The sequence below is a fragment of the Giraffa tippelskirchi genome, chromosome 13 (genome assembly GCF_054371585.1).
Source record: "Giraffa tippelskirchi isolate mGirTip1 chromosome 13, T2T-mGirTip1v1.2.pri, whole genome shotgun sequence".
Classification (NCBI taxonomy): domain Eukaryota; kingdom Metazoa; phylum Chordata; class Mammalia; order Artiodactyla; family Giraffidae; genus Giraffa; species Giraffa tippelskirchi.
Window position 1 is genome coordinate 96428793 of NC_137287.1, and position 58633 is coordinate 96487425.

Here is a 58633-nt window from a genome sequence, read left to right on the forward strand (position 1 = left end):
TGTTCCACATTGCTCCTGCCCTCGGGCCCTGCCCGAGATCACTTCACAGGACACCATCCCTGCCGCAAGCCTCCAGGACTCGGGGAGGTTCCCCCAAACTGGTCTTACCGTTTGTGACTGGGGGTTTTCCTTTCCCTTGAAATGGCACTTTCAGGAGCAGCAGGAGGGAGGGGCTAGCGGCCTGGAGTAAGAGTCTAATTCAGCGGTAGGATGATGACTAGGTTCCTGCAATAAGTGCTTTCCAGCCGGGTGCAGGTGGGGAGGGAGGGCCCTGCAAATTAATGAGTTAGGCCCGATTAATCTCGCTGCATTAGCAAATCCACGGGGAAAGCCAAACAAGGTTGGACAGATGTGTGTGAGCTTGGGCACACAGTGGGTGCTCCACTGGGCCTGCTGGGGCCCCGACAACGGGCACCATCCCAGCCTGGCCTCCAGCATGGGAATAGATGGGCCTGCTGGCCACAGCTGAGTTCCCTGGCTGTGCTCACCCGTGGGAATGGCCATGGAGAGCCTCCTTGTCCACTGTGTGAGCTGGCCAAGGTACAGGGAAAGGATGCGGAGCTGACCCGGCTGAGAGAAGCTGTAGACTCCTGAGAGGGCCCAGGCCTCGCTCCCTATTCAGATGTGCCCCATCCCCGGCAAGGCTAGCACCTGGGCCAGGCCAGGATGCCAGGCTGGGTGGGGGCCTGGCCTGACCCTCTGCCTGGTCCTTGGGCCCAATCATCTCTGATTCTGAGGCCTCCTGCATCAGGGTGGTCTGGAAATGGTTGTCAGCAGATGGAGATTGGGGCCTTGGCCAAGGCTGAGTCCTCTCTAAGGGTGGCTTGCCAGGGTCTGGAACTTAAGCCAGCTCCCCAGGTGATTCTTTGTGTACAGCTATGCGTGGACATACACGGTCCCAGGGGCTGCATTCCTGGGTGCCCCTTCCTCCAGGAAGCCTTCACAGATTGGCCCAGTTCACCCTCTCTCCTGACTCCAACCTAACATTCCCAGGAGCACCCAGATCTCATCAGACAGACAAACCCCTTCCCTACCTCACCTTTCTAGGTTGCTAGATAAGGGAAGGCTGACCTCCGCTTCCCAGCAATGCTGAGGTGGTTGGAGGAGACTTCAGAGGGACCTGGAGCACAGCTGGCCTCTGCCACCAAGAAAAGGTCATGGAGCAAGAAACCTTCTGCCCTGGGACAGCGCCAAGCAGGGATGGACAGAGAGCCACCAGGGAGACACCAGGGCTGGTCCCCTCTCGGTGAGGGGGGTTCCCAGGGTCTGAACCTCAGGTGACCAAGTGCTTATTGTGAGTTGGGGGGAGTGGTCCAAGAGAGGCAAGGAGGAAGGTTTGCCCTCCTCACCCCCTGCACCCAGTGACCCATCCCAAGGCCTGCTCCCCAGCTCCTAGTTCAGGGGAAATCTTTACCTTAGAGAACTTTCTGGATCCTGATGCAGAGCTGGCTGGGGGAAAGGAAAGAGGCCACAAACTGGAGCAGGCTCTGGGTCTGCAGGGGGTCCAAGGGTAGGCCATGCCCTGGTGGGGCACGGTCCAGGAGGCTTCCCAGAGGGCAGGCACCTCGAAGGGCAGACTGTGGGGAGCTCCAATCTGCAAGGGCACAGGCCACCCTTGGGACACACTATACCTGAGGCCGGGGGAGGCCAGGGTGAAGACCCAGACCTCCCAGTAGGAACCCTGGTGCTGACTGCATCACCTTGGGGTGTGGCACAACCCCTCTGTCCATCCATTTCCTCACTGGGACACAGAGATAACAAAAGAGCCCACCTCATAGGGATGCTGTGGGAGCTGCATCCACCTGTCTCAGTGGCTTGGGCCAGCATCTAGGGAGCCCGTGGACAGGGTGAGGGAGCAACCCTCGCTGTTGAGTTTGGCTGTTGCCCGGGACCAGGCATTTCGAAAACTCTGTAAGCACCAGCCAGAGTAGACAGACTGCTCAGGGTGGGGAACCTTGGAGGCCTCAGAGCATTTGGCCAGAGTGAGGGGAAGGGGGCTTGAGGAGGGGGAAGGAAGGTGGGAGAGGGAAATGGGGAGGGGTAGGAGAGATGGAGGAGAGAGAGGGAAGATGGGGGAGGGGAGGGGAGGGGAGATGAGGGAAGGGGAGGGGAGATGGGGGAGGGGAGATGGGAAGGAGGGAGAAGAGGGAATACAGGGAAACCAGCTGGAAGGGGGCAGGAGCTGGGGGATGCGGAGGGGCAGGAGCCTCCCCTGATTGAAGCTGCTACCTTGGGACCAAGCCTGTTACTTGCAGAGCATCGTCTGTGAGGGGCGGGGACCAGGGGCCTCAGGGACCATCATTCAGTTCCCCCAAGGGCTGGGCGCCAACGCGGGAGGAGCGCGGGGGCAGCTCCAGCCCCTCCTTCTCTGCCCTCATCCTCGACCGAAACCGAAGTCTCGGTTTGGGGGCTGGATTCCCCCCTACCCCGAGCCGGCCGCAGATCCCCAGGAGCAGCGCACGGATGGCTGCGGGGTTCGCGTTTCTGCCGAGCAGCGCGGTGTGCGCGCCGCAGACTGTGGCTCCGCCGCACAAAGCGGCCCCTCCCGGCCCTCCTTTGAGAACCTGCTGCTCAGCCGACGGCCACCTCGACCCACCTAAGGGCAGAGCCCCTGCGGGGTCATCGAGCGTAGCACCCGGTCATCTCCGTTGCGGCCGATATAGTTCAAGACTAGTCCAGGGGCGCCGCGGACTGCTCTGCGGGGGTCTCAACCGAGACCCTACACAGTCGCCCCTTAGCAGCTGCCCACTGCGCGTGGGATGGGGGCTGCCCCCTCGCCGGCGCAGTCCACCCGGCCGCAGGCCGTTCAGAGGCGGGGGCGGCAGATCCCCGCCCAGGCCCGACCTGGAGGCGGCAAGAAGCGGCTTCGCCTAGGGAGGGGGAGTTAGGGTTCTCCTCGCCCGCGAAAGGCCGGCTGCCGCGTCGAAGCTCTTCTGAACGCTTCCCGGTCCGCGGGGAACAGGCCGATGGAGGGGATTCTGTCCTGAGCGCCTGGTTGGAGAAGACGACCAGGGACCTGTGATTTCCAAACTGCACAGTGGAGCGGGGGTGGTGAAGTTAACCACATCAGCCCGGGCGCCCCTCCTGGCGCCCGGAGAACCTGGGGCGCGTCCTCCCTCCAGGCAGGCGGTGGAGGCGCGGGGCTGGGGACAGGTCGAAGGTTGATGTCTCGTGGTCGGCAAACCAGCCCGCGCCAGGATCCCCGAGACGCACGCAGCGATTGCCGGGCCCCCACTCGTAGCTCGGGCACGTGCCCGGCCCTGGGAGATCAAAGGAAACTCTGCCCACCGCGCGGGCCGACCTCAGCCCCCGCGCCTCCTCTCGACTCGCGGTGCATCCCCCTCCCCCTCTCCTCCCGGTCCTCGCCCTCCCTCCTGCTCCCTCCTCCTGTCCCTCCTCCCCCTCCTCCTCGCCGGCTGGAGGCGGGCAGGTCCGGGCGGGGCCGCGCCGCTGAGCCCACAGCCCGCGATCCCGGCCCGGTAGCCGCCGCCGCGCCCTCCGGGAGGAGCGACCGAGCGAGGCTTGCGGACGGAGCGGCCCGCGCGGCGCGGGGGGCATGAAGTTGGGTGCGCGAGGAGCTCAGAGCAGGGGCGCGGCGGAGCCGGGAGCTGCCCGCATCTAGAGCCCGCTCTGTGCGCCATGGAGCTCGGGGGCCCGGGGACGTCGCCGCTGCCGCCGCTGTTGCTGCTGCTGCTGGGGGCCGGCCTCCTGCCTGGTAAGTTTCGGGGCGCTGGAAGGACCCGCTTTCGCCCGGTTCAGGGCGGCCTCGGACCTCCGGAGCCAGAGGAAGGGAGGTTCCTGGCTGCGGTCCCATACCGCGGGTGAGCGCAACGGGGCAGCCGCGGAGGCTCCCCCCCGCATCCCCTAGACGCAAAAGACTGTCCTGAGGGCGCGGGCTGAGCCAGGCAAAGAAAGAGTTAACCTGTTCGGCAATTGGAAGAAAAGGGTTGAGGTGGGTGTGGGGAAGATGCTGTTTCAAGAGCTGGACCCAGAAGCACCAACTTGAATGGAGAGAGGTGCGGCCCTCCCCCGTTTATCCATTCTGCCCAGTTTCCTTGCAGGCTGCACCATGCCTGCCCACCCCCAACCCCTGGGGGCTGGGGAATCAGAAGGCTGGTCTCTGCCCTTGGCAGGGCCCCACCCAAACCCCTTCTGCCCCCACAGGCTCACTAGGACCTTCGAGGTTCCAGCCCCCTGCTCCTCCCCATTCCCTGGGAAGCCACCTTGCTATTTCAGGGGTACATGGAGGGAATTTAATTCTCTGACCTCCCCAGTGAGGAAGGAGTGACACTGTACTGTCAGAGGGACCAGGCTGGGGCTCTGGGCTGGGAGTGAAGGTCCTGGGGGTCTAGGACTGACCCCAGGCGTACTTGTGAATGCCCTCATGGGTCCAGCCATAACTCCCAGGTGAGCAGGACTGAGCTGAGAGAAGTAGGTAAGCAAGGGTCTCCTGTCCTGCCCTCAGATGCCCTCCACGATGCAGTGGTCGCGGCACAGGTGCCCAAGAGTGGCAGGGAAGCCCTCAGACCACAGATTGGCCACTGGGCTGAGCTGAATGAGGAAGCCCCTCCCCAGGTTCACTCCAGACCTGGTCATTGAGGAGAGACCATCCAGGAATGCAGGGTGCCAGAGTCACTGGGGATGCCAGGTCACTCATGCATCCAGGATGATCTTCCAGGATGATCGCCTGCAGTTGCTGCAGCCACAGGAAACCCTCAGGGGTTGAACCCTCACTCCCCGTCCTTCTCTCCCTGCCTGGGCCTGCCCCCTCTTGTCCTGCGGTTACCCCTACCTTGTACTTTGAGACAAGGTGCTCAGGACTGTGCTAGTAGCTCGAGATAGAGCCCCTTTCTCCCGCAGTCACGGTCTGATGCAGAGCCGTCCAGTCAGCACTCATCACATCAGTGATACCCTCTCATGGTGATGGATCCAGTGCTCAGAAGACTTCCCTTCCCTGGGGTAGAGAAGAAACTGCAGACAGAAGTAGGGCAGCAGGTGCAAAGGTCCTGAGGTAGGAGGGAGAAATGTGCTTTGAGGAGCTGGAAGGGAGCCCAGGTGCTGAGTGCGGCCTGGTAGGAGGCCCGAGGGCACAGCCTGGACGGCCACCGTCCCCGCCCCTGAGCCGCGCACCCGCGTGTCCCCCCAGTGAACAGCTGTGCAGAGACTCGGGCTCATGCGGAGGAGCGGCTGCTGAAGAAGCTCTTCTCTGGCTATAATAAGTGGTCCCGGCCTGTGGCCAACATCTCGGATGTGGTTCTTGTCCACTTCGGCCTGTCCATCGCACAGCTCATTGATGTGGTAGGTGCTGGGGATGGGGTGGGGGTTGGCAACCCGGGGCCAACCTGTGTCAGGGAGGGACAGGGCCTCGAGATGGCCCCGGGGCTGGGGGGCAGGGGGCTGGATGACCTGAGAAGGCTGCATTTGAGCCCCAACCCTGCCCAAACCCAGCACATACACCTAAGCAACTCGGGGGCCAAGGACTGTTCCATGTGATGCCTCCCCAGGCCCTGCCCTTTCCTCCCTCTCCACGTGGAAAAGCTCAAAGGGCCAGATTTGCAGCAGGGGATTAGGGCTATGACCGCCAGAGACAGAGAGCAGGAGACTCGTCTGTGGGGCCAGTGCAGGGTCTAGGGTAAGTTCTGGTACTGAGTGGGTCAGGGTGGGGCCGTGTGATACCCTGGCAGTACCTCTTGACCTTCATCTTGCTCAGGAGGCCCCACCACCACCAACCTGTCTGGAATGGGGCGACCTGGTGAGTCAGACAGGCTGTTTGTCAGGTGTGTTTACTTTCCTGGATGGGGACCTAGGAGGTTGCTGGGAGGAGGCCGAGGTCCAGCCTCTGAGTGGCTATGGCTCTGGAGGGGCAGGGGCATCCATTCAGGGTGGGGGCCCATCCTATGGGTCTAACTGCGTGTTGGCTGCACATCCTGGGGCAGCAGCCAAAGGGCCTTGGAGTGTGGGCTCCGGCCTGGCCTGGAGGAGTCCTCCAGGAGCTGGTTTGCTGGCTGCAAGGGGGTCTGAGGCTGGCTGGGTTTGGACTGGGGTTTCCAGTCAGCTCGGGTTCCAGGAAGAGCTGCCAGGGGCTGTAGATCTCTCCAAATGTCCACCTCACACCCCTGCCAGGACCCCAACCCCAAGTGGGCTCTGTGAGGGGGGAGCCACCAGTTTCGGAGCCTGGAGGCCCTGGTTTCTGGCTCATGCCAGGTGTGTTGAGTGGCCCCTGGGGCCCTGGTATTCTCACCTGTGGAATGGGATGAGTGAGCCGGCAACATCCAAGGGGCTTTGGGAGGTGGGGGGTGGGGGCTGTGGCCACGTTCACACTGACAGAAGGAGCCATGCTTCCGCCCCATTAGCATAGAGACCCGGTCAGTCCCCCATCCTGGCCTGTGCTCTCAGGCCTCCTGGAACCAAGCCTCAAATGCTTCCTGTAAAATACTCCTGGCTGGGGTGCAGCCAGAAGGCAGCTCAGGATGGTGGGGGTTCCAACCCACTGCGTTTGCAAACACTGTTTCCAGTATGGCTGTGGCTTCGTGTTCCAGGTCAGCTGCACTGTGGCCTGGCCTCCTACTTGAGCTCCTGGGGTTTTCTCGTCCCCCGGTCACCATGTTGCAGCATCTCCCCCATTCCCATGTCGCAGCATCCTCCTCCCCTCCATCTCCCTAGTTTGCCCAGGAGAGACAGCCGGAGCACACCAGTCCTGAGACCCCATTGAGGGGCCTGCCAGAGGCCACATGGCAACACCGGGCTGGACAGGAGCTGCTCCCAGCCCTGCTGTCTGCAGCTGAGTCGGCCAAGGACACTCCTGCACACGTGTGTGCTGATGAGATGTCCTTGCCTGTCCTGGGTGCTGGCCTTTTGTGGAAGGGGCCGCCTCCCTCCCCACTCTTTGAAGGGATGCAGTGTTTGCTTACAGGTTTGTGCCCCAGTGTGTGTGTGTGTGTGTGTGTGTGTGTGTTCATGCCTACAGACGTTTCAGGTGCCCGAATGTATGAAGGGCACTTCCAATGGGTGGGGTGGGTGGGTGGACAGCTCCAAGGGGGGTGTGTGAGGGGTGGGCACAAGGGGAAGGAGGCCAGGCCTGGCACCTGGAAGCTTGATCTGGGGGCGGGGAATGGGGCAGAGCCAGGCCAGCTGCCCCTGAGGGAATGCAAGGACGTCGTGATGGGGGCGACACCGCTGCAGGACTGCATTGCCAAGGTCGAGGTCGTTGGAGTGGTGTCGACGCCCCACTCAGGTCACGCTTATCCTCAGTGTCCTCTGGCGGCCTGTCCCAGGTGGCCCCGAGGGAGATCAGGACCAAGGGCAGTGCCTGGGGTGGCAGGAGATGTGGTCCCCTCCCGTGACCCAGCCAAACCAGGGCTTGTCCCCTGGGGGAGCAGGAGGGGAGGCTCCTGGGCCTTGCCTTTGAATAACCATCTGCCCCCAGCCCTGGTCTGGGCACTGGGTGCTTCACTTCTTGACCATCCTCGGGTTTCTTTGGCCTGAGCAGTCGTCCTGACGACCCGCGTGTCCCTGGTCTAGAGCCGACAAGGGAAAATGTTGGGCCATCAGAAAGTGGGGAGAGGCTAGTTCAAGCACTGCCTTTCCCCCACGCCGCAGAGACTGTGTCCAGTCCCTCTACCCTCCCCAGGGGAACAGCCCCTGCCCCTCAGGCCCTGTGGGCACCCTGCTCTCTGAGAAATACCCTCCATCAGCAGCAGGTGTCCCGCCCCAAACCTTTTGCAAGGAGCCAGCCCCCTCCAGCCCCAGCCCAGCTGCCCTCTGCCTGGGCTGGGTACGGCATGGTCCCTGGAGGTTCAGGGTCTGGTAAGAGGACCACTACATCCATGCACAGAGCCTGGAGTTCTTCTCCAGCCTGTGCTGGGGCCTGACTGCCTGTGTCCAGTGAACAAGGAGGGCTGGGAAGAGGGGTGGAGGGAGCAGGGAGTGTGTGTATGAGTATGTGTGTGTGTGAGAGTGTGTGTGTCAGTGTGTATGTGTGTGTCAGTGTGTATGCGTGCACGTATTGTATGGGAGTGTGTGAGTGTGTGTGTGTGTTGTGTGTGTGTGAGTGGTGTGTGTGTTCCAGCCCTTCTCACCTGGCAGGTGGCCGCTCAGTGACCTGGGGAGGAGCCTGCTGGGTCTCCTGCTCCCACCTCACCTGTTCTTGCCCCTCATCTGTCTACCTCCAGATCCTGAGGCTCCGGGCCTGGAGGGGCAGTTTGGCCACTGAATGGGAGGCTCAGGGGTAGTGGAGGGGGCAGGCTGGCCAGCTGGGAGGGAGTGATGCAGGTGGACAGGACCAGCATGGGCTGCTGATGAAGGGGGCAGCTCCTCCAGCAGCCAGGAGCCCTGGGCACCGCGTACACCCTTATTTACATAGCTGGAGGGGGTCAGGCCCGGCCACCTGTAAAGTCAGCTGGACACTGTCCTCACTTTCCTTCTCGGAAGGGTCAAGGGGAATTACCCTGTGGCCCTCAGTCCCCTCTGGGCCTGCCACCCTGGGCTTGGATGCCTCCAGGGGTGAGACACTCCCTCCCTCCTGAGGTCACCCAGTCCCCATGTTCGGCCCTGGCCCGTCCTTGTGGGTAAGGAAGCTTGGGCAGAGAGACGTGTCCTGAACCAGAGGGGATCACAACCTGCCTTCTTCTTGTTCATGCCCTAGGACGAGAAGAACCAGATGATGACGACGAATGTGTGGGTGAAGCAGGTGAGTGGGAGAGAGCCCTCACTGCCCCCTCCCCACCCTCTCCCTACCCCACTCTTCTGACCCCCTCTTTCCTTTCCTCCTGCAGGAGTGGCATGACTATAAGCTGCACTGGGACCCTGCTGACTATGAGAATGTGACTTCCATCCGAATCCCCTCCGAGCTCATCTGGCGGCCAGACATCGTCCTGTACAATAAGTGAGCTGGGGCCCTAGTGGGTGGGGCCACGTCCAGCCACGCCCCCACCAGGAATTTCTGCCAAAGCCAGAGTGAGCAAGAGGCAGACAGCTCAGCCCTTGAGCCAGGGCAGAGGCGGAGATAAAGAGGATGTTTGAGGCCCATTGACCAGCAAAGCGGCAAGGAGATTGGGGGGTCCGGTGGCCTGCGGGCACCTGAGGGCTCCTTCCCTGCCCGTGCCAGCCCTGGGGCCTCAGTCTCTTGGGGGGCAAGGAAGGGGTCAGAACCCCTCCCAGGATGACTACAGACCCTGCAGTTGTTTCCCCTCGAGCTGGAGTTGGTTCCAGAATCAGTCCCTGTCTGGGGAGGTTGGGCCCCTGCACACTGGTCACCCAGTCCTGGAGCAGAGGGTGGGGTACAGGGTTTGGCAAAGGAGCCCCCAGAACAGCCTTCCTGTCTCCACCCTCCCCTGCCCCTCCATCTGTGCTCACAGCTCCCTGCACAGACATCACCGAAAGTCCCCAAATCCCAGCTCATCACACTCTGCAAACAAAGCCTCTGTCAGGGCTATGTCCCGGCTGTGGAAGCTGAGCTGAAATCTCATCTCTGGAGGGTGTTTCTGTGCTGGGGGGCCAGGGGGCTATGGGCACTGCCGTGGCAGACTGGGGCTCCAGAGGGCTGGCCTCCTTGAACTTGTCCTTTCCTGGGACCTTGGCTGGGTCCTTGACCTCGGGGCAGCCCGACAGCCTCCCGTGTCCCTTGTCTCTGCTGTGTCATTGCCAGACCAGCTCACCCAGAGCTGAATCCTTGCTGGAAGAACCAGGCTGTGGGCGGCCGCGGCCCCACAGCACTGACGAACACAGCCAATGGCAGCACTTGGTCCCCCTGCCCACAGCCCCCTGCCCTCCCACCCAGACCCCGGTGCTTCTGCACAAAAGCCCTCCTGAGCCCCGGGGTTGGGCCTGACCTACAAATGCTATTTGATTAAGAACGACTGGGCTCCACTTGCAGCTTAATTGATTCCAGTAATGGCAGCAGGGAGAGCGGCCGCACGTGGAGGAGAGGGTTTTAGGGATGCATTAAGGGGGGCTGCTTGGAGAGTGGGAGGTGGGGCAGGCTCTCTGTTTTCCCTCTGCAAGCTGCCAGGTCAGACCCTGAGCCCTGGAGTCCTCTAGGCCCCCTAAGTTCCCCCGGGGTCCCCACTCAGCTCCCCCAGGCCCCTGCCCCGGGGGACTCAGCACTGAATCTGCCTGAACGTCTCTGACCCAGAACACAGGGACCAGTGTCAGGACTCTGGGACCCAGGGGAGCATCGTGCTCTGCGACTGCTCGAGACCTACGGAGACCAATAAGTGGGTCTGGGAGGCATACAGCCCCCAGGATGGCAGCCCAGCCCATTCCCTCTCTAGACTCCCTACCGAGACCCAGAGATAGCGGGTTGGACCCCTAGCTTCCCTTGGGGATGGAGGCTGGCACCAAGGCCCTCTTTGAAGGGGGTTGGGCATGGGCACGGATGGGCCCCAGGGCTGGTGGCGATGTTGGCCAGATGGCCACTGGGGAGGCCTGTTTCCAGGGATCAGGCCCATGTGCACTTGCTTGTGGCCAAGTGGTCAGCGCAGGCTGCTGGGCAAGGGGAAGGGTTGAGGGTGGCTTTTCTGAGAGCTTTGGGGTACCCCTTCGAGGCTGGAGGGAGTGCACGTGAGGCCATGCTGTCCATGGGGGCTTCCCTCCACTGGCCTGTCAGACAGAGGGGCTCATGTGGACGGCCGGCATCTTCGGCCTAGAGCAGGAATCTGACCAGCCGGGTTGACCCCTCTTCCCCACAAGCTGTCCCAACGACTGCTCCCCCCGGGGTTGCTGGCCCAGCCTCTGGGGGGTGCTTTGTCCCCTGGCATGGGAAGCCCACTGTGGGGGAGGGGTGGGACTTCCTAGAGCAGTGATGGGGGCGGGGTGGGGGTGGCAGGGAGGTGGGGGTGGTGACAACTTCCCTTGGGAAAGCTTCTTCTTCCTGGGATTGCCCTGGGTGGCTGGGTCCCAGAGTCCCACATGCAGAGTGAGGGGCCGGCCCGGGGTGGAAGTGCCCTTAGCACAGGAGCGTGAAGACACAGGCTCATAGACTAGACTAGTGTCTGTGGGGCTGTCCCCGGGGCGGAGGGGTGGGGGGGTGAGGGTGGCGGAGGAGGGGAGGTCTCCTGTCAGCATTTCAGAGCCGCCTGGGACAGCTGCTCCCTTACCTGCCTGGGGGTGCCCCACGTGGTCAGTGTGGGCAGCTCAGACCTTGCGGGGAAACAGGCTGAGAGAGAGGCCTCCTGACCCAGGCAATAACAGCTTGGGACTGGGGACTGGGTGTTTCCAGCAGCAGAGGAGAGAGTGGCTGGCTTTGGGGGCAAGCAGTGTTCTCAGGTGTCCCCAGGTCTCCCATGGCATCAACATGCCCCTCTCCTCACCATGGGCATCTTCGGTGGCTGTTCCTGGGAGGCCCAGGCCTGGGCCAGGACAGCAGCCCCTAGCTCTGTTGCCTGCCAAGTCTGTGGACAGGGTGCCCTGAGGCCAAGGAACAGGCAGGAGGGCCGAGGGCCTGGGATGTGATGGCTGGAGTCCACATCCCCCTCTGGGGGCCTGGTCTTTGCCTTGTTGGGCCCCAGAATCTTCACCTGTGCAAGAAGTGGGGGTGGGGGTCTCACCTCTAAGTTTGGGGGATCTGTGGGGGAGAAAGTGCCAGCCTGGAGCAGGAGAAGGTGGTGAGACAGGTCAGACTTCCGTCCAGCTCCAGGGTGACCGCAGGGAGCGAGGCCCTCTGTGTGTTGCCCTGGGGCCACTAGTGCATCTGGAGCCCCTGATGTGGCATGGATGGCCCTTCTAGCCCCCAAGTAATTGCGGTCATCACCACGGTCAAGCATGGATGTCAAGCGTGGTGCGGGCTGCTGAGACAGTCTCCACGGCGTGTCACCCCCAAGGGTAGGGGAAATAGCAAGGTGGGCAGGTGAGCAATGAGCTGGACATGGGCACCATGAGCAATGAGCCCAGAGCTGTCTGGTCCCGGGCGAGGCCTCACTGTGAAGTGAGGGTGTATTTAGTGGGCAGAGGCATGAGAGCTCTGGACCTCGGGTGTTGGGCGCCTCACCCACCACCTCTTTCTCCCGTCCAGCGCGGACGGGGACTTTGCTGTCACCCACCTGACCAAGGCCCACCTCTTCCATGACGGCCGGGTGCAGTGGACGCCCCCAGCCATCTACAAGAGCTCCTGCAGCATCGACGTCACCTTCTTCCCCTTCGACCAGCAGAACTGCACCATGAAGTTCGGGTCTTGGACCTATGACAAGGCCAAGATCGATCTGGTGAGCATGCACAGCCGCGTGGACCAGCTGGACTTCTGGGACAGCGGCGAGTGGGTCATCGTGGACGCCGTGGGCACCTACAACACACGCAAGTACGAGTGCTGCGCGGAGATCTACTCGGACATCACCTACGCCTTCATCATCCGGCGCCTGCCGCTCTTCTACACCATCAACCTCATCATCCCCTGCCTACTAATCTCCTGCCTCACCGTGCTTGTCTTCTACCTGCCCTCTGAGTGCGGCGAGAAGATCACCCTCTGCATCTCCGTGCTGCTGTCGCTCACCGTCTTCCTGCTGCTCATCACCGAGATCATCCCATCCACCTCGCTGGTCATCCCACTCATCGGCGAGTACCTGCTCTTCACCATGATCTTTGTCACGCTCTCCATCATCATCACCGTCTTCGTGCTCAACGTGCACCACCGCTCCCCGCGCACACACACCATGCCTGCCTGGGTCCGCCGTGTCTTCCTGGACATCGTGCCACGCCTGCTCTTCATGAAGCGGCCGTCCGTGGTCAAGGACCACTGCCGGAGGCTCATCGAGTCCATGCACAAGGCGGCCAGCGCTCCGCACTTCTGGCCGGAGCCCCGGGGGGAGCCCGCTCGGTCTCCGTCCCTGACCTGTGGGGTGGACCAGCCCAGCAAGCCCCAGCCAGCCTGCACAACACCCCCGGACCAGGTCCCAACTCCGCAGCCTTCAGAGGCTGAGAAGGCCAGCCCCTGCCCATCTCCTGGGCCCTGCCGCCCGCCCACTGGCACTCGGGCCCCGGGGCTCACTAAGACCCGGTCCCTAAGTGTCCAGCATGTGTCCAGCCCCAGCAAAGTGGCGGAGGATGGCGTGCGGTGCCGGTCCCGGAGCATCCAGTACTGCGGGCCACGAGAGGAGGCTGCCTCACCGGCCGGCCGCCTGGCGGATAGCTCCCCTTCCTCTCCGACCAAGGCCCCTGCAGCTGAGCTCCTGCCCCCAGACCAGGCCTCCCCCTGCAAATGCCAGTGCAGGAAGGAGCCGGGGGCCCCAAATGCCACACTCAAGACCTCCAGCACCAGAGCGCCGCCCCTGTCCCTGTCGCCAGCCCTGGCACGGGCGGTGGAGGGCGTCCAGTACATCGCAGACCACCTGAAGGCGGAAGACACAGACTTCTCGGTAAGTCCCCACCACGGCCACCTGGGGGGGACCTGTTGCTCTGTCTATGTCGTGGGGCCCCACCGCCCCATCCACTTTGAAGGAGGAGGTGACTGGTGAAAGACATAGAAACCAGGACCCCAACCCGGCTGTTCCCTGTGCCCCGAGCCTCCATCAGCTTGGGGGCAGGAGGTCCCCCGTGTGGTGGCCCAGTGGCTGTTGGAGCAGAGTGGACCTCTGGCGTCTCCTTTGGGCTTCAGGGCCCAAGGAGCCTGCCTGCAGGTGGGGTGTTAGGCAGCCCCCAGCACCATCCGCACCTGGTGAGCGCCTCCCTTGACCTCAAGTGCCCCTCACCCTGCTGTGGGCCCCCCCGGGGAGGGTCTGCGGTGAGAGATGCTGAGAGGAGATGGGATGAGATTGAGTGGCCTCTGTGGCCTAGCACGGGGAGAGGAGAAATCAGGCTTGGGACACAGGACCCTCTGGCCAGCACCCTCATGCCCAGCCAGAGAGAGGGTGCCTGGGGTCTGGGCGCGCAGGGCAGGTGCTCAGACACGGGTCAAATTCAGGGCCCTGTGGAGTCGGGGACTGCAAGGGTGGGTCCTGGCTGAGGGCTGAGCCCCAGTTCAGATCCTGGGTGGGTGGGGCAGAGGAGCACATAGGTGGGTGGAGGAGGGCACCGCTCAGTCTGCTTGGTCATTACTGGCCACTCAACCTGGGCTGCGACCTTGCCCCACATTAGCTTCCTCCTGCAGGAATGCAGGCCCGTGGGCAGGCAAGACAGTGCGGTTCCCTCCCCTACCTCCTTGTCCCTCTGCCTCCTCGGGAACAGCCCATGATAGTTTCCCAGACATACATGATCCCTGGGGAGTGTCTGTCCTGTAGCTAGGCCACCTCACCCAACAGTGAGCCAGTCTCTTAGCTGCCCTCTGAATCCCAAGGGGTTGTGAAGTCATCCTAAGGTTTCTGGAAGGTTCCACTCGGGAGACACTGGCTCTGGGCCCGTCGTGTTCCCCAGTTCTTGAGGAGCTCTGACGTGCGGGTCTGAGGGGCTGCTGAGAAGAGATCGATACCTTTGAAGTGTCACCAGGGTCTCAGAGGCGCCCAGTGGTTCTGAGTGCAGGGCCAGCCCCTTGTCCCCAGACCTCTCCGTCCGCATCGCAGTCCCGGCTGTCATGACCTGGTTCTGGTTCCGGCATTGTGCCCAGGTTCTGGGAAGCAAAGCGACTTCAGAGGAACCGACCTGGGATGGGGGCTGGGCAGCTTTGTGAGCAGCGTTTCAACGTCTGAGGGGGCGGCTGAAAAGACTGCTCCTGCTCAGATCCGGCAGCGCCACCGGCTGCTTCCTGGAACAGAGGGTCCTGTCGCTCTCTCGCTTACAAGTGACCCCATTTGCTCTGGTTACCTGAGAATAAACTCGGCCCTTTCAGCTTTGGCTTAAAACCGTCACGATGCCGCTGATTACTTTAAACATCAGAGCAGAAAACAGCAGTGAAAAGTTCTCTCTCTAGGCCCCCAAAACGGGAGGCTGAGCCTGCCTTTGGCCAGGCCTGTGGGACCTGCTAGGGTCCAGCTGGCCTGAGCCCAGGTGCCCCTCCTTTCTGCTCACTCAAGTGCCGACAACTGCCCACCCAGGACCTGCCTGTGGCCTCCCTGAGGCTTTGCCTGGGGGCACTCCAGGTGGGGTTGGGACCCACTCCCCCAGCGTGGACATGTAATGTGGCCTGTCCTGCCTCTGGGCCTCTGTGTCCACCCTGCAGCCCAGACGGTGCAGTCACCTTCCTCGTCGGGTCCAGGGAGTGGCCGCAGGTGGTGGGCTCAGCATGTTCCCCACCTCGAGCCTGGGGTACCCTCCGTTGTCCCTGGAGAGCCCTCCACACAACAGCTGCACACTCAGAGCCTGCTCGCAGCACAGGGCTGTGCTTGCATTCACGTGTGACCCTCGCCCTCAGGAGCTTTGGAGACAGGCCTGAGCGACCCACTGACCATGAGGGGCTCAGGCCACTTGGGAAGCCAGCCATGAGCCCCACCCTGGGCAGAGGTAGGAGGTAGGCAGAGGTAGGCAGCCAGCTGTGAGCTCTGCCTTGGGCTTCTTGCTGGAGGTCAGCTCCCCCCTGCACCACTACCAGGATGCTCTGGCCCTTGCCTTGCACAGCGAGGGGCTGTGGGTGCCCGCCCATTCCGGCCTCACTGGCTCCATCTGTAAATAAATGCGGGGGCCAGGTAGTCCCCACGGTGCCACCAACTATCAAAAACCCAGAGCACACTTCACCATGTCACAGCCTGGACCCTGGCCTTCCTTCAGAGGCGTCCCCATCGCTACCTCCTGGGAGCTCATGCGCCTGCCAGGCCGGTGGAGTTGGTAGGGCCACCATGCTGGACCCCATTTCCCGTGGTGGCTTTGCTGCCACCCCCCATAGAGAACGTTGACCCCTGCAGCCCAGGGTTTCTGAGCCCAGACTTAAAGCCATTTCTCTGCATTCCCTCCGCACCCCTTACCTTAGTACAAGTATGCCTGCAACCTTGGTGACCTTGGTGGCAAGAATAGGAACAGAGATTCTAGAAGTTTCTTGCTGTGGCGAGGCCTGAGGGAGGCGGCTGGGAGTGACAATGTGTGTCTGTCTGCAGGTGAAAGAGGACTGGAAGTACGTGGCCATGGTCATCGACCGCATCTTTCTCTGGGTGTTCATCATCGTCTGCCTGCTGGGGACCGCCGGCCTCTTCCTGCCGCCCTGGCTGGCCGGCATGATCTAGGGGCCCGGACTCGGGACTCCCTGAATTCAGTGGGATCATGCCACTTACCAGATTGCCCCCCATCCTCTGTCTGCTGTGAGATGGCCTTGGAAGGAGCCACTGACCCCTGGGGACCTGCCCGAGGGACTGGTGAATGCCTGTTTGTCTGCAGGGCGGTGTCACTGCCTGTCTTATTAAAGTTTAACCGGAGCATGGTGACACGATGGCCTCCCGCAAGGACGTGCGGCTGATGGCTCTCAGCAAACGTCCCAGCAACCCTGACTATCCCCAGGCTGTGCCACTCAGCCACCCGCAGCCCCTCTTAGCTCCCAAAGCCCTTGATCCCTGTGGGATCCCCGAGACTCAGGCACAGATCCCAGCCTGGGGTACCCCTGGGTCCTCAGGCTTGCTCTCTCTGACCCCAGAGGTGAGTTAGCAAACACATGACCCTCACCTGCCACAGGCAGGGTCCAAGCAGGGGGTGTCTGAGTGTCTGGGGGGGTCCAAGCCAGGGATTGGGGGGTTTCTGAGCTGGGGCTGGGTTTGGTCTCTTCTGGGCACATTAGTCAAAGCCCAGATTTTGCACCCGAGGAGCTTTGGGGTTGGATTGGTTAGACTTGGTCCCCGTGGAGGAGAATCAGGTGCAGGTCCCCCTCAGGTGAGGGACCCTCGGTCCCAGGCAGCCCAGATGTCTCCCTGGCAGGGGTGCTTGGGTCTTGGGCAGACACTTTGCTGGCCTGGTAATGCCCCCAGGTTGCCGGTGGACCTGAGACTGTGTAAGGGACCCAGATCTGGGGTCCCCACCCAACACCTCCCTTGATTTACCCTCTGCTTACAGTCAGGGGACCCCTCTGGGGCAGAGTAACAGGTAGGACCTCCCTGACCTGGCAGCTGTGGTGATTCCAGAGGCCCTGGGGACCTCTTGTCTGGCTAGCTCTGGGGCCCTCTGGAGTGTGGTGCCTTGCAGGGTAGGGGCTGAGAAACGGGGGGTGGTGGGGGGGGGTGGGGGGGACCCTCCACAGCCTCCCACCCAGCCCCAAAGCCTCTGTCTCACACCATATGGAGGTTTCCCTGCCCGATGTGGCCGGGAGAAGTTGGAGGGCAATGGCCCCAGGGGCCTAGTGTCCCCTCCTCATGAAGGCTGAGCACCAGGGAGCACCACAGTATCTCCTGAGACCCTGAGAAAACGCTGGCCCTGTGGTGATGTGGGGGTGGGCTGCCCCCACTCTCTGGATTCTTGCAAGCCCTCAGGCTCCAGATGCCAGTGGGGTCTGGACAATGTGGCCCATACCCCAGGAGCCACATCCGGGTGGAGGGAGCCTCCGCAGGCCCAAGGAATCCTTCCTCCAATGACGGTCAAGCTCTGCCTCTCCAGAACGTTTGTGTCAGGGGTGTGGCTGGGAGGTGGGAGCCCTGGGTCTCCCTCCAGGCTGTGCCTGGGTCACGTGGAACTTGGGAGAATTGAATGAATAATTTAGTGAAGTTCAAAGACATTTCTGCAGAGGTCCTGCTGGAGGCCACCGCCTGGCAGAGGAGACTGGAGTTCACAGTCTCCACCTGGCCACTGGTGAACTGCAGACCAGCCCCCTGGACATTCAGGACCCCATCTGACTGGCACCTGCCCCCGGGGGCTATTGGGGCACCAATCATCTCAGGACACTAGGGGAGAGCCCAGACTGGCAGCTCACCAGGATGCAGGACGGGCACCAAGGTCGCAGCCCTGACGCAGATTTCAGATGTCATCACCCCAATCCTCCTTACGTAAGCGGATCCGGCGCCAGACGTGGGGCAGCAGTGGGGGCCCTGGGGCCCACGTGCAGATGTTCTTTCCTGGGTTGGGAGAGGCCAGGAGCCCCAGGGAGGAGGACAGCCCCCAGTTTCTGGTTGCTGTATTTTCCTTTTTTTGAGACTCAGAAACAAGTCAGAAAATCCACACACAGAATGGATCACCCACATTCCCACCAAATTAACCATGACCACTATTTTGGGCTATTTGTTTTTTTTTTTTTTTTGATTGACATAAAATTTACCTACGACAAAATACCTGGTCTTCAGCCCTCAGATCAGTGAGTTTCAACTAGATTCAACCCCAGACCCCTCCAGCCCCTCCAGCCTGTGCTTGGTTTCCTCCCTGGAGGGGGCTTCCCCCACCATGACCTTGGTCTGAGTGGAGCCCCTGGTTCACAGCCTCTCTGTCCTGTTCTTCCACTGGATGTGGTGCGGTCAGCACCCACCATGACCATGTCTCCATCCGTAGGCAGTTTGTCATGCTGAGTCACGTTCTTCTGTCCCAATAAACTAAAACGTGTCTGTGTCCCCGTCGCCTCCACCGGCCTGCGGGGAGGTCTCTCTGGGCGTCCGTTCCCTCTGTTAGTGTTGACTGTGTCTCATTTTCTGTGTCTTGTAATAACTTGACACCTGGGTGCCTCCCAGACCTGCCTGGGGGGGTTGTTTCAGCACCATTTGTTGAAACACTGACCGTTCCACAGTAAAATGCCTAAAATGTTTCCTTGTATATTTTCCCTGCTCTTTAACGGGTTTTGGTCTGGGGTGAGCTACTCCATCAGGGCTAGAAGCAGGAAGCTGTATCTTGCCTTTTAACGCAGTCTTTTGAAGAGCTAACACCCCCACCACTTACTGTAATTTCTGCTCCACCGGTATCTGGTTAGGCTGTCTCCCTTATTTTCCTGTTTGCATATGTTCTGTCCCCTCCCACAGAAGAAAACTTGATCTAGTTGGCTAATCTTGAAGGTCATACGTTCAATCTTTTCCTCCTTCCTGGTGGCTGCCCCTAATATAACAGAGTGTGTAGTCTTTGAGTTCTTCCCAGGTGGTGCTAGTGGTAAAGAACCCTCCTACCAATGCAATGTAAGAAAAGTGGATTTGATCCTGGGCTGGGAAGATCCCTTGGAGGAGGGCACAGCAACCCACTCCAGTATTCTTGCCTGGAGAATCCCATGGACAGAGGGGGACTGGCGGGCTACAGTCCATAAGATCAGAAAGAGTTGGACATGACTGAAGCAACTTAGCACGGATGCACGCACGTATATATTCTTTAAGAGCTTGATAAGTTGGTATGAAAACTGTCTCCATCAGGCCTCACACTTCCAGACAAAGCAAGCACCTCGCTGCCCCTTGGGGATTCTGGAGTAACCTGGAACCTAGTTCTAGGTCACTATGGACGTGAGGGTCTGGGAAGGGCGTGATGGTTCCGTGAACGGCAAACATCACTAGGGTTTTTACTCACCCAGGTGTGCGTGCATGTTAAGTTGCATGCATGCTAAGTTGCTTCAGTCGTGTTGACTCTTTGCAACCCTATGGACTATAGCCTGCCAGGCTCCTCTGTCCGTGGGATTCTCCAGGCAAGAATACTGGAGTGGGTTGCCATGCCCTCCTCCAGGGGGAACCTTCCCAACGCAGGGATTGAACCCACGTCTCTTACATCTCCTGCATTGGTGTGCAGGCTCTTTACCACTAACACCATCTGGGAAGCCCACTCACCAGGGATTTCTGGTGTAGTGAGTCTAAGTGCTGATGATTTTCCCTTTCTGCTGAAAATGCCCCCAGGTGGGTTCAAAGGGATCCTGTGTGATGTGTGACCTGCCTTCTTAGGCTTGGGTCTCAGGATGTATTTTCATCCTATTTGTTTCAGTAATAGTTCTGCCAGGTTTAAGATTCAAGCCTTTCCCTTCAACACTCTGAGGTCATTTTCTCCCATGTTCTGATGCTGAGCAGCTCTTGTCCTCTTATAGAAAAGGGTTTAAAGACTTTCCCCACCATCTCTGTGTTTTTGCATCAGTGAATCTAAAGGCATGTTTTAAAACTTGGTCCCATTTGGCCCTTTGAACCCTTCAGTCTGGGATTTTAAGTCTTTCTCTAATTCTCAAATCTTTAAAAAGCATCTATTTCAACATTCCGACCCCTCATAGACTCACTGCTTCCTCTGGGAGCCCCTCGTGTGGAGGCAACGCTTGCTTTTGCTATTTTATCCTTTCCCGAGCCTCCTGGGTAGCCTCTCTAGTGATCTCTCAGCCTGTCTATGGTCAGGCTGTAATTACCAAGCCTGCCTCACTGACTTTATTTCTCCTTTTATGTTTCCATGCTCTATTTCCTCACACCTGTTAATGTTGGCTCTGTGTTATTACTACCCATCCTTCCAACTCTTTGAAGATACTGTGATTTTAAATTAAAGGACTAAAGGGGGACTCACATTCCCCTTCTTCTCCCAAGTCCTGCTAGGCTCACATGTCATTTTTCCCTGGGTTACCTTGGCTCCCAAACCTGGAAATAATGCTGTGAGTGTGGATGTGTGAGAGTGCGTGTGTATGAGCACATGGGGAGGTGCAAGAGTGTGTGTGCAGAGGGGAGATTTGGGAGGGGCTTTCACTGTCCTGTGAGGCTTCATGTCAGCCCTCGGTCAGGTCAAACTGTGAAGGGCCAGGGCCCGGCTGGTCTCTCTCCAGCCCTCTGAGCCTAGCCAGAGGTGGTGCTGATGGCCACCGTGCTCTCATCTACAGGCTGTTCACATAGACACCAGGTCATGGCAGCCCATGCTTGAACCCCAGAGGCTTGCAGACACTCCCAGGACAAAACCCAGACCCCTCCCTGAAGCACCCCCAATACGGTCAGTGGGTTGACCCCTGGCCCAGCCTGTCCTCAGTTTGCTCTCTCCTCCTGCCATTTCTAGGTTGGGCCTGGCCAGGCCCAGGCCCAGCCTGCTCAGGTGGGCGCCCCTGCCCAGAACATTCCACAGTCTCCCCCTCCCAGCCTGTCCTGCTTCTGCCCCCGTGTCACCTTGGAGCCCTCACTGGCCCTGCCCCAAACTCTTCTTAGTGTTCAGAGAGCTACTGAATGGGCCACAGCGGGTGCCGCCTCAGGGCCCATGGCTGGCAGGCTTCCCTGGTGGAGGGCGAGACAAGGAACGTGGTCACTGCACAGGCTTTGGTGCCCAGGTTGGTCAAGGGGAGAGGCACTGGGCAGTGGCAAGGTAAGGGGCCAGCAGGTCAGGGTTCCATGAGGCCTGAGCACCTGGGGGTGAGCCAGATGTTACTAGAGATGCCACTACGAGGGAGGTAGGGAGCCCCTGGCTGTGCCCAGGATGGTCACCTCAGCATCTGGGGGTGGGCTGGACACGTTCTCCAAACCCACCCCACCCTGCTGACTCACAGTGTCCCCAAGGCTGAGAGCCCTGAGCAGGGCCTGATCCCTGGAGGGGTGGGGCTGTGGGTACCAGGGCCTGGAGGCTTCAGTGGCCTTACAGGAAGAAGGGGGTGAGGGGGACCATGGTGAAGGGATCCTCACTACCAAGGACAAAAGGTGGCTTCTCTCTGAGAGGCTCGTGGGGGAGGGAATTTGGGACTCCACTCGGTGGGGGATGGGGAGGGTGGGGGAGTTCCTGGCAATGAGCAGCCACCTCCGTTGACAAGCATGCATGTTTATCTGAACAGGAAATGCACAGAGGGAAGGTTTCCATGCCTGGCCTCTGCCTCCTCTCCCCGCACCTCTGGACCCTCTTCTCCAGCTTCTCCAGGGGTCGGATGTCGGGTGTCCAGGATCCAGGGGGACATGCAGGCTCACTCAAGGCAGCAGGGGGACCGTCCTGCAGAAGCAGAGGCTGGACGGGTCTGGTGGACAGCTGACACCATCAAGACATGATGCTACATGCACCAGGCCCCCGGGTCCCGGTAGGAGAGTGAGCCCTCTATCTGAACCTATTCCTCTGGGCACTGACCCTTGGGCCCCTAGTCCCAATCCACCAGCCTGGCTGGGTGTCCCCAGGGTGCCGAGCCCCATGAGGACCTCCTGGTCTTCTGCACCCACCTACAGTCATGCTGGGCTCCCCCGGGGCCCGTGGACCCCCATACGCCAGGCTGCCCACACCTCTGCCCGCCCTGTCTGATTGAGGGCTCCAAGCTCCTCCAAGGGGAAGGAGGATGTGCCTGAGTGAGAGGTGCAGGTGGCACTGCCTTCCTTTCTCGGGGGCCCTGCTCTGACCCTGGGAAGGTGGGTCCTGACCCCCCTGGGGCCTCGGGGCAGCAGGTCCAGCCCTCAAGGTGAGGCTGAAAGTTTAGGGCCGGCGGTCCCTGACCTCAGACAGGCACTGATCCTTGTTTCATCTCAAAGGCTGAGGTTTAGCGTGGTGGGGGGTGAGGGAGGGGGCTGAGGAGGGCATCATGACAGCACCTGCCAGCCTTGTCTGGACGGCGGGTACAAACTAAGGGGGAGCTTACGGCAAAGGCTGTGTCTGGGGGACTGTGGTGGGTGCTGGGGGACAAGGGCCCCTCTCTTTCCACAAATGTATGAGCCTGGGCAAGGTGCTGTGGGTGGGTCCCTTCCCCTTCCCCCGTGCTCCCTCACCCACCTAAGTGAAGAACTGTCCCCCAGCCAGCCTCAGCCCCACCCCCACCCATCTCCTTCCTCCCCATCAAGACTGTGAGCTCATCTCCCCTCATTAGCCCATCCATCCATCTCAGCATCTGAGCCGTGAGCAGCCGCAGCCCTGTCACACTGACACGGATCATGACAAGGTCACTGGACCAAGCCTCCCACTGTGTCCCAGCAAGGAGAGAGGGGAAGGGGCAGGGGTGGGGGTGGAGGAGAGGCAGGGAATGGGGGAGGGGGAAAGGGGACAGGAGGGCAGGGAGGGACCCTAAGCTCAGGGTTCCTGGGAGGTTGAGGAAGGGGAATTTGGGAGACCCTAGGAAGCCAGGCAGCCCAGGCAGCCCCAGGTCTGTGTGGGCTGAGAGGGCCTGTCCCCTCACCCATGGCCACTCCACTCAGAGCACGCAGCCCCAGGACTGGGGAAGACCCCTCCCCCAGGGGCCAGTACCTCTGTCCCCAGGACGGGGGCCACCATGCCCCCCTTCTCCAGGAAGCCGGGCCTTGCTGCTCATGCCAAGGGCCCTGGGGGCCTCCAAGATGGGCATGGGGGGCCGGGTGCTCTCATGGGTGCAGGCATGGAGCTTCAGTACGTGCGCTGGGTGGGTGGGAAGATGTCAGCAGGGGTGGGGAGACCCTCCCTTGCTCCCTGCCTTGCCCAGAGGCAGTGGCCCAGGACGACTGCTCGAGCCTGGGGTGCCAATGACCCGGCGCGGGGCTCCCTTCCCTCCAGTGTGAAGACAGAAGCACTGGGCACCACGGGAGGCAGGACCACTCACTCTGGATGGCGGACTCACAGGCCTGGCCCACAAGCTGGTAGATGGTGGCAAGGGACTGTGGCTCTCCCTGCAAGGGAGGATGGGCCACGTGGCTGATGGCTCAGGCAGCGTGGGGGTCAGTGCCTCCCCGTCCTCCCCCAAGGTCGGTCCGGACCCCAGACTGCACACTCACCTTCTCTCCTCGCTCCCCCTTGGGCCCAGGCAGCCCCTGAGTGGGAGGAAAAGGAGAAGTGCCTGGACCCCACAGCTGCCCAGAGACCCAGGAGTCCCCAGAGAGCAGAGGACCCACCTCTGCTGCTTCAAGAGGGAGATAGCCAGCCAATTCTGGCTTCCCTGTCCCCAGACCCCCCCCCCCAGCCTGCAGGCCAGGTCTGCTGACACCCTGACCCCTGGAGCCCAAGCGGGGGAGCCCCACCCCCACCTGTCCCCCACCTCTGTCTCGGGCTTGGCAGGGGGCAGTCCAGGGCTCCCTCTGCTCTGAGCTTTGTGTCAGCCTCGCTTTACAAATGTGCCAGCTGCTGGGTACCCCTGGGCATCAGCACACATGACTGGCCCCCCTGGCTGTCGGGCTTGGTGGGGAGGGGACTTACTGTGGGCCCCACGGCCCCTGGGGGTCCTCGCTCGCCGTTGCTGCCCCTAGCCCCTGCAGTACCTTGGAAGCCCTATGAAGGTGGGAGGTTGGGTTTGGCGGCTGCCCCCTGGGGGTGGCCTCTCCCTCCGAGTCCCCCCACCCTGGACCAAGATCAGACTCCTCAGTTTGTCCCCAGCCTTGCACCAGCTGAGCCCCACACCCACCCAGCAGGCCCTGCTTTCCTCACCCATCCAGGGCAGCCCCGGCCCACCCTGACCACTGGCACTGGTTCTATAGGAATACGTCCCAGTTGTCCAGATGTGACTGCAGACTGGGCCTCCCAGGGGTAGCCTCTTGCAGGAGGGTCAGCTTGGCCTCCCCAGCACCCAGTGAGGCTGAGCCCGAGAGACTCTGGCCAGGTCTGGGCTGCTGGCCCCAGCCCCCCCACCCAGAGCAGCTCCCAGCTCTGAGTTCAGCTAGGACCTCTGGGAACACTGGGCTGGGAGGAAGCTACTTCTGAGTGAGGGGGGTGCCCCCACCCTCTAGTGGGAAGGGAGCCAGACCCACCCATCTGCCCTCCCCAGGCCCAACCAGGGGCTCAGGCACCTTGCTGCTGTGTGCAGTCAGGGTGCAGGCGAGGCCGGGGGCTGCACAAATGCAGCATTTCCTACCAACCTCCCTGGTGGGGTGGGATTTGGGGGGGCTACCTCTGTGCTCCTGGGCACAGGACATTCACACCCCGCCATGGTCTAAGTCCCTGCCCCAGCCCAGGAGAGAGAGGCCTCCCTGGGTCACCATTTTCAACTCAGCCTCAAGGAAACTTGAGGGACGCCAGTGGGGTGGGCAGGGCTGGGGGGCTCACAGAGGAGGCAGTGCTTACCCTAGGGCCTGGGGGACCAGGCAGTCCAGCAGTCCCCTCCAGGCCTCTCATTCCCTGAAGGCAAAGGAAGGGTGGGCAGGGGCAGGTCTGGTACCCCTACAAGCCCCTCCCACGATGACCCCCAAGACCCACAGCTGTGGGTGGTACATGCCTGTGCCTGGCTGAAGCTGGCCCATCTCAGGGCCTGGCCCTGCCCTGGGCAGTGACCACACCTGCCCCTGGTCAGTATGGACTGACACTCCCCTTCCCACTGGCCAGGCCATGCAGAGGGCAGGGTGGGGCAGAGAAGGAAGCCCCCACTGCCTCCATCTAGACCCTCCAGCCAGTCTTCTCTCCCACCTTTGGTCCCTGAACGCCAACCTTCCCGGGGGTGCCCTGGAGGCCGGGGTGGCCCTGAAATAGAACAGAGGTGATCGGCCAGGCTGGGGCTGAGGTCCAACCCAGAGGAGGAGGGTCTGTCCTGAGCACACAGCCTCCGCGTCCCCAGTGTGGTCTGACCTGCAAGCCGGGGTGTCCATGGTCCCCCTTTTCTCCTTTGACCCCTGGTGGACCCTGGAGGGGGAAGATGGACTGGGCGGGAAGGCGAAGGGAGAGGGTGGGGGGACAGGGCTGGGGGAGGCAGCACCTACCACGGGTCCCTGGATGGTGCGGCCCTGGGTGCCCGGCGACCCCTGCTGACCCCCAGGACCCTTGGGTCCCATCTGTCCAGGTGGCCCGGGCTCTCCCTGGAGACATGGGGGTGGGGGGCTGAGGAGGCACGTGGCTCCTCCTGCAGCCCCTCCTTTGATCCTGCCCTGGAAGGGGGGGCAGACCCGCCCACACACAGGCATCTTCACCCTCATAGCCCACCCTGGGAGGGTCCTGCTGCAACCCCGCTCTACAGATAGGAGCTGGGCCAGCTCTTGACAGTCCAGTCACAGAGCTCCAAACCCCAGACACCAGAACATCCTACCAAACCTCTAAGAGACAGAGGACACTAACGCCGTTTAAACGGCTTGATTTGCAGTTTGTTTTTTTTTTAAAGAATGCTTTCAAATAATTGTGAGTTAAAGCATATCAGTGCACCAAATCCTATAAAGAAAACAACAGGCATTCCCATTTGCGAATATCAATGTGAAAATCCTAAATAAAACATGAGCACATAGAAGCCTACAGCCTGTTAAATGAGTGGTGAGGGCTCAGTGACCATGCTGGCTTCTAGCGGGAGCAGGAAGAGTTCAGCATTCGAGAGAAATTAAATCATTCGCCAAACTAATAGCTCCAAGAAGGAAAACGATTTGCTTGTGTTCAGAGCAGCTGATGAGGCACTAAATCTTATTTAACACCCATTCTTGATTTTTAAAATCTCCTAATAAAATAAGGTTAGGATTTGACTATCACATGACAAAATCCATCTGTCTCAGCTCCCAGGCCGGCCCCACACTCAATGGGCAAACCCCAGAAGCATTTCTGTGAAGCCGACATGGACATGTCTGCTATCACCGGGGTTCCTTAACAAACTGTGGAGTGTCACCCACACCAGAGAAATAAGCAAGAAAAATTTTTTTAAAAGAAAGAGAAAATCGAAAAGGAGACAGTGGTATGATTTTTCACAGGTGCTGTAAATAAAAACCAGGGAAGTCCAAGGAAACCACTTGAAACTAAAAAACAATTGCAAATAAGATAACTGAGTAAGAAATGGGACCCAAAAACAATACACAGAGAGGACAGGGAGTTTAGGGGAGAGGATGTGGAGCTGGATACCAGGACCCACCCCTGCCTGGACAGCGGCTGCTCCTGCATCTGTACAGCCATTTGGACTCTGGACTCCATGCAAAGCTGGTGATGTGATTAGACCTCATTTGAAGTGGCGGAGGGGGGTGGGGTGGGGGGGGTGGGGTTGGAGACTGGCTACTCAATAAATAGAGGAATGAGGGGCGTGGTCTGGGGAGGAAGGAAGAACCACAGTTCTGGGCTGGAAGGTGTTAGAAGCACTTCGAGGCCCGTGAGGAGGTGGTCCTCGCAGACTAAGGAAGGCCTTCAAATACAAAGCGAGTCAGGAGCCATGGAGACAGACCCACACAGTGGACGAGACAAAAGGGATCCTAAATCTGCCTGCCACACATAACATAAGCCAGGTCAGAAGACCATGACTCGGTACACTAGTCACAGCTCAGGGTACAGGGTTCCCATAAAACCTAGAGCCCCTCAAATGAAGGAGAAAATTAACCCAGTCGAACGGGGCCGGAGGACATGCATCCAACAACAAAATGCCAGGAGCTTCCAAGGGGGTGGAGCGGCTAACGGGAGAAACACGGGAGGGCAGAGCACACACAGCCCGGCCAGGCGCCCAAGACTGCCCGTCACACGGTGCCCAGACTGGGGTCCCCCTCCTGCCTAGGGCTGGAGTGCGGGGGGCTCACTCTGCACCCACCCCCAGGATGCCCCATGACTCACCCTGGGCCCTGGGAAGCCTTGCTCTCCTGGGGCTCCGTTCCTCCCGGGGAGGCCCTGCAGAGGCACAAGCGAGGCTGAGGCTGGGCTGCACATTGGACCCCCTGGCAGTGCCCTGGACTCCAGTCCCCACCTTCATGGTAGAAGAGGGAGGGATTCCGGGCGCCAGTGCCTCCTGGCCCACCTTCCCCACAATCACTGGTTACCGCACACATGGGCTCATGGCTTCCAGCCCTGGCCCCTCCCTGGAGAGGTCTGTGGACCACCAGCCGAAATGGGTTCTGCACCCTCCAGGCGGCCAGAGGGTCTGGACCTGACCCACAGTGGGGCCAAGGCCTGGAGCTGTGACTCATGGCCAGGCCAGCACCATGCTGCAGCCTGACGGGCTGGGCTCCCACCCCCGGGGGGAACATGTGGGCTCCAACACCAGAGAAGGACTGGCTCAGGAGAAGGCTGCAGTGGGAAGGAAGGGGCTTCTAGGAGGGAACTCAAGGGCCAAGGGTGAACGAGGCAGCCAGGACACTCATGAACTCTGGCCATCAGTGAGGCAGGCCCAGGGACATCTGCTGGTGCTTGGGGAGGGGGCCATATCCATCATCACTGGCAGTGAAATGTTGCCGGAGTCCCTGGTTACCCTAGGGAGGAACTGCTGGACTCACCGGAGGTCCTTGGGGGCCTGGGGGCCCAGGGGTCTTCGAGGAACATGCACAGGCAGATGGGAAGGCAGGGCAGGACTCTCCCTCCTTCTGGGAGAAAGGAGACCCCTGCCATTAAATGCACCCCCTCCTTGGCTGTTTAACCCCAGAGCTCAGCATCTGCACTGACACCAGGGTTCAGGGAGGCGAGGGGTAAAGGGTGGGGACCCGGTCCTGGCTGCCCCCTTCCTGGCTGCCTGGTACAAGCCTGCTGACAGGATGCCATCTCTTGCTCCCTTGCAAGCCCCCGGCAGGGCCAAGCCCAGTGTGGGCGCACAGGGGAGTCAGTGAGGACCCCTGCCTGCACCTGAGCCCACAGAAAAGGGCAGTGGCCCTGAGTACATGGCAGCAGCCACCCTAGAGCTGGGGGCTGCCAGGCCTGCTCTAGCTCTTCTTGCCCCAGGGCTTCTAGGACACCCATCCAGCCACCCTGAGCTCTAGCTCCAGCCCTGTGGGTCTCACCTCCTCCAGGAAGCCTGCCCAGATTTCTTCCAGAGTGGCGATGACCTGGATGGCCTGTCTACCCCCAGACTCTTGCCCTCAGTGGGCACTTGGCCACCTACCAATGCCGGGAGCTCACAGCACTTGTCCGCCTCTGCCCAGGAGTCATTGCACACGATCTGTAGCACCTGGAGCTGGAACTTCGGAGAGGAAGAGGGAAGGGCAGGGTTGGTCAAGCGAGGCTGGCACAGGGGATGGGAGGGGCCCACCAGCCCCAGCTGGTCTGGCTCACCGAGGCTGAGCTGCTCCGGGGGCCCCGGGCTTTGGCCAACCTCCCCAGCATGACAAAGCTGGTGGCAGGCAGGCTGCCGGCCTCCCCGATGGGCCTTTCAGCCACCTTCCGGCAGTCCACGTAGAGCCTGACCTTGGAGCGGCCCACGGCCACGTGCACCTGGGAGACAGCAGGAGGTTCCCTGAGGCTCCAGCCAGGATGGGCTCCCTCCATGCCCACAGGCCAGGGCCAGAGCAGGGAGGGGCAGGGACCGTTCCTGGGGCTGGTGTCTGGATCCTGACCATCCCACATCTCCTTAAACCCCTCACAGGGCCTCAGTCTCCTTCTGTACAATGATACCCCCACAGCCCCTCCTAGGGGCTGTGGGACCAGGAGCAAGGGCTGCATGCTCTTTGACCCAGATTAAGGTGGGTGCATCCAGGGCAGAGGAAAGTTCCTGTGTTCTGAGGGGAGCCATGGTGATGGGGCAGCCTGTGTCCTGCAGAGCCCAGTGGGGTTCTGTCCCAGAACCTGGGAGCATCGAGGGTCTCAGGCAGGAAGGCACGAGCTGTGGTCCTTCCAGGTCCTTCCAGTACCTTGTGGAAGCTCCCAAAGAATATCCTCCTCACTTCAGGCAGGTCGAAGGTGACCTCCTGCAAGGTGGCCCTGGGGTCACGGTTGAAGTAGGTCAGTGACTTCCTGCCGGCTGGGGGATGGGGCAAGGATCGCATGAGACCCCCACGCGGAAGGCAGGAGGGGACCCCCCCAGAGCATCACCTGGCCCACTGTTGCCCCTCCAACTCACCATCCAACAGAACCCCGAGGACAGGCTGGAAGTCCTCGCTAGCCACTTGCCACAGTGCAAAGGCCTCTCGGGGTGTTTCAGGGAGCAGGCGCAGGAGGAAGACAACCGTGTGCTCTGGGGGCAGGGTGGCCAGGTGGATGTCGCTGTAGGGAACAGGAGGGGCACCGCAGGCCCAAGAGGAGGTCGGACCCTGGGGACCGAGAGTGGGATCCTCGGGGCCAGGCTGGGGAGTGTCAACAGTGGAATTCCCCTCTCCTCCCGGCCTGTCGGGTCTCAATGGGAGCGGCTCTGGGACCCCTGGGACGGCCCCACAGGGACAAGAGGCCATCCCTTGGCACATGCTGCTTCTTCTCCAGTGCCCTTCCCCCACATTCTCTCCTCATAGCTCCTACTCTCTGCCACCTCCTAGGAGCCCTCCACTCTTTGCAACCCCAGAGTTGCATTTTGTATTTTTCAAATTCCTATCAATATTATAAAGCACGTGATTTACCTTTGCAATTTAAAACATTTTAACTTAAGAAAAATTATGCTGTGCATGTGGAAGTTCCAACGTGTGGTTAAAGACACCTCCATATATGAAATGGGGTGATTATTAGACATCAGGGGCCATACGAGCCATGGTCATGGTGAGTCACAAAGCAGTGGCTTCTCACAAACCCCGGATATGTGCAGATTTGCAGGCTCAAATTAGACCACACAGGAAGTTGGAGTTCTCAGGGAGACAAAGGTGGTGGCCCCTGCCCAGAAGTGCCACCTGGGGAAAAGCCCTCCCACCCCACCTCCAGGGGCCTCATTCCACCCACAGGAGATTCATTAGTTTGTGGAACTCGGATTCCCTGAGTCCACGTGCCCCCAGGAGCCTGCCCAATTGACTCCCCCAGGGTGCCCTCCTGCTCTCCGGCCCACCCTCACTCCCACCTGGCCCGACGGGTCAGCTGAGAGTCCTTGAAGAGCGTGAAGGTCCTGGTGGGGCCAAAGGCCGAGGGCTCCATGGCCACGCCGCGGATGGAGGCATATTCCTTCTCCACCAGCCCGAAGGCCGCCATCAGGTCAAAGCCTTGGGAGGGGGGTGCCATCAGACAGGAGGGGAGGTGGGGGTGAGTAAGAGGCAGAGTAGAAAACCACGTGTCTGGTGAGAGGAGAGTGTGGGAGCCACAGAGACCGTGCATGGACGTCAGCCCTCAGGGGTCTGGTCCCCCCTTCCCTCTATCCTGGACTCAAGAAGGACATGCAGGGAGCACCAACATGGCCCTTCCATGCCCACAGCCGTCACCTCCCCACAAGTCTCAGTGCTCAGACCCTCGCCCATCCCACTCCCACCCCCACCCCAACTCGGCTGGCCCTGCAGCTTGGTCTGAGCAGCTCTGGACATCCTTCAGGAGACCCAGCTACCAAGATAGGTCCCCCGCCCTCACTACCCACCCTGCCCCCACCTGGCAGATCTCCCTGACCAGGCGGGGCCCACGTGTCAGCCTTCTCTCTGGGGAGGGTCTCAGACCCAAGTAGTAAAGATGTGATGCTGTGGACCCAGGCTCAGCCCCTCGCCCGCCCACCTCCTGGTCAACAGAGGTTCACAAAGGCCACGCAGGACCCATGGGCCCCCGCATTGTCTGACCCCAAACCCAGGCCACCATCCTCCAACAAAGACCTAGAGGAGGAAGAGTGGGTGGGGGCTGGTGGGGAGCAGCTGCCACACCAGAGTGGGACCTACCTGGGAGGGAGCCGTCCAGGTGGCGGGCCGGGCAGGCTGCTGAGAGGGGACAGGGGTAAGGGTCAGTGGGGAGGGGCCCCTTGTGGCTGAATGCCCTGCCCTGTGGTCCCCACATTTCAGGGATAGGACAGGGACAGTGTCCAATCCCCAGGAAGACAGCACTCGGCCGGGTGCACCCACAGGGTCTGCGTCAAGAGGTGAGATGCCCTAGGTGGAGGCCAGGAGAGACCTGGGTGTGTGGACATGCCTGGGTCCACACCGTCCTGGGGCTGGGCTGAGCCAGCCTGCTCCACTTCCAGGCACTGTGTGGACACTCTGAGTGTTCACGTATGAGTGTGGGCAGGAACTGAGACTCTCAGGGCAGGAAGTGGCTCCCTGCCACCCAAAAGAGGAAAGGTGCTGAGCCTTGGGTAGTGAGGCCCCTGTCCCCAGAGGTATTCAAGTAAAAACTGGGCAGCACCATGGAGGGGACACAGAGGGAAGCTGGGGTGGTTGGCCGAGGGCCTTCTACTCTGAGCATCTGATTGTCGAGAGAAGCATCAGGAACAGCAAACAGAAACTGAGGCTCCTCCCAGCTGGGTCCTGGCCTGGGGGTGGTGGGACCTCAGGGGCCACTGATACCCTGAGGGTGGGGCCAGCCCAGAGTGGGCCCTGGGCTATGCTGCAGCCACCCCGTCTGTGGCATGCATCCAGCTTCCCACTCCTACAAGCTGCACGTCTGCCCTGTACCTCCTGGACGCAGACCCAGAACACCGCCTGTTCCCCAGCCCTGGGCCTCTGCAGGCTGGCCACAGCCATGATGCCCTCCACGCCAGCCTGCATGTGCTCAGCTGGATTGCAGTGGCCTTAATCCTGCACTGGAAGGTCTCTCACTAAGCTCTGCAATGGAGGGTACATCTGGGAGTCACAGGGCCCACATGCCCTGGCTTTTGGGGGGCTGCCAGGGTCCTGGGTCCAGCGGGGGTCTGCTGGGATCTGGGGTCTTGGTGCCCAGTCACCCGTCCGGCCTGTGGCAGACACCGCCACGCTCTCCCCTGCTCCATAGACGGCTGAGACCAGGACCCGGTACTTGGTAGCCGCCAGCAGGCCAGGGATCACCACGTGGCTCCCAGGTCCTGGAATGGAGATCTGGGCAGGGGAGGGGTGAAGATGGTCACTTAAGCGTCTCCGTTAGTTTGGGCATCTTGGTTCCTTGTCTGTGGGTCCCATCGAGGAACAGTGGCCCCCCTCAACAGGCAGGATGGGATGTGTCTCCCCAAGCCCAGGATCCAGTGGCCTGTGAGGGGCGATGGTGTCCCCGGCTCCAGGGAGACCCACCGACTTCTCGGGTCCGGAGCCTGAGGCCAGCGTGTAGGAGAGCCGGTAGTGGAGCACATGGTCACTCGGGGGCGTCCAGCTGACCCGCAGGCTGTCAGGCGACTCTGAGGCCAAGGCCAGGTTGGAGGGTGGGCTCCGGCTGACTGTAGGGGAGCATGGGGCGTGGGGCACCTCAAATGACACTTCCCCTCCTCTCTGCACCATGCCCGCCACCTTCCCACTCCACGGCCCCCACCATGCCCACCAGGCTGCCCAGCGGCCCCAGCCCAGACAGGGCTACCAGGCCAGCTGCAGAGCCACCTTGGGTGCGGTGTCATACCAACTGACCTGGACCCTTGGCCACCCCAGGGATGCCTGCCTGGAGGGCTCAGGGAGGCTCTGTGGACCCAGTGTCCCACTCGCAGGGTCAGGACTGGAGGGGACTGCCTGTCAGGCCCATGGACTGGGGTGTTCTGGGGCACAGCAGGGTCACCTACCAGGGGTGTAACGGAGGGACACAGGGTCGCTGCGGGCCCCGTCCCGGTAGTAGGCCAGGATGGTGATCTCATACTCCGAGTGCCTCCCCAGGCCAGGCAGGATGGCCGTGCCCAGGTTCCCTGGGACAGAAATCTGTGGAGAAGGGGGACTGGTGTCCACCCGGGGGAGGTGTCCTTCCTGGGGGCCAGGTTCACGGGAGAAGCCGGGGTGGGGAGGGTCCTCTCCCCCCACACCTCACGGGCCTTCCCCTCTCCCAGGGGCGTCCACGTGATCTGGTAGACGAGCACGCCGGACACCGCCGCAGCTGCCCACTGGAGCCGGACTTCGTCCCCAGGCAGTTCTGTCACTGACAGCTGGCTCGGGCTGGGGACTTTCCCTGGAAGAGGGAGACCGAGACTGGGGTGGCAGAGGGGCCCCCAGTCCCCGCTCACTGTGTCCGCGGTCCCCTTTCGCAGAGTGGGCTGTGGCCGGGCACTGGCCCCGGGCTCCACCGTCACACCTGTCCAGGTACCTGCCCTCACCTGACTCGTATTGGTCTGAATCACCCAGGGGAGCAGAGGGAGGTGGCCTGAGGACCCCACCCCCACTGCCACTCACGTGTGGTCAGGCGGCCGGTCAGGGTGGAGGAGCTGCCCCCAGGGTAGAGGCAGGTGACGCGGACTGTGTAGGTGGTGGAAGAGGACAGGGGGCCCAGAGTGGCCGAGGTGGCGTTCCCAGGAACTTCCGTCTGCGGTGGGGAAGGACACAGGCAGCTTGAGGGGGGCATCTCCTGCCAGAAGGAGACCCAGGCCTGCCCCATGACCACTCCCAGACTGGAGAGGGGGGACCGGGAGCGGAATCCGTGGCCCTGTGTGGGGTCCTGCCCACTCTCCCAAGATGCCGGTGATTTCGCCTTTCAGGGCCTGCTCCCCCAGCACATCCCGTCCAGCCTGTCACGTGTGAGGATTCTTACAATTCTTTGCTTCACTTCTGCCTCATCACCCCTGACTAGGACTGGGGCCCACAAGGGCTGGGGTGGGGTCAGCTGCCTTCCACTCCCCCTGCACTGCTGAGGCTGAGCTTGGGGGGACATGGCCACATCCACTGACTGAATTCAGGGGGCCCAGTCAGGGAGGCTGAGGGCGCTGGTTCCCGTGGACAAATCACCCCCATGGACGTGCAGGCCTGCCCTCACCTGTCCCGAGTGGCCGCCCTTGCCGGAGACGTAGCTGACCCTGAACAGGCGCACAGGTCTTACGGTGCCCTCCCAGGACACACGGGCTGAATCATGGCTCACGTCCGAGAAGCTCAGGTGTCTGGGGGCGGCCAGGGCGGCTGCAGGGCACACCAAGGCCTTAGGACTGCCCCGTGTGAACCAGAGAAGGGCGAGAAACTGCCGAGGTTGGGGGACTACTGGATAGGGTTGGAGTCCCCCACCCGTGGAAGGTTGGAGGGAACCAGAGTAGGCAGCAACCTGTGGGATGCACTCACGGGTCCTGGCACGGATGCCCTGGGCCTCACTGGTCTCTGCCCCTCGAAGGCTCTGCACCCACACCTCGTAGTCCCTGCCTGGGGCCAGGCCATCCAGCAGCACCTCTGGCCGCCCCACCCGTACCTGCAGGGACACTCACGCTGGCCCCAGCTGTGCTCCCCAGACCCTGCCTGTCCCCCTCCCCCCTTCCCTATGCCCCTCCCCCCGTGCCCGCCCCCCCCCCCTGTGCCCGGCACCTCTCTCCTCTCCTCCTCGCCCTTGAGGGAGGCAGGTGACCACCACACCAGGTACTGGGTAGCTTCTGCCGAGGGCTGCCAGGTGAGGCGGACAGTTTTGGGTGTCACTGCGGCCAGGGTCAGCGCCTGGGGTGGGGGCAGGGGTGCTGGGGGAGATGGGAGCAGAGGGTTTAAAAATGCGGCAGCAGGCAAAAATCAGACCCGTAAACCAGCAGCGGTCAGGGCAGGACAGACACCTGTCAGTCCCTCGGTAGGCGCAGGCCAGGTGTGTCCTGATGGAGACACAGAGAAGGGAAGACCAGCGAGGGTGGGGGAGGACAGATGACTGACCGTAAGTCCTGGAATTGATTTCACCCTGGACCACCCCGCAGGTTTCTGTTAAGGCCACTTGCCCTGAGGGTGGAAGGGCCGTGGCCTAGGGTTAAGAGGCCACAGCCTGTGTGGTCCCATTTAGATGGAGGGTCCAGGATCCATAAACCCCAGAGACAGAGCAGATTAGGGGTCAGCAGGGACTGTGGGGGAGGGGAGGATTGGGGTGACGACTAAGGTGTGTGGTTCCCTTCAGGGTGACGGGTGCACAATGCTGGGACTATATGGAAAACCACAATATCACCCGCTGTGAACAGCTGACTGTGGGGTGTATCTCAATAAAGCTGCCAGGTGGGGGGGCGGGTCTCACGCAGTCCCGGGGGAACTACAGGCCAGGCAGGGCAGGAGCTCCACAGTGTGGCAGCAACAGTAATGGGTCCCTGCTGTGTTAGGGTCATGATACAAATGATGTCACTTGTGCTCAGAAGAGGACACTGAGGGTCAGAGAGGCCCAATGACTCGGCCTTTGTTGGGTGTGCTACCCTGTCTGGGTTCAGACCACCCTTGAGGGTGCCGGGCTCCAAGGGGAAGCTGTAGGTGGGGGAAGCCCCTACAACCCTGAGTGCACACACACACCTGTGGTCACCAGGCCCTGCAGGCCCTCGCCGACGCCAGCCTTGTAGACGGGGAACACAGAGACCAGGTACTCGGTGCTGGAGGTCAGGTTGTGCAGCTGCGCTGATGAGATGGGCCCTTCCACCACCACCTGGAATAGGAGCCGTGAGGAGCAGGTCAGTGGGGTGCAGGGGAGCAGGCAGGGGTGCTGAGTCAGCCTTCACTCCCTGCACAGCTGTGTCCCCAGGGCAGGTCTGGGCCATCAGCCCATCACACAGGCGTGAGCACAACCCCGCCATCCACAGGTGCGTGGGGCCGTGGTTCCGTAACCCCCTCGCACCTGCTCCTCCTTCACCTTGATTTTGTCACCCGTGGGCTTTACTCCAGCCCTGCATGCAGTTGGGGGTGGGGGCAGTGCTCACCTCCCTGGGGGCGCCACCCTTGGAAGGCCTCCACACAATCAGGTACTTGAGGGGCGGCTGTGGGGCCGGGATCCAGGACAGGAGGACGCTGGAGGAGGTCACCTGGGTCAGGACCAGCCTGGTGGGAGCGGGAGGGGGGTCCAGGGCAAGTGTAGCTGTGGGAGGAAGAGGAGTTCAGGCCCAAGGGCTGGCTGGTGTCAGTGGCTCTGCCTGCGCCCCCTGGTGGCCACTTCCAGGAAGGACAGGGGCTCCCCAGTTTTCCTGGGAGCCCTGAGAGCCCGGTGGGAGGGGACCTGGTGGGGCTGCACCTGGTGGGGCTGCACCTGGTGTGGTAATCCTGCCCCTGTGCCAGCCCTGTTGCTCACCTGGGCCCCCACGAGGGCTCCTGCCCTGGACCTTCTGGCAGATGAGCCGGCTGAGCAGGCCGGAGAGCGTGCCGAGCTGGGGGAAGTCCTGCACGTTGTGGACGGTGATGTCCAGAGGCTGGGATGCCAGGAGCCTCAACTCGGTTTCGTCGGCATTCTTCACACCTGCCGCAGGGTTGGGGGGAGGGTGAGCCCACCCAGCACCCTTGTTTGTTGTGCAGTCAGGACCACTGGGCCCCTGCTGGTCACCCAGTGGGCAGAGGGCCCTTACCAAGGACCCCAGACCCCACAAGCCCCAGAACAGGGTCACCTGGCCAGGTGCCCATGAGAGACAGGCTGGTGTGAAGGTGCCTGTGGCATGCCTGCCCAGGTCTCTGTGGAGCTTGCAGCCAGGAGAGGTCAGTGTGCTTTCCTCGGGGTCCTGCTCACCCAGGGGCTAGGGTCAGGCACAGAGCAGGGTCTCTGCTTCCAGGAACCCTGCCCTCAGGTCTGGAGGTCCCTCCCAAGGGATGGAGTTAATGACTGGCTGGCTACAGGAGCACAGCAAGGTCCCCAGGGCATACAGTGTGGGGAGCAGGGAGGGGCCACAGACACGTCCACAGATGACACTGCCAACTGGCCACTTCACCAGGGAGTGGCCAGGCTGCCCACGCCAACTCAAGTGGCCACCTCCGATTGTCTGGGTGGGACTCAGGTCTTCAGAGCAGGGACTCTTCCCATTCACAGACGGGGTGGGGGTGGGAAGGTGTGCTGAGGCTTAGAAGCCACAAGACCTGCAGCCTGGGGAGCCGGGAGCCACCCTGCTATGTGCTGTGAGAAAGTACACTGAGAGCCCAGGGGGGAGGATGTGCTCACCCACAGCAAAGATGTTGACACCCAGACCCTTGAGCACGTGGCCAGCAGCGTAGGCATCATCCTGGGACTTGCCATCTGTCACCAGAATCACCAGCTTGGCCACCTCTGGACGGAGACCTGCTCTGGGCTTCAGGTTCTGCTCCAGCACGTGGGTCAGGGCCAGGCCTTGGGCACAGTGAGAGCAGAGTGCTCGTGGCCCCATGCACTCTCCTGCCCATCCGTGATGGCTCCACCAGCCACTGGCCACCGGCTCTGCCCACTAGGGCAGTCCTGGCCCCTTCAGGCTGCGAGTGCCCAGAGGGCAGGGGCGCCACCCTCCTTCCCTCACAGGCACCCGAGACCCAGGGGCTGGCATCCCACACCCTGCTACTGCAGGGTGCACAGGGTGAATGGGGATCAGGGAGGGAATTGTGCCATGTGGTGTGGTCTGCCTGGGGGAGACCCCCTGAGGAGGACTGCTGACAACAGGGCTCCCCCAAGCCATTGGTGGGCCCTCCCAGGAGCCTCTACTGACCAGAGGAGCCACTTGGTTTCAGCAGGACTGCCTGACTTGCCACGTTCACCATGGATGAACGAGGCAGACTGGCCCTCTGCAAAGGCATGAATACACAGGGCTTGGGCATGGTTCATGCACACCTCTCCTTATCTGAGGGTGGAAGGGAGACTGACCATGGGACAAGACCTGAATGGACCTTGAGGGTGGGGCCGAGGCTGGGGCTGGGGCCGGGCAGACCTGTGAACGTGTTTCCTCCTCTGTAGCGGAGGTTGTGCACAGCGTTCAACACCTCCTCCTTGGTGCCAAAGGCATTCAGGTCCCACTCCGTCTGGGGAGCTCCACTGTACTGAGTCAGGCCTGGAAGGGGAGGGGTCCCCACTCTACTGAGTCAGATTGGGAGGGGAGGGGTCTCCACTATACTGAATCAGGCTGGGGGGGGCACACAGCAGGTGGGCAGGACACACACAGCCTTGCCTGGGTCACCAGGAAGGCATGTTTGCAAAGGCCCACTTTCCACACAAGGTCTCCCTGGGAGCTAGCTGTCTTTCCAGTGCAGATGGGAACCTCAGTTTTGCCTGGTTGGGTGAGAACTTAGCCTTGGTTCCTCCCTCACTTTGCACTCCCTTCTCCAAGCTGGGGGTAGGGAGTGGAATTGTGAGGACCACCCCTGCGGGGCACAGGGCAGGGCTGGGACCCACCTACTTGGACTTTGCCCGGCCCGATTTCAAAGGGCTCGATGATGCTGGCCAGGAAGTCTTTGACCTGCTGGAAGTGACTGTGGCCTATACTCCAGGACCCATCCACCAGGAAGATCATGTCCGCTGGCATGGGGGGTGTGCAGCGGAACTGGGGTCTGCCTGGGGTGGGAGGGGAGGGAGGTGAGGTGTTGGGCAAGGTCATCACTGCTACAGGACCCTGAACTGCCCGTAGCTGGGCTCCAGTGCCCAGGATCTCCTTCCCTGGGGTTGGTAGAGGGGGAGGGGCCACAAGGCTCTGGCTTCAAATGAGGTGGGCAGCAAAGTGTTGGGGGACAGTACCAGGGTCTCATCAGACTTAGGAAACTGCATGTGAAGCTCAGCCCACTGTCCCAGCCTCTCTGAGTTCCCCTAAAGGGGGTTCATAGGACATCCAGTTGCTCTGGAACCTCCACCCTCTATTGGCCTGGCCAGTGCTGGTCACTGTGCGATTGTCCAAGGCAGGGTTGCACCTTCCTCGCCTGCCAGCTCCCAGGCCCAGCTGGCAGAGGATGTTCTAAGGGGAGCTGACTGGGGTGAGTCAGCAACATGAACAGCACCTGGTGGCTGCCCATTCTGCCGTTTCTAGGCTGAGGCCTCACCGTGTGTGTGAGGAGGGTTGTCCTAAAGACCAGGAGCTCTTTCGAGACAAAGCCACACCTCTTGATCTGGGGCTCCCAGAGCTGTGCACAGTGTCTCCAGGCCAAGACCCAGAGCCAGGGCCAGATCCCCTCTTGGAGGCTCCTGGTGGGGTAGTTGTGGTGAGACCCTCACCGAATGCGGGAGGCACCCTCTGGCCTCAAGGCCCTGCACTATGGGAGAGACCACCCTGTAAGACCCCAAGTCCACTGGGAGACAGTGGGAGGCCTGGACCCCAGGACCCCGGATGAGGTCTAAGGAAGGAGGTGTCTTCTTCAATTCCAAGTCTGATGGGGGAGACAAAATCAGAAACATCCCAGGTCTGGTGGGGGAGGCACATCTCTGCCTGCAGGGCCTCATGGGAAACGCTGTGCTGTGGTCCCACCCTCAAGCCTGCAGATGCTGGCACCCCATCCATCTCACCTGGCTCCCCTCTCCCTCCAGCCGAGGTCCTGGCATGGTTCTGCCCCTCCAAGTCTGGGATGGGCTGAGCAGGGGCCTCCCCTGTGGGGTCCCTGGGTGGGTGCTGCTTCTTGCCAGGTACTCCTGGAGGGGGGTGGTCACAGCTGTATTACCCCTCACCAGCGACACTCAGCCTGGGGGACACCTGAGGGAGGTTGAGGTAGTGGGACCAGGCATTGGGCCCCAAGCACATTCGCAGCAGATGACCCGCCCCAGTGGGTTAGTGAAGTCAGGAGTGGGCAGCCAAGCTTAAATACAGGAGTGTGAGGGCAGATGGAGGGAGGACCTCCTGGCCATGTGGAAACCGTGAGGCACTGAAGACTGCCCCCTCTTCCCAGCCACTTACTGTCACCCGACTTGGACCCACCAAGTGTGGGCAGGTCTTGGCTTGGGGCCACGGCCCCTGGGAGCTCAAGGTCTGGGCTCCCTACAAGGGAGCGGGTGGGCTCCAGGGTTGCCCCCAGTGGCCTCTGGCTGCTCCTGCTCATGGAGTTACTCTTCAGATCCTCGACTGCAGAGAGATGTGAGGGGATATCAGGACTCCACCGCCTGGCAAGGGGGACGGAGGCCTGGGGGCTGCCCACACAACCCTTCCCACAAAGGCCCATCCGGGCTCCACGGGCTTCCAGCCTCTTCTGTACACAGGCACCCCCAGGGCACTTACTCACAAACTCCCTGCGAGCCAGCAGGACGTTCCCTGAGCCAGTGAGCTCGAAGATCTGCAAGGTGTACCCTTTGGAGGGGCTCAGGCCCCCCACGGTGGCCTTGGGGGTCTTGGTGGTCAGCATCACCTCCTGCTCTGGGTCCCCTGGGGTGGGGGTGGGGAGACGGATCAAGGAGGCTGAGGTGGGTGGTGTATGCATGCGTGTGTGCACTTATGCCTACAGGTGTGCATGTGTGTGCATGTGTGTTGGGAGTGATGAAATCCGTCTGGCACCCCCTCTTTCCCTCCCCTAGTTCCTCCCTTTGGGCCAGGGGAGGGAGTATGGGGAGAGATCTGTGCTCTCTCTAGGACCTGATGGGAGTAGCCTGTGCTCCTCCCCAGAGGGACTCATTTCAGGGTCCAGTGGAGGATGCACGAGTTCTCCAGGTGCCATCAGAGCAGCGCTGGGGACACCATGGAGGTGTCTGTGCAGACAGGGCTGCACGTGGGTAGGAGCCTGCCGCCTGTGCACAGGGGCTGCACAGCACATGGCAGTGAGCCTGTAAGCACTTCCGAGTGTGACTGTGAGTCTATGCTAAAAACAAAGAAACAAAGAAAACAATTCCAAAGAAACAAACAAAAAAAAAGAAACAATTCCAAGGGCATGCTGCTGTGCTCTCAGGGGAGGTGGCAGTGGAGGCAATAGGAGCGACTGATGAGAGGTCAGGAAGCACCTGGCAGTTCTTGGACCTCAGGTGCTAGAGAGGCGACTAGGAGAGGAAGGACCCACAAGCCTGCCCATTGTCCAACGTCCTGCAAGGTGGACAGCCCCCAGCCTGGGCCCAGCCCTGCATGGGGAGGTGGGACAGGCCAGGAGGGTGAGGTCCCAGGTGCTTCACGTGACTCAAGCTGAATAATTTTCACAAGTCCCCACCCATTTTGTAGATGGGAAATCGAGTCTCGCAGTTGCTCGGAATCAGGCTTTAAGCCCAGGTCTGTTGGGTTCCTGCTGCCTGCCAGGGAGGGATGGACAGGCAGGCCCTCTGAGGAGTGCATCCTTGGCACATCCCCCCCCAATTCTTTGGGGTTGAGACCCTGAAGAGCTCCACCCAGGAGCAAGGGTTACTGAGGACAGGTCAGCTCTTGAAATAGCTGAAGCTCAATGTCAAACAATCTTAACTTCTAAAATGGAGCGAGTCTGCCACTCCCCTGTCAGGGTCCTGAGAGCTCAAAGCTGGGGGAGGGTCCTTGTTTCTGCAAAGTCATTGACTGAGTGCCTTCTGCATGTGCCAGGTGTGGGGACACACGGGGGGGACATTAAGGGCCCTGCTCTCCCGCCACAACCTCCCTGTGCTAGCGAGGAGACAACGAGGAGGGAGGGCAGAGCCCAGGGGAGCCAGCACAGTGACCGCCGTGCTGTCCGTGTTCACCGTCGGCCTGCACAGAGGCGAGGAGGGGGCCCTACCTGCCCTGGGCTTCACCTGCACCAGGTAGCCGAGGCCGCTCCCCTCTGACTCTCTCCACTTCATCTGCAGCCGGTCCTCGGGCAGCACCGCCAGCCTCAGGCGGCCACTCGCTGGGGAAGCAGGACAGGCGGTCAGGACTGATCCTCCTTGGTGAGCTCCCCAACCAGCTGTGGGGCCCCATCCTGAGGTTCCGAGGAGGCTGTGGCCCCACCAGGGCTCAGAGGGGACTACAAGTCCCACTGGGGGGAACTTTGAGAAGAGGGGCCCACCTCGCCCGCCAGAGATGGAGGAGGACTCCTCGCAGTCCAAGGCTGCTGGACAGATCTGGGTGGGGGATACTTCTGTCCAGAGAGGCCCTCCTGGCTCTATTAGGGGTGCCCCGCACCGTGGATTTAGGCTCAGGTCAGCATCCCAGAGTGGCCCTAACTGCCCACCCACCCAGTGGAGACACAGGCTCTGAGCCAGCAGTGGCCACCCCTTCTGATTCCCCACCTGAGTCCCCGAAGAGCAGTGGAGACACAGCTGCAGACCCCCTGCTGCCATGGTCACACAGCCCAGGAGGTGGGGGTGCCTGGGGGCAGGGGCTCCCTGGGGAGGGTACCCTGGCCATCCTGGGAGGAGGAAGGGGCCATGGAGGCCTGAGCCCTCCGGCACAGCCTGACTTCCAAGCTTCCGGCAGCTCCTTGGTATGGGTGACTATTTTTGGAAAGTGGGGACAGAGATGGGCTTCTTCTGGCTGCCCCCCTCAGAGCGGGGGCACAGGGGAAGGACAGGGCTGGGGGGAGCCCATGGCAGACACAATGGCCACTTCAGAGAGGGAAGCAGCTGAGCCGGGCCTCCGGATGGGCCCCCTGCTCCCTGGAGCATGAGCTGAAAGGCAGGAATGTCTCAGCAGTGGGGGCCTTGAAAAGACGCTTGTGAGTGGGGGGCCCAGCTCATGAAGAGCCTCTGTCTCCCTGCACCCCTGACATGTTGTTGGGGGGGCATCCCAAGCTGCCTTCTGGGTCTGCAGGTTGGGGCCTTGGCAGGCGCCAGGGAGACAGTACCCAGCCAAGGGCGCCCCCGACAGGGCCATTCTTGGGGAAGGGCAGCCTGGACGTATGGGTCCCACCCCCATCTTCCAGCCACTCCCCCACCCACAGTCCACCCAGAGCCTGCAGGGGCCTCGTGCTGTCTGCGTGTGAGTGTCTGGAGTTCCTTACTGACTTGGTCCCCTTCGGGGGGATCTTGTCAGAGCCCCAGGGATGGACGGCCCAACCACCCATGAGCAAAATCATAGCCAGGAGGATGTGCTGTTGGTAAGAAGGTGGTTAGAGGAGCCAGGACTCCAGGCTGGGTGGCTGTGTGACAGGCCCCTGCCACGCCCCCATGAGGACTAGCTCAGAGATCTCCTACCCTCTTGGCACTCGTGGGAGCTGAACACATGCCAGGGATGTGGCTGGGGGGTATGCAGGAGGCTTGCATGTGACTCAAACACCACCTCCCAGGGTTGGTCTCCCCAGCCTTCCCCGATGGGTTTGAGCATCACCCTGAAAGGGACACGCCCCATAGGGAGCTGAGTGTCCCCTTGCTGGACAGGGGACAGCCGACCAAGGTGCTGCCCATGGCCATAAATGAGCTGAAAGGATCAGGGACCTGCTGGAGGTGGTGTCTTGGGCTCTCCTCGGGGGTGGGGGGGGGTCACTTTTCAGTCTAGATTCAGTTGTTTGAAAATTTCACAATGAAAAACGTGTCCAGAGAATGATGAAAAAAAGAATCACTAATGCAAGAGTGAATCAAATGCACAGTGTGTTAATAACTGTTGAAAAAACAAACGGATGATACAAAAAAAAGTGCAACTAAAAGGAAAAACCACAATGCCAAAGGTCAAGCCACAGCTGAGGGTGATGCTGCAGGCAGAGCTGTCCTGTCTTCCTCTGTCCCCTGAGCACCTGAGCCCCTGGGAGCAGCAGCTGCTCAGGGCCAGAGGGAGACTGGTCCTGCAGGGCGGCCTGTACCCTGGGCAGGTATGGCCTGGGGGGGTCAGGAAGGAGCCACAGTTCCAGGAACCCTCACCCGTGTCCTCACCTTGTCCCTGGCTGAGCCCCAGGGTGACACTCAGACACAGACAGAGGCCGACTCCGAGGGGAGGGCGCACGCAGACGCTCATGGTGTGCAGCCTGTGGGAGAAGAGGCCACTCAGCCACCTGTCTGACCATCCATTCGTCCGTCCATCCATTCGTCCGTCCATCCCTTCCTGATCTCTAAGCCAGAGTTTATTCATCTTTGCCCTTGTGGGCCAGGGACTGAGCCCCACCCAAACGCCTCCAGCCACCCACCCTCCTGTCTACAGGGGCTGGTGTCCAACAGGCTTGGAGGGCTTCCTGGGTCCACAGGTCAGCTGCCCTTCACTTGCCCACCACCAGCTTCTGCATCCTATCCTTGTGACGTTCTCAACAGCCCCGCATGGGGCCTGGTTGCTGCTCTGCCCACTTACTTGTTATTAGACCAGCCTGGGGTGGCCAGCGTCAGGGCCAAGAGGTCTAGGGAGGAAGCAGGGGCAGGTGGGTGGTCCTGCCTGCAGCCCTGAGCAGCGTCAAGCTGGGACCCCAGTTGGAGCCGGACCCTAGCTGTGCTGCCCGCTTGCCAGCCCAGGAGGAGGTGTCCTGGCTGAGAATCCCCCCCCCCCCCAGGATACCAGCCTCTCAACCCCAGAACTGGTCTCTCAGTGAGGCAGGTGGAAGCCTTGAAGGTGGATTGGGTCCTGGGGGGCTGCCTCCAGGCTTCTGCTGACAGAAAAGAGGGGAACGCAGGGCAGGATTTCAGGCCCCTGGGACCCCCAGCCCAGCCACACCCCTGGCGGTGGGGCTCACAATGTCCTTGGACTGTGGAGGGGCTAGAGGATGAGGCACAGTTTACCTGGTGACCTCACTTTCTGACCCTCCTCCACACTCTGAAACCAGGCTCCCTTTTCCAGAACCTCTGTGGGACGCTTCCAGGGGCACAGAGGTCAAGGCTGTGATCAGGAGCCCTCAACAGTGTCTGCCTTCCTCCATCCAAGACCCTAGGGGTCCGGGCCCCACCCCCACCAGACCCCATGCATCCGGTCCTGCTGCCCCCCAGGAACTCAGTTCCCCCCACCCAGAAAGCTCTCTAGAAGGTCAAGCACATCTTCAAATCACACACCTGGAGCAGCCCCTAATGGGAGCAGCCCCTGCCCACCCAGCCTCCAGGTGAGTCACCAACCTGCTCCTGTCCCCAGGCAGCGTCCCCAGGTCCTGTGTGCTCCCGTCCACCCTGGTCCCACTGCAGTCACAAGAAGGCTGTGACTTATGAGGCCCCTTTCTCCGACGTCACTGCTTTGGCCCATCCCCACCCACCGGGAGCCTCCGCCCCTTCCCACCCCCCCACCCCCCGCCCACCAGCTCTTCCATCTGCTGCCCAGAACGTCTCTCCAAGAGCCAGGGAACACAGGCCGCAGCATGAAGGACCCATCACCCTGCAGGGCGGGGCCCAAAGCAGCAAGGGACAAACACCTGTACCCGTCGCTTCAGAGTCTGTCCCAGAGAAGCCCATGGGAGAGGCCCCTCAGGGACCAAGGTCACCACTTGTGGCCCTAGGGGACCAAGCTATGAGTAATGGGCAGGAGGTTTCTGGCGGACTGGGTGAGTGGCAGCCTGGAGCAGCAACTGGACCCCAGGGTCACACCAGGAGCCACAGCCTCCTCTCTCATCCAGCATCGCCTCCCAGGACCTGTGACCCCAAACCCGAGCCACCTGTGGGACTCTCCAGTGCCCAGACCACCCCAACTCTGCCCTGCCCAGCTTCCTCTGCACCTGCCGCTTTTCCACAACCCTCCCCAGTCTCTGAGGGCCAGCCAAGCACAGCCCCTCCCGAGCCCTCTCAGCCCACCCAACAGCCTCAGGGCCTGACCCAACCAAGGCTTGTGGTGGGCGCGGGGAAAGGCACCCAGTCTATGCCATAAGCACTCCCCTGCTGGACCCTAGGACACACCCCCCAGAACCGCCCGACCCCAACCTGGACCCCTTCTCCCAAGTGCTCCGAGGCTGCCAGGGCCCCTATGGGTTCAGCTTCTGGAGGCAGAGGTGCTCTGGGGGAGGAAAGCACAGCACAGGGCTCTCAGGCTGCTGGCCGGCAGAGGCCACCATCCAGAGTCAGGGCTGTGATACTCGCTGGAGACTGGGAGGGGCTGGTGGGCAAATATTGGGGGCTAGATGCTGCTGGAGGGTGAGGCCCTTCCAACTCCTGTGGAGGCTCCTGTCCTCCTCCCTGGACCCACAGCCACTGGGCAGGCACTGCTGGATCCAGCCAGCCCTCCAGCCTTGCTGTAGGTAGCTTGAGATCCCTCTGGCCTCCGTCCTGCCCCATGGTTGGTGCTCCTGCAGCTAGGAGGGGTCTGAGGACCTGCTGAGAAGGCAGTCCCAAGACATGTTGTGGCCTGAAAGCCGCCTATGGCTTCGGACTCACGGCTGGACACCAGACACTGGAGAGCTAGTGGATGCCCTGCACTGGGCACTGGGGTGCAGGTGGGCCCTGCAGACCCAAGTGGAGGCCAGCAGAGGGCGCCTGGCCCAGCAGCTTCAGACAGCACTGACACACATGACCTTGCACATCCATGGCTCACAGGTGCTCGGAACACACGTGTACACAACCACATAGCCCACCAAGGTGCTCTCGAGCCAGTCAGGTCCTCAGCACTCCCAGCTGGACCCCATCCAGCCCCCAACATGTGCATCCACCCAGGAGTCCCTGCATCCAGCAGGTGCTCCACTCACCGGAGCCTCACAGCCCACCCAGCAGGGTCAGAGCTCAGCCAGGGCTTGAGTTGCCCTCAGAAAGGAAGGATGGAGCCAGGCTGGCCCCTGCTGGGTGAGTCCTGTCAGCCTTCCAGAAGCTGCACAGCTGTTGTGGCCCTCACTCCAGTGTACAGGTGGGGCCTTTGCAGTGGGGAGATGGCCCCAAGAACTTCTGTCCTGATGTTCAGGAAGGGGCCCTCAGGGCTGAGCAGAGCTTCCCTGGCCCCTTGGGGAGGAGGTGCAGGGGGCAGGGCCTCCACGCCCAGACAGTCCCCAGGAAGCCCTGCTCCCTGTCTTCCTATCAGGGCATGGGGACCCAGGAGAGCCACCATCATCTGGCTTGCAGGCCTGGGCCCGCTGGGCAGGGCCACCATCTGGGAGTGATTACTGAACATGGTGGCAGCAGAGGGGTTCGTGTATAAAGCAGGGGCCAGGAAGATGCACAGGTCACTGGGAAAGTTCCCAAAAAGGGAGCTAAGCTGGGCCAAGGCTGGCCTTGAGGTGTCTCCTGGTCAACCCTGGAACCTTGGCCAGGAAGCCCAGGGCAGACAGGTGGCGGGGCTGGCCAGGCTCCAGCTGGTGGTTGGCCTGGCCTCCTGGAGCCAGAGCCTGGGTGGGACAACACACAGCAACCAGGGGGCTGAGGGTGGCCATACAGCCGACAGGTGTGCTGTCCCGAGAGGCAGAGGCCCACCTGGTCGTCTCAACTGGGACTCAGCTGAGAACAGGCTCTAAGACCATCCCACCAGGGACCACACCTGCCCCAGGGGCCCAGGGTCAGGAGGTTTCAGGAAAACGAAGGCCCAGCTGGCCACTTGCTGGCTGCCCCATGTCTAACCAGGGCAGAAGGGGGCAGTGCCAGTCTGTCTCTACAAAGCTGCTCTCCCAGGCAGACACCCAGTGGGGACTTTTCTCCCCCTCGCTGGTGAGGGCGATGCCCAGACCACCCTGTCTCCAGGTGCTTTGCTGTGACATCAAAGCCCCGCAGGGGCAGGGGAGCTAGATGTTCAGGCCCTTGCTGCCAAGCCAGCCAGGACAGGGCTGGCAACCATCCACAGTGCTCCCATGGGAGCCCAGTGGTTTGGATTGAGGCTAGGTGAGCTGCCGCTTAGGCAGGGCTGACACAGGTCAGCATTAGTGCAGACAGGACTGGGAAGGGGAGGTGGAGGCAGCTCTCAAACCTCAGGCAATTTCTTGCAAAGAAAAAAGAGAGCAAAAGAAAGTTAAAAGTCGCTTCAAGGAGAATCAGGCCTCGAGCACGTGTGGCCGTGTGCAACACCAAGGGGGCGTTTATTACTGAGCTCACTGGGGAGGGGCTAGGTGTGCTGGCCCTGCAGCAGCAGGGAGCCCTGCCTGTGACAGCACCCGGCTTGAGTCCCCTGGAAAGCGAGCACAGGGACGCAGAAGTGCCCCCACTCCCACAGGCTCGTGGCTCTTGGGTCTCGGCTGAGGCTGTCTTCTTGCATGTCCGGCATTTCTTGGGTGGAATGGAAAGAGTGAGGAGGCAGAGCGGCCGCTGCACCTGGCCTTGGGGCCCTACCAGTCCTGGTTGTCCCAGCCATCGTCCACCGCGGGTGGTGGCGTGGCCTTCTTGGTGACCTTGGCCCGGCCCTCCCCGCCACCCCCCCAGGCCTCCCCACCATCGCTGTTGTCACTGATCCTATTGTTGGACGCGGACGCAGAGCCCGAGCCCCACACATCCCAGCTGTCCGAGCTCCTCTTGTCGGCTGAGGCGTCCGCGCATGTCCAGCTGTCGCTGCTTGGGGACCGGTGGGCCCTGGCAGGATCGGTGCTCCCAAAGGACTCCCAGAAGCTCTGGTCGAGGGTGTTCTGAGAGTTGTCCCCACCGCTGTTCTGGTAGCTCGGGCCCTCCGGGGGTCTGGGACAGACAGGGCTCTCTGAGCTCCCAGAACTGGAAGGTCACTGTGGGGGTCCCCAAGCTACCTGGCCTCCCCTCAGCCTCTCCCTAGCTAAGTCCTAGCTCCAACCCAGAGTCCCGGTCCACGCCCTTCAGGGTCCCGGAGCCGTTGTTCTCCTTGAGGGCAGAGGACACCCAGCCTCGGGGTGGCTCCACCACGGAGTTGAGGCCGTGGAACCTGCTGGAAGGACTCACGCCGCTTGCCACCAGAGCCCACCCTCCGTCAGTCCCACCCATGTGGAGGATGTTTCAGAGGAAAATGTAAACTACTACTTTCCTGCAACAAATAAGGGGAAGAAAACCCAGAGACTTGAGTCTTTGCACCGTGGAACCAGCTCAGGAAGAGACTTCCTCGCCCAACCGCAACCTCACCACTGAACACGTCCAACAGCGCCAGGAGGAAGTGGCTGGTCCACGAGCAGGCAGACCGACAGCATCCGCCTCGGCAGAGTGGCTGCCACTCTGGGCTCGGCATAAGCTCGTCCATCAGAGCCCCAGGGTCCCATCCGAGTCAGAGAAGGAGAAAGCTGGCCCACCCGGGCTCCCAGCAGGAAGGCCTGGGCAGAGCCCTGAGCGCTGGAGACCCCGAGGAAGTGGGTCAAAGCCCAGCAGCCCTGCCTCTCTCTCAGCCTGTTCCATGAGGGCAAGGCTGAGACCACCCCCCCACCAAGTCCTGGGCAGCAATAGCTCCTGAGGTAGAAGGCAGGGCTTCAGAGCAAGAGGCAGAGGGACTGACATGCCTCTCTGCACCTCCAGAGCTCCAGGGGCTTCTGACTGTCACCCAGGGCCCTGGGGGAGACACCCTGCCCCTTGAGATCTGGGGGAGAACTTGGAAGGAAGCCCACTTCAGGAACGGACACAGCATACCTGTCAGATGAGTCCTCTGCTCTCCCAGAAAAAAACGTAGTGACGTCCCGCCAGCCCCGGCTGCCAACTCCCTGGACCTGGAAGAGAGCGGAAGGCAGCTCAGCTGGGCTCTGCTGGGAGTGTGCGGTGTCCAGAGACCAGGGTGAAGATTAGAAACGCAGTGACACCACCAAACTCAGGCCAGTTCACCGGACAGGATCGGACGGGGATAGCGGGATGCCTGCCATGTGGGCACAAGAGGCTGCGGAGAGGCTCTGGGCCGGGAAGCAGGATGAATGCGCCCCCACCCATAGCGCTAGGCAGAGAGGCAGGCCACCCACAGCACACTCACCAGGAAGGTTGGCCGCAGCAATGAAAGAATGAAAGAAAATAGCAATAGGTTAGTGGCTGGGACCGGCGCTCGTCCAGGAGTTTCCATGTTCCTCAGGCTGTCGGCACCGGAGCGTCTGCCTGACCCTCCTTGGTCCTACAGGCCCTTTGGGCCAAGAAGAGATGCGCAAGAAGCGCTGGCCCTCCCCACTCCTGGTTCTGGGTGCCTTGGAACATGGAGACGCTTCCAGCCGAGCCCGCATGTCAGGCAGGGCTGCCCTACCTTGGATGCCAACTCAGAGAACCCACTGGACACATCATCAAAAATCTTCCCCTCCTTCACCTGGCGGATGGGAACAGCGTCGTCACAGCCCAGCAGACGCCCACTGCCTGCACTGATGAAGGCCACCGCCCACCAGCACCAGCTCCAGGGGCTGTCTCTGCGCTGACCCCTCTCCAGAAGCCAAAGGGAGGGCCGGCCGACCACTCTGCAGCCCGGGCTGGTCTCACTGGACCCCCCACCCCTAGTGTTCTCTGTGTCGCTCCCTACCTCCCGCATAAGCTGGCGCTGCCCTGCCCACCCCATGTTCCTCCTGCCTGTCTGGGCCTCCAGGGCAAGTGGCAGGACAAACGCCCAGCCACGCAGGAGCAGGGTGCAAGGCCAGGCCTCGCTGAGCCCAGGATGAGGGCCCACAGGCACCAGGGACCCAGGGACACCAGGGAGTCTGAGGACCCAAACAGAGCCCCCAGGAGCAACTGCCCCTCGAATGAGGGCATTGGGAACTGAACACAGCTGAACACCAGGAGTTCTCCCCGTGTTACCTTCTCCTGAGCGGGTTTGAGGACGCTCTCATTCAGACTGTGGCCCAACTCCGACGCCTGTTAGAAGGAAAGACACGATGAAGAAAAGTCGTGTGCGTGTGGCGGCATGTTCACTTCAGGATGGCGAACTCTGCCATCCTGGAGGGATGGTGGAGGGAAGGTGGCTGACAATGCCTAGCCACTAGCACACAATGCTCCTGGCTGTTGTGGAGGCTGGGCACTGCCGTCCCTGGCCTACGGGCTCCTGAAGAGCCTGTTGTCCCTCATACAGACAGGTGTACCCCCAGTCCCATCTCCCCTCCAGGGGCCCCCAAGGGAGCTCAGACAGAAGGGATGGAGCTGGGGGTAGGGGTAGGCCAGGCCAGGCCAGCAGCTCAGGTGGGGGGCAGGCAGGACAATGGGGAGACGACTACAGTGCGGGGCTCTCGCCACTGGGACCAGACTCCTTCAGATTATTCAGCTGAAGATAATTAAACCACACCATGAAAATTTCCCTGTAGACCTCAGGGTACCCTGGCCCCTCGGTGCCCCGATGGCAGCCCTGAGCTCTGGATCCCATGCCTCCTGCCTGTGACACAGATGCTCCAATGGGAGCCCATCAAGTTGGAGAGCAGCTCTGAATATGAGCACATGGAAGCACCAACATGAAGGCTACAGTGCAGGCGCGTGCCGGATACATGGTAGGGGGGGTCAGGGGGCATGCACAAGCACAGACGGGGCCTTACCAGCTCTGGCTGCTGCTTGGAACCCCAGAACTTTACCCAGACAGCGTGGGGAGACAGGGGTGGGGGAAGAGAGAGAGCGACGCGGTAGGCGCCACGGTCGCGACAACCAGGAGAGGGTTCCACGGGCACCGCACCATCTCTAGACCAAGCCCCTCCCACCTGACCCTCCCAGAATGACAGGAGCAGGCGGGGTGGAAGTCCAGTGAAACGGGGGCTTAGAGACGTCCCTGAGTGGGGCTGGGGGAGCTCAGCCTTCAGGGTGGGAGGGGCCCGCATGGCTCGGAGGCTCCTCAGCCAGCCCCCAAAGCCATCACTCCTGAACCCAGCCCAGGGCCGGACACCAGGCAGGGGATCGCCAGGACTGCGAGCCAAGGTTTGAAAACAAGACAAACACCGGGCCCCGACACGGCCACAGGAAGGGAGGGCACTAACAGAGACAAGGGACGCTGCATCCTTGGGACAAAACCCCCACCCTCAAGGGGTGCTGGGTCTCCTGCCCATGGCTGCCCAGACCTGGCACAGGGCCTCCTTCCCCACGAGGCCAAAGGCACAGTGGCCTCGACCTCCCAAACCCACAGGAGCCTGAAGTGACACGGAGACATGGGAGCCTGAGAGACAACTCCACATGGGCCTGTGGGCGCCTGACTGCCGGTGTAAAACACTCCTCCCCTGACACAGGGCACACAGAGGCCACCCAGCCTAGAAGCCCCCACAGTGCCAATGCAAAGGCTTCCTCCGGTACCTTCTGACTTGCTTGGGACCCGAACTTTGTCGCCTGAAAGGAAGCACAAAGAGGGTCTTCTGGTCAGCCGCCTGACACTGGCCGCCGGAGCTGCGCATCTGCAGGGCCTGGGTGCCCAGGCCCGTTTCCTGATGGCCACGAGGACTGGCACTCACCCCACAGTGGCTCTCAGGCCCCGCAAAGCTGCCCTCCACACCTGCTCCCCCAGGAGCTAGACCATCAGGGTAGGGGCACCCAGGGCAAGGGAGCAGGCCCGACGCTGACGTCTGCGTTCTGGACACGGGGCCCCCGGGAGGGCTGGGGCCTTGTCCAGCGGGCTCTGCTGCTCGCTGCTGAGCACAGTTGGTCATATTCTCACCTCTCCCCAGCACCCTGGGTGCTCTCAGGGTCCCTGGCAGAGGGGCCGCTCACAGAAACCCCCGTGGGGCAGATGAACTTGTGGCTGGAGCCCTGTCAGGACCCCTGGCTGTCCAGCCTGTGGTGTCGCAGGACAGCCTGGTACTTACGCCCTCCTTGGCTGCTGAGGCGAACCTGCTCGCTCCGGTAGCAAAGCTGCTCCAGCCCTGCAAGGAAGCCACACACAAGCCATGTGGCAGCTCCACGTGCAGACACAGGAGAGCGTTCTTCGCACCCATGCTCCGTGGGAAAGACACAGCTAGGGACCCTGGAAGCAACTCAGGTCCACTCCCTGGAGACAGGCCTTCCCACCAGGCCGCAGGGGGCATGAAACCCAGTCTCCTTTCTGAGTCCAAGGTCATTTCCCCTGAGCCTCCACAACAGAAGCCAGTCATTTGGATTAAATCCCCACTGGGCCTGTGCCTCCCGGGGAGATGTGGAGGGACCCTCACAAGGAGCTGACAAAGACGCTCAGCTTCTGGGGGTAGGATGGAAGGGACACGGGGACATGAACTTCACACCCTCGGAGGCGCTTCTGAAAAACAGGCCATGCTGATGGCCCCTTCTCCCCTGGAGCAGACTCAGCACACAACCCACGCAATAGGGCGGCCCTGCCAGGAGGGGTGGCCAGGCAGGCTCCACTCAGAGCCGGAGATCTCCGGGGAAAACATGCCTTGTTAAACCTGGGGCACGTGTGTTATATGTTGTAGCCAACGTAAACAAAAGACAAAACACAAGTGGGGTTAAATCCTGTAAGCCCAGCTTTAAAGTGCAAAGTCAGTGAAGGAAAGGGGAACGGGCCAGTGCAATCCTAGGATGGCTGGTCTCCAGGAGGCCCTGGGGCATGGGGGTTGGGGGGCTGGGACGGCATCCTCACCGAGTAGAGGGATGACATGGCGCTGTTGAGGAAGTCGTCTTCCCTCTTTGGAGGCGGCACCGTGTTCCCAAACCCCACATAACGGTTCTCCTGGGCCCTGGAGGACACAGGCAACAGGCCTGCTGCTCCTTACAGTCACAGGGTGCAGAGGCACCCAGACCTAGATTCTGGGTCACTGCCGGAAGTGGGACACGCTCGTCCACAGGTCAGGCAGGTTCCAGGAAAGAATCACATCCTTTCTCTCAGTGGTTTTCTCTCATTCAAGCACCCTCCTGAAGCTGCCACTCAGGACTCCACAGGGCCTGCCAATCCTGCACCCACCGTACACATGGGCAGCAGCCCCAACCACTCTCACAGTGCCCCCTGCCCCCGGCCTCCCAAGCCCGCCTGAAACCCTACCCTTGATAGGAGCCAAGGTCATCATTCAGCCAGTCTTCGAAAGCCTTGTCCCCAGAGGCGGTGGAGTTCTGCAGCTGGCCAGAGGCTCTGCAATGGTGGGTCAAAAGTAAGAGGTCAACAGAGGGTGGGTACCTGCCCGCAGGGGTCTCTGGGAGGTGCACTCACGGCCACCTGCTCACACCTGGCTCCTCTGAAAACTAAGCTCTGAGTAGAAGGCAGCTCAAGCTTAGGCTCAGCGGCTGAAAAAAGGTGAGAAGCAGGGGAGGCGCTGCTCTGGGGGTACGGGGGCCACAGTGGCTCCATGCTGGCCTGAGCCTGCAGGGAGGGCCACAGCGAAACCAGGGGGACCAAGGCCACAGCAAGCACTGGGCCACAGTCTGGAGCCCTTCTGACCAGAATCTCACTACTGAAGGGGGAGGCGGAAGGGAGGGCCACTGGGCGCCCCTGGTGTAAACAGGGAGGCTTCTCTGAGGCTGGTCACCCCAGAACACCAGCCTCCAACCTGCGAGAGAACACAGGATGCCCACTGCGGGGATGGGTTCAGCCTGTGCACCCTGGGGATGCAGGCAACCCACAGACAGGACAGGAGACGTAAACAGCTGGCCAGACTGTGTCCCACAGAACTGCCTCAGGGTGTGGCACAGGTCTGAGGGAGGGAGGTGCTACTCCTACATCAGACCTGCCTTTACTGGTTGTGTTTTTATTAAAAGTCCAAATTTTAACCTAAAGAATTGTTTCTACTACTGACTTTAGAAACAGCTCACAACTAGCACTATTACCATGACAGCATAGGGATCCCGAGCCACAGTTAAGGTCAGGGCCGGGCTGAAACCAGCACAGAGCTGGCCAGAGACTGGATGAGTAGCTACCGGTGGGCAGAGGACAGCAGCGTCCTGGGCTGAGGGGGAGTCCAGCTCTGGGCAGGCGATGACTCCAGAGACCATTCTTTGCCTTCGGCCAGAGCGGCCACCTGCCAAGGGGACCTGGGTCAGAAAGCAGGGGCCCATCAAGGTGGCCTAGATGTTCCCGATCACAGTGCACTCCCTGCCCCCCACATAGCCCCTCGGGCTTAACGCCACGGGCTGGGGGCTCTGCCGGGTATGGATGCCAAATGGGCAAGCTCTTAGTCTCTGAGGTCCCCTTTCTATACCCCAAATGATGAGCCTCCCCCAGTAGGCACTGCAGTTCTCAGGAGAGTTTTAGCCGCACGCACAGAGGTGTCTAGACACAGTACTCCCCAGAGGCTGGGAGGAAAGCCCATCCTCAGCCCAGTAAACCACAGGCCCAAGTCCCCCAGGTAGGAAGAGCCAAGGCCATGCATGCTGTCTCCATGTGGACGGCATGCAGACTCCATGTAGTGCCTGCGGCCGGAGGGGCCTCCACACGGTGGGTGGCCTGCCTCACCCGGTCCCTGAAGAGGGCAGCAGCCTTGCTGTTGTACTTCTCCTGCAGCGACCAGCAGGGGTCATAGTCCTCCTGAGACTCCAGGAACTCCCGGAACCGAGCATTCCCGCCCGCCTTCATCTTCTCCAGCTCCACGTCCTTCCACTTGTCCATCGTGACGGAGCGGACGAAGCTGCACAGCAGAGGGCTGGCCTTGTCACCGATACCGCCCCCTGATTCAGAGCCCAGGGGTGAAAGGGGCCGACCTACACAGGGGTCCGCTCCTCCCCACCCCCGCGCACTGACCTGAGGTGAACCCCAAGCCCGCGGTGCTTCCCCGAACACTCCAGGCAGATCCAGATGCCATAGGTCACGCTCACCCACTGTGGGTTGAAGGCGCCGCACTCGAAACACACCTGTGAACGGTATCCAGGGGCTCGTCCAGGGGCTGAGGCAGGACCCAGGGACCCCAAGATCCAATGGTGGCCCCAAGAGCAAGAACAGGGAGGCTGGTTATGAGGCCAATGGTGATAGGGAGTGAGGACCCTGAGACCACATACTACACCAAGAGGTTCCTGAAGCTTCAGCTGGGTGTCGAGGAAAAGCGGATGCTTACATTGTTTTCATCTTGCGCCCGAACTTCCTTAAGAACTTTCCTGGTTCTTGGGCTGGCCATGGTGCTAAGAAAAACAAGATTTTCACAAGAAAATCAACCGCCAGTGCAAACACACTACAAGATATAACCTCAAGGAACCCCAAGAAGCTGCTCGGAAGCTATTAGGGAATGGGACGACGCACTGCAGGCAGCGCGGGGGCCCCTCACTGCGGGAACCTGTTCTCCAAGCGCAAGGAAAAGCCCAAAGCAGCGTGGATGCTGCCAGGCCAATAAAGTGATCATGAGGAGCAACATGCAGTTACCAGAGGCCGCTTACCACACTGCATCAAGACTGTGTAATTTATGGAATGTCGGTTTCTGGTGAAGCTCCTAGCAAAGGGCCGGGCTTTATAAAATGTGCTCAGAACTGGCAGCTAAATCTCTTTTCCTGCTTTCAGGGCAACATACTGGACTCGGGGCTGATGGTACCTGAAGACAGGGTGCCTCACATTTTCGGTCCTGGCAATACCCCACCCCCCTCAAGCCAGTGCAGGGAGGCTGCAGGCCTGGGGCAGAAGCGGTGGTCCTGACTGACATGGGAAGAGGCTGGCCTCCCAGGGGCCATCTGAAGGACAGAGGTGACAGAGAGCATGGCCACAGCAGGGCATAGGCAGGGGCCTATGGACCTGCAGATCTGCCACAGTGCCTCATGGGGACGCTGTGGGGAACAGCAGCCACACAGCCTGGGCTGAAGAGAAAAGCCATTCATTTCTTCATAGATCTCCTAGCTTCAGCCAAGTTCAAGTTCAATTGGTGGCCTGTTTAATTCATGACCAGGAAAGTTGATACAGTAAGAATCAAGCCAGGGAGGGAAAGGGTACCCAGCACAGTACTGGATGTAAACTAACCCTAACCTGGCCGGGGTCCTGGGACCAGAGTGTGCACACTGTCCCTCCAGCTTCCCTGGCAGGACATGTCCTATCGAGGACACATGGGCCACTGCCAGGGACAGAGCCACATGCCTGGGTTACTAGCAGTGTTTGCAACCTCTGACCCTGCGTCCCACTGTCTGAGAGGGGCCTGTTCCCGCCAGCATCCCTGCCAATGCAACAGCACAAAAACCCAGGAGCATATTGGTCTGCATCTGCCTGTTACCTTCAGTTACTCCTCAAGGGAACCTGGCTTGTCCCCACAACCACGCCTCCTGAATCTAGAATGTCAAACACTCACAGGCCCACTTTTAAGCTAGGTGAAGTCAGGAAATAAATATCTGCTTTCTGCAATCCAGGGAAACAAACCAAGGGTTTGCCCGAGAGACCTTTCTGCTCTGTATGTCTCTGTGCTGTGCCTGAAGGTCTTGAAGGCAGACACCTGAACTCACAAACTTCCCTGGCACCTGGCCCGACTCATTGAGGGGGGACCCTGTCCTCATGCTGTAACCCACAGCAGGAAGGCAGAAATGGGTGGCCCCTAGGAGCTTTTTCCATAGAACTGTGCCTGCCTAGGGCCCCTGCTCTGGCCAACAGAACACAGGCAAACAGAAGTCAGAACTAGGGTGAGCCTGCCCTGAATTTGTAATTGTGTAAAAAAAGGCAGAGTGAGGAATGGCAGAATGACAGCGGGGGAAACACATAAAAGTGAACTCACATGAAGGTGAATGATGTGAGAAGTGAATTCACGTGAAAGTGAATGATGTGGGCTGGATTTAAGAGCAACTTTTTTTTTTGCATGAGAAGACCCTTTAATTCTGTGAAATACTAACTTTAATACATGAGAAACAAATACCTTCTTTCAAAACAATAGTTTACCTTGATAAAGAATCCAAGAACTCCTGCTTTAATACTTGAAATCAAGATGGTAACACACAGCTCTCTGCAAGAGGACGTGGCTTCAGTAAATGGTGAACCAAGACACTTTTTCTCAGCTCATGAGAGAAGCCACTTGTCAGACCCTAGAACACTGTTCCTTAAGTGGGAACTTCTTCAACACCTGAGATTAAAAGGGATGACTTCAGCACACCACTTGGAGCTGTCACCAGCGACAGGGACAAATTATGCTCATCTTTCTCTGAAACTACCTGAGCACTCAAAGCACCTACACAGAAGGACAACCGTTTCTCATCCTAAAGCACTGTTACTTGTGCACTTCTGCAGGGTGGGGAAGGGATGCCAAGGCCAAGTTCAACACTAGTCATCCCCTGGACTATTATGACAGCCCCATTTGGCACAGAAACTGAGGGTGGCTGGACCCTTAAGCCTGCCCAAATGAGCACAGTTAACTCTCATATCTGTGGCGGGCGAGAAGCTGTTTAACAGGGCAGATAAGAAACACAGTCCTTCTACTAGACGTATATAAACTGACGGAGGATTCCAAAGTCCTCTCTCGGTCTCCTCTCCCTCCCGCAACACGGTCACCCACGGCCAAGGGGTGGCTGCCGTTTCCATGATACCAGCCTCTTCAACACCGAGAGGAGAATCCTTCCCTCTGAGGAGTGGAAGCCCCTTCAGAACTTAGAACTCAGAAAGAGGCGTGACGGGACCCTGAGTCCAGACCAGATCTTGGATCCGAAGGAGGGGACGGGGCAGGGCCGGCTCGCCCTACGGAAGGGGTGCAGGTGAACAAGGGCCCGTGACAGTCTCAGAGGAAAGAAGGCTGGGGACCTGGGACGCCCTGCAGGGTGGGTGGGGGTCTGGGCGGGTACGGTCGGAGGAGGGGTGCTGCGGGGGGGGGGGAGCGGGAAGGGGGACCGTGGACCAGCCCCGGAAAGACCAGGGGAGGGCGAGGTGGGCCCTTCCAAATCCTGTGGATGGCTGCCTCGAAGTGGGTGGGGGTCTGGCGGGGGCGGCGGCCGGGAGGGGCCATGGACCAGCCCCATGGGGAACCAGGACCTCTAGGTCTCGGTCGCGCGCTTACCGGGCAGGGGGCTAGATCCTTTGCGCCGGGTCGGGCTGGGGTCAGGGCGGGGGTCCTGGCGGGTGTCCGGGCCAGGGTCTGCCGCGCCGCGAACTGCACAGAGGACGCGCGCCGGCCACCCACCCGGCCGCCACCCGCTTCCGGCTACGTCGCGCTTCGCAGGGTCTCACGGGAAGCCGGGGACAGGTCAGCGGGGGCGGGACTTCCGCCCTGCCAGCTGGGCCGGAAGCGCGACCCCCCTCCGTCGCTATAGGGACGCGTCCTCTTGGGGCTGCTGTGCCAGAGCTGTTAGTTCAGCGGGGACGGCGGTGTCCTGTGGACCGACAGTCACGCTCAGCGGCGCTGCCCCGTCAGGATTCGGACGG

The 58633-nt window shown here is 61.0% G+C and overlaps 3 protein-coding genes across 53 annotated transcripts; 1 reads left to right on the plus strand and 2 right to left on the minus strand.

Annotated features, from left to right (window-relative positions):
- Positions 1–3639: 3639 nt before the first annotated feature.
- On the plus strand, positions 3640–16076 carry CHRNA4 (cholinergic receptor nicotinic alpha 4 subunit). Of its 2 annotated transcripts, XM_081557617.1 has the most exons (6): positions 3640–3715; positions 5147–5298; positions 8645–8689; positions 8775–8884; positions 12011–13346; positions 15951–16076. In XM_081557617.1, the coding sequence occupies exons 1-6, from the start codon at positions 3640–3642 to the stop codon at positions 16074–16076; spliced, it is 1845 nt and encodes a 614-aa protein (XP_081413743.1). The 2 variants fall into 2 exon arrangements, with proteins under 2 accessions (XP_081413743.1, XP_081413745.1); XM_081557619.1 differs by lacking the exon at positions 3640–3715 and having other exon boundaries at positions 5188–5253.
- A 5397-nt stretch (positions 16077–21473) lies between these two features.
- Positions 21474–47788, minus strand: COL20A1 (collagen type XX alpha 1 chain). The gene is given in 40 exon segments (XM_081552296.1): positions 21474–21654; positions 22885–23031; positions 23213–23279; positions 23385–23420; positions 23803–23874; positions 24664–24717; positions 25003–25056; positions 25162–25215; positions 25293–25388; positions 27100–27153; positions 27756–27842; positions 28355–28432; positions 28525–28683; positions 29100–29209; positions 29309–29451; positions 30227–30365; positions 31020–31058; positions 32018–32147; positions 32337–32479; positions 32813–32945; positions 33047–33189; positions 33411–33540; positions 33988–34127; positions 34284–34407; positions 34521–34666; positions 35466–35595; positions 35867–36057; positions 36244–36396; positions 37087–37251; positions 37820–37939; positions 38281–38439; positions 39785–39928; positions 40082–40225; positions 41526–41636; positions 43594–43685; positions 44752–44811; positions 44928–45004; positions 45544–45616; positions 45994–46059; positions 47688–47788. Coding segments are annotated over 40 exon segments (4290 nt in total). The 3' UTR covers positions 21474–21628.
- ARFGAP1 (ARF GTPase activating protein 1) lies at positions 47586–58416 on the minus strand. Of its 50 annotated transcripts, none has more exons than XM_081557626.1 (14): positions 58269–58416; positions 57164–57227; positions 55377–55440; positions 55067–55176; positions 54782–54953; positions 54247–54347; positions 53378–53464; positions 52979–53075; positions 52212–52268; positions 51706–51738; positions 50239–50295; positions 49700–49759; positions 49108–49178; positions 47586–48201 (listed from the first exon to the last, which is right to left on the minus strand). In XM_081557626.1, exons 3-14 carry the CDS (start codon positions 55434–55436, stop codon positions 47859–47861), a joined length of 1248 nt encoding a protein of 415 aa, XP_081413752.1. In that variant the 5' UTR covers positions 55437–55440; positions 57164–57227; positions 58269–58416; the 3' UTR covers positions 47586–47858. The 50 variants fall into 50 exon arrangements, with proteins under 50 accessions (XP_081413752.1, XP_081413778.1, XP_081413747.1 ...); XM_081557652.1 differs by having other exon boundaries at positions 47586–48816; XM_081557621.1 differs by having other exon boundaries at positions 49108–49184.
- Positions 58417–58633: the final 217 nt, after the last annotated feature.

Bases quoted from the DNA above. Each gene is read 5' to 3' on its own strand.
- ARFGAP1 (XM_081557620.1), bottom strand. From the start codon at position 55,436: ATGGCCAGCCCAAGAACCAGGAAAGTTCTTAAGGAAGTTCGGGCGCAA. The intron at 49,185-49,699 runs GTAGGGCAGCCC...GCTCTCTTCCAG, and splicing joins TCTCTGAGTTGGCATCCAAG to GTCCAGGGAGTTGGCAGCCG. The intron at 48,202-49,107 runs GTATGCTGTGTC...TGTCTGTCCCAG, and splicing joins GCAGAGGACTCATCTGACAG to ACCCCCGGAGGGCCCGAGCT.
- CHRNA4 (XM_081557617.1), top strand. From the start codon at position 3,640: ATGGAGCTCGGGGGCCCGGGGACGTCGCCGCTGCCGCCGCTGTTGCTG. The intron at 5,299-8,644 runs GTAGGTGCTGGG...TTCATGCCCTAG, and splicing joins TCGCACAGCTCATTGATGTG to GACGAGAAGAACCAGATGAT. The intron at 8,885-12,010 runs GTGAGCTGGGGC...TCTCCCGTCCAG, and splicing joins GACATCGTCCTGTACAATAA to CGCGGACGGGGACTTTGCTG.